The following is a 62,457-nucleotide window of genomic DNA, read 5'->3' as shown; positions in this document are numbered from 1 at the left end:
CATGCAATGAATGGGATGGTTTGGGACAGATAGTGCCCGAAAATAAAACAAAGTAGATAATTTTTGACGCCGCAAACAAAGTGGCAACTGGTGACAAATTACATATAAACTCTCAACTGGAGAGGTGCGGAAAGCACCAGAGCAGATCCTGAGAGCAGAGTGGTGAACAGTATCAAGATGTCTCAAAACAGAAGGACGGGCAGACCCATACACCATACAGCCATAATCCATGCGCGAGAGAATGATCGCTTGGTAGATACGGAGCAGGGAGGTTCGATCGGCACCCCAAGATGTTCTAGAAAGCACTTTTAAAATGTTCAAATTTTTCTCACACCTCTTCCGCAAGTTTAAGACATGTGGAAGGAAAGTGAGCTTGCGATCGAAGATTACTCCCAAAAACCGTACTTCAGTCACAACTGGAATTGGTGTGCCTCTTATCTTTATAACCGGATCTAAGTGCATATTTCTTTTCCTACAAAAGTGAACACATCGACTCTTTTCAGGAGAGATAGTGTGACCATTTTTATTGCACCAGGTTACCACCTTATTAACTGCATTTCGCAATTGCTGTTCTATTATATTCATGTTACTACCCTGACATGAGATCTGTAAATCATCAACATACAGACTGGCGTGTACGAATGAGGGCAAATGATTTAAAATTAGACTGAGATGAACAATAAAGAGGGTGACACTGAGGACACTTCCCTGAGGAACACCCTCAGCTTGTATAAAATGATTTGAATAAAAATTACTAACACGAACTCGAAAAATTCTATATGATAAAAAGTTCTGTAAAAATATGGGCATGTTTCCTCTAAACCCAAATTTAAAAAGTGTAGAAAGTATGCCAAAGCGCCACGCACGGTCATAAGCCCTCTCAATATCAAAGAATATGGACACAAGGTGGTTTCTCCGAACAAATGCATTGCGAATTTGGGTTTCCAGCAAAATCAGATTATCAAAAGTCGATCTTCCTTTGCGGAAACCACTCTGCAACTGGGAGATGCAGCCTTGTTTCTCCAATTCGTAGATTAGACGAGCATTAACCATGCGTTCAAAAGTCTTGCAAAGACAGTTGGTAAGAGCAATTGGTCTGTAGTGTAAAGGGCTTGATGGATCTTTCCCAGGCTTTAGAATTGGAATTACAGTAGCTTCGCTCCATTGTTTAGGGTACTTCTGCTCAGTCCAAATCCTGTTAAACAATAGTAACAAATTAGATAGAGAAGTCGCATTTAAATGGCGAAGCATGCTATAAGTTACGCCATCTGGTCCGGGGCTTGTATCGTGGGCTTGAGATAGAGCCCTTTCCAATTCGAACATCCTAAATTCACAATTGTATGCAAAGGTATGACTATCATTAAAATGCAAAGGCAACCGTTCCGCGGGATTCTTAATTGCCAAAAACTCCGGACTATAAGAATCAGCTGCGGAAACTTGTGCGAATGCTTGGCCTAGAATATTAGCTACGTCTAATGGGGCAGAATACAACATATTTCCCGTTTTTAAAACGGGAATGGAGGATTCGCTATAAATGCCATTTGCAGCTTTTATCTTTTTCCACAAAAGTTTAGTGGAAGTTGAGGATGTGGTCGAGGATACGAACTTGATCCAAGATTCTCTTTGACTATGACGCCGAATTCGTCGAGCTAAGGCTTTGGCTTTTTTAAAAGCGACAAGATTTTCGGTCGTAGGGTATCTTCTAAATATGTTCCAGCGTTTTTTCTGATTTTTATAACTATCGCGGCAAGCTTCATTCCACCACGGTCTGCGGAATTTTCTTACATGTGGGGAACTCTTTGGAATGGTGGCATTTGCGGCGCTTATTATGTTATCAACGACATGTTGCACTGCTTCCGTGATGTTGTAAGTAATAACCATATTCTCTGTGATTTCTGCCAAATGCTTGAAAGAATCCCAGTCTGCCCGCTGGAATAGAAAACGCGGAGGACATAATGTCGCACCGCCGCTATCAGCGTGGGAGACTATAATAGAGAAATGATCACTATTGAAAAGATCCTCACTTACTGCGAAAGTCAGCAGTGGCATGAGCTCAGGAGAACATATAGCCAAATCAATACTGTGGAAGCTGCGAGTGGGTTGATGGAAATAAGTCTTCTCGTCATTATTTAGGAGGCAGAGACAGTTATTTGAAATAAATTGCTCGATCTGTCGCCCACGAGAATTTGTATCTTCCGATCCCCATAAAGTACTATGTCCGTTGAAATCGCCTAGCATAATAAATGGTTTAGGAAGCTGATCCACTAGGTTATCAAGTTGTTGTTGATTAACGACATCATGAGGCGGTAAATATATACTACAGACCGTGACTAATGCTCGTGTGTGAACTTGAACTGCCACAGCCTGTAGAGATGTATGTAAAGTAAGAGGTGTGCTCGGATAAAGATTTGAAGTGAAGATACAGACTCCACCAGAACTGCGAGGTTCTGTGTCTGCATCTTTCCGAACACAATTATAACCGCGTAATTTAAGAGAGGTGTTTGGTTTCAAGAAGGTCTCTTGAACACATAAACAAACTGGATTAAATATATTGAAAATTGTCTTGATGTCTAAGAGTTTGGGACGAATGCCGCGACAATTCCATGAAAGGAAGGTACCCATTAAGAGAGTTTTGCAAGTTGAGAGTGCTTGGAATCAATAGTTTGAGTTGCCGAAACATCGCAACTCATTTCAAAATCCTCATCCCCTTCAGATGGATGGAGGGTGATGAGATCTGGAGTTTTGGGCGGGTTACCGAAAACAGATGTTAGATCTTTGTGGGCTATGCCCTGCTTTGCAAGTTCTAATGCTACAGAATTGTGGGTTTTAGATTTAAATTTTGCTTTCAGTTTCTCCGATACCATTTCTTGCGAAAGACCGCGTTTAGAAAGTTTTAGCTTTAGAGAACGTTGGGGTTTCGGTTTAGGTTTCCGTTTTCTGGTTTCATTAGTTTCTGGAGCACTGTTTGTAGATGGTTCAGTATCCGAATCAGATGATTTTACAGGGGTTTGTTTTACAAGGGAATCAGGTGTTTGTTTCTCAGTTAAAATCTGAACACAACTTTTACATTTACAGTTTTTGCAAAATGGATTTTTAGTAATGGATGCATAACTTATGCCAGGGGAAGGTGTTTGTGCAAGGATTTTCCTTTTTGCCTCCGGATATGGGATTTGTTCCTTAGTTTTCACAGTTACGATTTCTTTTTCCAATTTCCAACGTGGACAGGATCTTGAATATGAAGTGTGTTCGCCATTGCAGTTGACGCACTTTTCGGGTGCCGTACACTGCTGGCTGTCATGTCCCTTCTCTGCACAACGGGCGCATGTGAGTGTCCCGCGGCAGGCCATCTTTGAATGCCCAAAACGTTGGCATTGGTAGCATCTAAGAGGATTTGGAATAAATGGTCGGACAGCAAGACGCATGTAACCAGCTTTAACCTTTTCTGGCAATGTTGGTGTCTGAAAGGTGAGAACAAGATGCTTTGTGGGAAGGAGTTGTCCGTCTCGCCGAATTGAGATGCGGCGTACATGAATTACTCCTTCAGATTTGAATTCTTTTACGATATCTTCATTGGAAGTATTAAATAACTCCCCACAAGTTATCACACCTTTAGACGTATTTAAAGATGTATGAGCGGTAACGGATACAGGAATAGTTGCCAAAGCTTTCAACTTAAGAATCTGTTGTGCTTGTTGTCGGGAGTTTACTTCAATCAACAAGTCTCCAGAACGAAGTTTGCGAATAGAAGAAACTTCACCAAGTGTACCAACGACGGCCTTTTCAACAAGGAAAGGCGAAACTGTGTGGAATGTTTCTTTAATTTCTGATATTCTTTTGATTATAAAAAAATGATCAAAATATTTTCCATTAGTTTTTTTTTCGTTCTTTTGTTGCGAAATTAGTTTAGGCCCCATACGATATTAATAGAGTTTCAGGTCCGACGGCACCGCCCACCACGGAGCCCAACAAGGGAAGGCAGCCACCGGCTCTGGCCATTCCCAGCCTCGGCGCTTACCCTAGCGCTAGCCGGAACCTATACGCTCGGAGTTACCCCCGGGGACAGTGACCACCCTTAACGCCAAGCCCAAGGAGTAACCCCTTCGCTTGATCCCTAGCAGACTAGTAACTCAGGTTGCTAGCTACGGCCGATTGATACACCGGGGACCACAGTGCACCGCCCGTCTAATGGGTCGCCACGCACGGCAAACACGTGGGGGTATTAGCTGTCCATGAGAAGCAGGACGCAAACAGAGTGGCGACAGCTTCTCATGGAGAGTTCCCTCGCCTACCCTCGAGGGAAAGAAGAAAAAAGGAGACAGCAGAAGGCGCAGTGGAGATTAAACATAAAGGGAGTAAAGATACCTGGGAACCTCGGGATTGGGACACCCGTACTCACCTATAGTAGGTGAGCCCCTGAGGGGCTGCAGCCTACGAGAGTTTGTACTATCCGCACCCCACAACGTACTATGGCCGCTGAAATCACCGAGTAAAATAAAAGGGGAAGGAAGTTGATCCACTAGATTAAGGATATCCTGTTGAGAAATGACATCATTGGGCAGTAGATAAATACAGCAGACTGTGACCAAAGCTCGTGTATGAACTTGCACAGACACAGCCTGCTGAGTAATATGCAAATTGAGCGGTGTACTTGGATAAAGATTTAAGGTAAAAATACATACACCTCCAGAATTATTATGTCCATGATCTGCGTTTTTCCGCACACAGTTGAAACCGCGCAATTTGAGTGGAATGTTTGGTGCCAAAAAGGTTTGCTGAACACCAATGCAGACAGGATGAAATTCGTTAATTGTCTTGATGTCAGGTAATTTGGAACGAAGACCGCGACAATTCCATGAAAGAAAGGTATCCATTACGAAAGTTTAATAGTTTTTGAAGGATTTAGGGCATTAGTCAGTGGTTGCGCGGATTCGCAACTCATTTTCAAATCTTCATCCTCCTCAGACGGATGGATGGAGTGAGCCGAGTTCGGGACTTTTGGACACGTCACCAAAAAGTGACTTTAAATCTTTATGGACTATGCCTTGCGTCGCAAGTCTCAGAGCGACAGAATTCTGGAAGGTAATTAATTCATGGATCTTTTTCTCACTCATTCTGAGTTGTTTTATTCAAAGTGGTTCATATTTTATTTCATTTTTTATTATTGTAAGTGAACTATTTTCAAATTGAAGATATTTGTGTCGAGTATATATGTTCAGATTCATTCACATTTATTATAAGTAAAATGACTCAAAAGGCAGAACAAGCAGAGATTAAGGCTAAATTAAAGGCTGAACAATTAAAGGTTGAAAATAAATTAAGAAATTAAAGAACGAATTTAAGACGTCTTTTTACTGTATTCGCAAACACGTTCGATGATATTCATCATAAGATTGATAAAGTAAAGGACATTCACGTTCAATATAACAAAGTTATCGAGAAAGCTGAGCGTTTATTTAAAATTGACGATGAAATTAAAGAATGTATTATTTTTACTGATGAAGAATGTGATACGACGGAATCCTACAGAGACAGATTTACCGAAATAAGAGTTGTTTATGAAAAGCAATATACACAAGATGAAAGTAGCTCTGTAGTTTCCAGTAAATACTCACATGACAATTTAAAATTGCCAAAATTACGTATGAAAGAGTATGATCTAATACCTAGAACCTGGGTTGCGTTTTGGGGACAATTTTGTCGTATTGATGAAGATGAGAATATAAGAGAAGAGAAGTTTCAATATTTATTATCTTCGTTAAAACCAAAAACAAAGGCTCGTGATATTGTGGAAAGTTACACACCGTGTAAGGACAATTATGCGAAAGTTATAGAGCATTTGAAGTCCCGATTTGGAAGGAAGGATTTACTGATTGAAGTTTACATTCGAGATTTATTAGCATTAGTCAACAGTAAATCGAATATCAAGTTAAATGATTTGTACGATAAACTTGGTTCATATTTACGTGCATTAGAGATATTAGGTGTGACAGCGTCTAATTATGCAGCAATGTTGTATCCAGTTGTTGAATCGCATCTCCCAACAGAAATCTTAAAAGCATGGGATAGATATAGGCTGAATAGAGAAGGCAAAGAAGATGATCCTGTTGTCTCGAAGGATAAAGTCCTAGAAAATCTTATGACTTTTTTACGTCATGAAGTAGAAGGCGAAGACCATCGTTTTCCAGCAGAAACTTCATTTGGCAATGGTATGAAACGGAAAGAATCTTATAAACCACCACTAAGAGATGAACCCACTGCTGCTACTCTAATTGCGAATACATCCGTTGGAAGAAATCAGTGTATTTTCTGTGAGCGTGCTCATGCAAGTCAAGACTGCCAAAAAATCTCCAACTTGGCTTATGAGGACAGAAAGGGACAAGTTATGCGCAAGAGATGCTGCCTCGTTTGCCTTAAGCCTGGTCACATGGCAAAAAGGTGCAATAGTTCCGTTAAAAGTTTGATATCTGGACGAAGGCATTATGCTTTACCATGTCCAGATTTACGAAAGGATAAAATTTCCTCGAAGAGTAGAGAAGTTGATGAGGGGCAACATTCCACGGAAACTTTGTTAACAAATCTTCCCTCAGAACGTAAAATTTATCTAAAAACTATCACTGTCAGACTACGACGTCTCGCTTCTCCGAAAGAGAGGAGGATGAGTGATTCCGTCTCAAATAGGCTCTCCTCACCCAAAGTGGAAATGCCTTCTCGTGGCGCGAGACGTTACGGAGGAAGACACTCCGCCAACTTGTCTTGGCGTAGCAGAGTCTTCTTACTCCCGTAGTAGGCGTAGTAGGCGAAATCCCGTAGTAGGCGTTAGCTTGAACTCCGTCTGCGATTGGAAGCTGTTGAACAACCAACCTCTGGTTCCCCTCTTTCCCTCTCTCAGTTCTGTGCTGGGAGGAGACGTCAGTCTAGGCTGTGTGTGCTGGATAGTTGGAGAGCGGATCCCTCGCGGACCAATCTCTGCTGTTTGTGCTTAACCGGTCTAAGCAGTCTTCTCTGTAGTGAGGAGCCTGGGAGGGGGTTTCTTTCGCTTGTGGCCTTTTTGGTCTCTCTTACCTGATACAATAGGTTACACCTTAACTGAAGTGCAGCTAGATACTATGTAGTTCACAATAAATTACTATAAGTTCCTTATGACTTAACTTTGAATGATCAGGCCTCTGCAGGCAACAATAAATAGTTTAATTGCAGTTTAAAGCTCACTATTAACTTACACTACTCTCTATCCTTTACTTGTTATTTTTGCTCACAGGTTAGTTCCTTTACGCGTTAAATATCTTTTTTTTTACTTCAAAATTTGTAAATAATGTAAATTTCCTTAGTTAGTTTTTTAGTTCCTTCTTTTTTGTGCGTATTAGCACCTCTAGACTACAGTCCTGTTTAAGTGCCGCACCAAAAATACAAAAACATTTTAAAATTATAAAACACAAAAATAAGACAAAATTCCGCACCACGGAAACTCTTTTGCACGTTGTGTGGTGGCTGGGCTAGTCGTAAAAACCGAGGAAGACGAAATCTGTCTTACCTGCCCTTCAATGGCAGCCATCTCACGCCACTGTTGGGAATCACTGGGGTGACCCAGGCCCTTCGGCAGAACGGGGATGGCGGAAAGACAGATGGAGACTTTCGGAGTGGCACCTCTAGCTCGGTACCTGTTGTGCTCCCTTGCTCACAGAAGGGGAGATGTATGGTTCCACGTTCCCAATTAATTTAATCTCCAGGGATTTTCTCGTTAGAAACTTTCTTCTGACTGGGGGTCCAGAGGAACGGGGCGGTTCTGGTTTCATCTACCGTAAAAAGAAGAACAAACCCTGTCCCAATTCTGCTATTATGGATACAAATAAAGTGAACTCGAATATGGCGCACTGCGACTCTCGCTCTTGTTCTGCTTTTCTATCTGACGATAGCGATTTATATGATATTGCAAAAGATAATGATATTCTTGCGGCAGATTCTCCTCTGCGCAATTCTCAAACTACTTCGGAAGTTGTTGAGAAAATTAAAAATCGGAAACACTCGCTCAGTTCCCGGTTTCTCACGGCTAAAGCCAATAAAACTGCTACCACCGCAGATACCACCAAACAAAAGAAGCGCAAAAAGCGCCTTGCTAAATCAATGAAGAAAGCGAAGCAAAAACTCACGGAGAAGCATCTTAACATCTTTCCAGAGGGTATTTCGCTTAAACCCCTCCCTAAGGTCAGTAACACTGACATTGACAAAATGGAGAGTGAGGACCTCATCCCGGGTACACCGGAGTCCCAACAGGGAATCATTAACAACAACTTTGAAAAATCCCACTTCTCCACAGTTAACGATCTGCAGACTTTTATAGCTAAGCACAAGCTTAAAAGCAATGCTGCAGAAGAGCTAATGGGAATCTTCTCCCGACTTGTCGAAAGTTTCGACATGAGTGCGATAAACAAAAGACTTGAAACAATTGAACAAAAAGTGAGCATTACAGAGGCACCTCCAGCCCAACCGGTAACAACAAAAACCTATGCCTCAACGGCTCAGCAGTGGTCGCAGGGTCTCCTGCCCACGCCAAATGTGCAAATACAAAATAGGGTTCATAACCCTCCCAAACCTAATCCAGCTAAGCAACCAGCTAAACAACCAGTTAAACAACGAGCTCCTGAGCCCGCCAAAACGCAGAAAACTACGGTGAAGACAGACTTCGTGGCCTTGCCCACAATCCTTGTGGCTGCTAAGATCTCACAACCAATGGAGGAGGAACATGTTTCACAACTTAACATCAAATCTCTGCTTGAGTGTAATATACGCCCCAAAGCTCTGGGGGTCAAAATTATTTCTTGCAGGGAGGTAAGATCAAAAAATATCTTGATCTCGGTCCCCACTCAGGAAATGGCCTCAAACTCTTGGAGGCGATTAACGAGAATTCGTACCTAAAAACTGTCTGTGAGGCACGCTTTCCACAAAAGCGTGACCCACAAATTATCATCTATGACATAGACAACACAGGTCAGGACAAAAACGTTGAGGAGGAAGAATTCATTTCCAGAATTAAAACTGACAATAATTTACCTGAAGCTAAAATCAGGGTTCTCTTTAGGAAACCTGGCAGGGGCGCAAGATCACACTGGGTCCTATCTGTTTCCCCAAACATTTACAAGGTCATTAAAAATGACAAAAGACTTCACTACGGATTCGGGTCCGAAAAATTCAAAGAACATCTTGAACCGATCCGTTGTCAGAACTGCCTCAAATTTGGACACTCTAAAAACAATTGCAACGCACCTATACAGCTTGCAGCAAGTGTTGCGAAAATCATGCAACAAAAACTTGCCAGAAAAACAGCAAAACGTGTAGGTTCTGTCGCGAAAGTAACAAAAAACAACTTTCAAAACAGACCACTCTGCCACCTCTCTAAATTGTCCCTTCTACAAGAAGAACATTGAAAAACTTCGTGCGTATACCAACTATGCCTAATACACCAAAATCCAACAATTTTGTTTGGACACTCTTTCAGGGCAATATTGGCCATTCATATAAAGCAACCAAAGAGTTGCCAAATCTCTTCTCCAACAACATCCCGGACATATACTGTATTCAAGAGCCCTATATCTACGCAGGATCCACTTTTCTCCCCACAAAATGGCGTACTATCTTCCACCCTGAAGGTAGGGTGTTAATTTCCATCCGAAACCCTAACATAGCAGCAGTCATTAAACATATAAACAAACACTTTGTCTGTATTGAGGTAAGCAAAGGTCTCGAAACCTTCTCAATCATCTCATTTTATTTTCCACCATCTTCAAATAAAAACAACTTGTTCCGAGAACTTAACGAGCTAATTGACGCAATCCGACCAAAGCAGTTGTTCCTTGTCGGGGACGGCAACATTCAGTCTGAGCTGTGGGGACCAGACAGGGACGATATCAAGCGCAAACGGGACTTTGGCGGGCCAATGATTGATTTCATCCTGTACCAGAACCTCCTTGTGTGGAATGACTCCACTGCAGGTCCAACCTTTCAAACCAATAACGGTCGTAGCTGGATCGACGTCACACTCTCTACATTTTCCTTCTATGATCGCAAAGATTCATGGCAACTTGAGAGATCTACGCTTAGTGATCATTCGTACATTCTTTTTTCCCTTGCTGGTCAAGTTCATTCTCCTCCCAAACAACTCCACATCAGCAAGCGTAAACTGAAACAACTCGCAATGACAATTGTAAAACATTATAAAACTCACTTGGACACAGTCCAAAAATTTAAATCAAAAGACGAAGTGGATAATTTCATTACTCATCTCACATCCCTTATACACAGTACTTGCTTTTCCTCCCTAACAAACTCAAAACCACACGTAGTCCCCTGGTGGGATTCAACGCTTGAGACACAAAGAAAATTAACCAGAGCACTTCGCTCGAGGTACCAAAGATGCAAAAACCCTGAGGAAAGAGCCAAAAGGCGTCAAACCTTTAAAAAGGAGGAAGCGAAATATAAGTGGTTAATCGGTACCAAAAGCAGACAAGCCCTGGAGAATCTCTGTGTCGAAACTACTAAATTTAACCCTTTTGACCTCCCTTACAAAATCGCTAGAGGAAAAATCAGACCACAAATAGTTTTTCAAACAGTAAAAAATCATTCGGGCCAATTGACCTCCGGTCTGCAAGACACCATTCAGGAAATTATCAGTACATTATTTCCAAGGGATTAACTACTGGACGAAACTCAGTCGCAGAAATTAATCAGGAACACCAATGAACAATACCTCTCTCATTTTTCCGATCCTGAATTCACACGACAAGAGATCCGCCAGGTAATCCATACATTTAAACCGAAAAAGTCTCCTGGTCCGGATCAACTAACACTGGAAACCATCAAAATCCTATTCAGACATAATCCAGGCGTTATTGAACTTTTATTCAATACCTGCTTAAGGCTAGGGCACTTCCCTACCTCTTGGAAAGAAGCTAAGGTTGTTTTAATTCCAAAGCCGGATAAGAACCCACAACTAGCCAATTCTTACAGACCAATTTGTCTTCTCTCCATCCTTGGCAAAATATTGGACAAATTAATCACCCAGAGAATAACGTTACTTCTACACAAAAAACATCTGCTGCACCAAAATCAGCATGGTTTTAAAACAGGCCGCTCCTGTGAGACTGCGCAATCCCAACTATGGCAAGCAGTTCAAAATGCCCTCCGGCACAAAGGCAAAGCCTGCATCCTGTCAGTTGACGTAAGTGGTGCATTTGACAACGTCTGGCGAGAAAGCATTCTGCACCAGCTCACTCTCGCTGGCTGCCCACAAAATTTGTTCAACATCAAAGATTACTTCCGCCAACGTCATGGCACTGTAGAAATACAAGGAAACTCCTGGACTTTCCAAATTGAAAGAGGCGTTCCACAGGGTTCCTGTTGTGGGCCGGTTTTCTGGAACATAATTGCTGACACTGCCCTTAATCTTCCGCTTCCGGCTGGCTGCTTCATCCAAGCCTATGCTGATGATCTGGTAGTAGTAATTAGGGGAACAAGTAAAACTGATCTGGAAACTAAGGGAACTGCCATCTTACACACCCTTACCCAGTGGGGCAAAACACACAAACTGACTTTTGGCCTAGATAAAATGATACTTATGCCAATTACCTTCGGAAACAGACTCAATGCAGCTGATCCTCCGCGCATATCCTTTCAAAATTCTTCCATCAAAGTTTCCACATCTTTTCGTTACCTCGGAGTTATCTGGGATAGCAAACTTACCTTTACCGAACACTTTCGGCAGGTCTGACGAAAAAGTGACCTTCTCATATATAATCTTAATACTGTTGCAAACAAATTTTTCTCAAGACACCACCACCTACTCAAACGTATTTAACATCGAGAGCGTTCGACTCACTCAATTGGCAAGAAATAACAGCTGAATGTGCGATAGAGAAGATCAAATGGCACTTCAGTCCTCCCATTGCACAATGGTATGGAGGTTGGTGGGAGAGAAGGATACGTACCATCAAAAAACTTTTAAGGAAAGTTCTTGGTCGTGCTTCTGTATCTTACGAAGAAATGCCGACTTTGCTATGTGAGTGTGAGAGCATAGTCAATGGACACCCAACTACTTACATATATGATGATCCTAATGAATTGAAGGCTATCAAACCATCAGACTTCACCCAAGACATTAAAGGCACTGAAGTTATGGACTTGGACATTGTAGACGCTAAGCATTTACGTAAGCGTATACGTTATCTTCAAAATCTGCGCTATCAATTACGTCAACAGTTCCAAAAAGAATATTTATCAGAGCTAATTCGGAATCCACAGTTAGCTCCCAAGTAATGTGACTTATCAGTGGTAGATATTGTTCTCGGGGGCTCGGACAATGTTAAACGGTTAAATTGAATTCTTTTAATAGCTAATGTAAAAGAAAAAATATTTGAATGATCCTTTAGGTCTAAATATAAATAAAGACGTGTGCATATTAATTCGTGAATGGAGTACATTAATTGTTAAAGTTATTGAACACAAAAGAGAACCGATTCCACATTATACGATTAAAAAAAGATAACTATAATAGTGGAGTCTTCATTTTTTTTTCCATATCAAAAATGCAATAATTTACCAGTCAATGAAAATTTTCATGCCACTCATTTCAGTCAATTCATCTTTGAAACTCTATTTATATATAATAACGAATAGGGATATGATGTGTTGGCAATCTATAGGCCAGGCCATTTCATCTAGAGCTACTCAACTTGGGCAAGTATTTTCATTATAAATTTGGAGCGAAATGTTATCCTGAAAAATGTAAGCAACCTTGCGAGTGGAAAAATAACGATTCGGAAAACTCGCATCAGCACCACACTTAGCGGCGAGTTCTGCTGCTGAAGTAACTCAGGATTGCCGTAAATACCGTCTATTTGTCCTTGACAATACAACGGTTTTGCGTTTTTTTTGTTGAGAGTGGAGCTGATGTTAGCATTATAACCAATAAGGCAAAACAAATTTCGTCTAGCGACTACAAATTATATCCTGCATATGGAACAAAAGTATCGACCCTTAATTTGGGATTACGGCGCGAATTTCAATGACCTTTTGTCATTGCAAATATAAAGAAACCAATTTTAGGAGCAGATTTTCTAAATCGTTTTCATTTGTTAGTTGATGTTAGGAGAAAAAAAATTGATAAAATAACTAACCTCTCTACTCAAGGTAAAGTTGCACTTGCCTTGGTTGTTTGGAGTTTTATGGCGCAAGAGCCATATCTGGCCATACTGCGCCAAGTAAAATGTAAAATAGGCTTTATTAATCATTAAAAATATATAAAGCACAAAACCATGACAAAAGTTTCATAAAACATGGAGATAAAACATGAATACATAACATTTATAAATGTTAAAAAGAAACAACAAAACATTTTGAAAAATAAGTAAAAAGGAAACGAGAGATGAAAGGAGGTTAAAATTTTGAAAGTGATAAGGCAAAAGTAATTTGTGAAAACATTAAATGTGATTTCAAAAGCCTGTAGTCCAAGTCCTTCAAAATCACTGATGATGTATGGAAATATTGGAGACGATGTGGATTAAAAGAAGGGCATTCAATCAAGATGTGCTTTACACTAAATTCAACATGGCACGTCGGGCAATTTGGTGAACTTTCGCCAAAAATAAAATGCCTGTGCGTGAGCCGTATATGTCTTATATGGAGACGAGTCAACCTGACATTCACCCCACATATAGGGAGGACAGGCCACGGGCCAATGTTATTCTTCATTTCATGCAATTTGTTATGGATCTGCAGATCCCATTTATTTTGCCATGTAGAATAGATGTGATTAATGAGAGACCTCCTAATATCATTATAGGGACGCCATTAGTTCAAACACGACAATGCAGATTTTGAAGCAGAATCAGCCATTTCATTTCCATAAATGTCGACATGACTGGGAACCCAACAAAAAATGATTTGGAAATCCTCATTTTGCAAGAGGCGCAAAAGGGATAAAATTCGTACTGCTGTTGGATGCATGCGATTATGATAGTGAGAAGGTATTTCCAGTGCACTCATGCTATCGGTATAAATTATAAATTTTCTCTGTGGCAAAGATGAGATCTTCTGTGGAACGCAGAATATAGCAAGCAACTCAGTAGTATATACTGAGCAACAATTACGAACCAGATGGCTCACTTATCAGAAGAAAATACTATGCCATAACCGACATGACCATCTGATTTCGAGCCATCCGTGAAAATTGGATCAAAAGAGGAATACCGATTGCGATGACTGAAAAAAAGTTGTTGGAAGACACCAGGTACGGTTGAGGATTTATCAAAGCCTTTGAATAGATTCAGAAAAGAGAATTTCGGGGTATCCCAAGGTGGACAAAAAAAAAAAAAAAAGAGTCAACAGTTTTAACACTAACAGTATTGAGGTCCGAGTCACTTGTGACCATTTTGGCCCTCTCGCAGAATGGTAGAATGTGAGAGTGACGGACATTATACAGTCTACGAAGATTACTCGGGAATGCCATTTGACTTAAGGGGTGTTTCAAAATAGTTATTTCGGATTTTGCAGCACAAGAGCCATATCTGGCTATGCTGCGCCAAACATAAGGTTGAAGATAAAAAAATATACATTTAAGTTCTAAAAAATTAATGTAAAATTTGCAAAAACCTAGAAATGTGGAGATAAAATTATTTCTAATTAAATAAAATGGTAAACGCCTATTTCTTTCAAGAAAATAAATGTATTTGGATGGAGATGTTCTCCCACCAAATCACGAATGTTTGAAGATGTACCGTTAATTGGTTGGATGGATTTTTCTGGCGCAAGAGCCATGTTTGGCTATGCTGCGCCAAGTTTATGGTAGATAAACAGGTTTATGGCTTAAAACATATGGTAATAAAGGATAAAAGGAGTTAAAATTTTAAAAACATTGTAAATATTGAAGGGGGTCTGGAACACAAAAATCGTCTAAGTTTCGAATTTATTTTTAGCTGAAAAAATTCTGCATGCTTTTCTGCTTAAAATAACATTTAAATCATGTTTCTATCTTAATTAGAACGAGGGATATCATAATTTTTGTTGACCACTGCTTTGAAATTCCAACTTTCAAAAAGGCGTTGCCATGGCAACTTCATCTCTTGAAATGTAAACTGAGATTTCCCGACATTGTTTTAGCGTAATTTTTGATATTTTTTGAAATAAATTTTTAAAGAATTTATTTTAAATCCTAGATTTAGTTTGTATACAACTCAACTCCTTCAATAATGAAATGAAACGAAGAGATTCAGTGTTTATTTGAACCTCTGTGTTTACATTTCATGAGACAACGTTCCCTGCTCTAAAGTTTGTTTTCTTCTAATTTCTTACGCAGTTAACTGGTTTCATAAGCTGTTAAAATGGGTAGGAAAAAGAAATCAACTTTTGCGGTCTGAAATCATTAAAAAAAAAAAATCGAAAACAAGACTCGGATTGTGATACTTTGGTAGCTGCTGAAAGCAAAGTTCTTAAACGTTTGGATGAGCGAAACAATTTCTCCAGTGAAGAAAAACTTGGCTGAAGAAATAAATGAAAATTACATCATTTTAAAACAGTCTGTATTACATGATATTTTATTAAGTTGTTGTTGTATCTGTTGTAAACAAAATACATTAGAACTTCACATTGGCAAACAGTTTGGTTTGGTCCAAGATATAAATGTAACTTGCAAGAACTGTTTTTTTTTTTTTTTTAATTTTCAAAGAACTCTTCTACAAATGTGATTGAAAAGAAGAAAAGCTCATACGATATTAATCGCAGAACAGTGGTTGCTATAACTGAACTGGGGAAAGGACATGCAGGACTTGAAAAATTCTCTTGTATAATGAACTTGCCTTGCATGGATTCTAAATCTTTCACTAGACACTTAAAATCTTTTCATTCTTCTAATCTAGAAAACTTTCCAGAACAACAGAAAGACACTTTAAAAAAAGTTAAAGAAGTTCATGCCATTCTATCCAAATCTTCATCTAATATTTTGGATATAGCTGTAAGCTATGATGCTACTTGGCATAAAAGAGGTCACACGTTCAAATTACGCTGTTAGGTGTGTGTGATCGACGTGCTGACCGGATATGTAATTGATCACCAGGTTTCCTCAAAAGTTTGTAATCACTGTATTCAAACGAAGAAAGCTTTAGGTAAAGATTCACCGGAATTTTCTGTGTGGCAAAAAGGTCCTGCTCCATCTTGTGATGCTAAGGATCTTCTGGAGGAATGAAGGTAAACATGGCTTTGAAATTATGGAAGAATTCCGAAAAACTAGGATTTCGATACGTGGAACTGGTTGGAGATTGAGACACTAAAACATTCCTCGAGCTAAAAGCTTCAAATGTTTATAGTAAGGAAGTCTTGATATAAAAAATAGAATGCATAAATCATGTTGGGAAAAGGATGGGGACTGCTTTGAGAAATTTAGTAGATGCTGAAAAGAAAAGAGGCTTTACACTCGGTGGAAAGAAATATGGCAGTCTAAGTAACGCAACAATAAAAAAAATTACCAGGTATTACCGCAATTCAATTATAAGAAATAAAAACAACGTTAAAGCTATGAAAAGGGATATTTATGCCATTCTTCAACACTGCAGCTCTACAGACTCAAAACCAAAACATACGACTTGCCTTGCTGAAAAAGAATCTTGATGTTTTTATCAACGAGCCATTGCTTCGAATCAAAAATCTGCTGCACATAAAAAAAGCTTTAAAAACCCCTTTGCGTGAAAATATAATTGTGAAAATGATGCCTATTTTTCAAAGACTGGCCTCGGATAGTCTTTTAGAGCGTTGTTCACAAGGGGGAACTCAAAACAGAAATGAGTCTCTGCACAACATGATTTGGACCCGTTGTCCCAAAAATATGAACGGTTCAAAAGTTAGAGTTGACATTGCTGCGGCTAGAGGAATAACAGATTTTAATAAGGGAATCAAAACCTCAACTTTAAGTTTGTTCAACTCTGATTTCCTTTCCCCATGCCAATCATCTCTCAGTGTGTTAAGGAAAGTGCAAACGCGACATCTCCGAAAGGCATTATTTAAGTCGACCGAGACTTTTAAGTTATATCAGAAAAAGATTTAACTTGCAAAAATTAAATTAAACCAAACACTTGTGAGGAAGGGAGGTGTCTCTTATGCATCTGGAAGCTTTTAAAGGTATTTAAATAGTTTTAATTCTTATAAATTTTATTTTTAAACTTTAAACGCATTTTTAACCATGTTGCGTTTTTTCATTATTTGTTGTGATCAAATTGATATAAGTCCAGATCATATAAAGATAGAGGTCTGAAATTTGAAACACATACTTTTCAAACTGTTTATTTTAATTTTGATTCAGCATATTAAAAAAAATTTTACTTTTCAAGATATGATTTTTTTTAAAAAAGTACCCAAGATTTTTTCAAATTTTTTAATTTTTTTTAATTAATATTTTTTAAATTGCCGAATCAAAATGAAAGAATATATATTTGCGTTTGATTTAATGAAAAAATTTTGAAAATTGATCAAAAATATCTTGAGTTACATCGATTTAAAACAACGTCACTTTAAAAAAAAAAAAAAACTTAAAATTAAGTTTAAAAAAATTTTGAAAACTTTTGTGTTGTGATTTTGCTTATTAATAAGATGGTTGATCAGTACAAAAAATTTCAAAATTTTAAATTAATTAATAATTTTTTTTTCAAAATGTGTCCCGGACCCCCTTAAGGTGAAGTTTATAAATGGATAAAATACATTTTGTCAGCCTTCAGAATGTAAAATGGTAAATTAAATACATGTCGAAATGATCAAATTTTGGCCATAGGAAAAATATAGCAGAAGTAAAAACAATATAGATATAATGGTAAAACTCTGTGCTAGAAAACGAGTTTGGGTTTAAAAAAAATTAGTAAAAACTCTTTTAAATTAAAGATCAAAAGAAAATAAAAGCAAGTCACAAAGCCACAAATTCTTATATTTCGTAGGGATAATATATTTGCGCTTTTCTTTTTTAGATTGGTAAAGGGACTAAAAACTTGTGGTGGTTCTTCTAAGTCTTCAGACATATCATATTCTAATATATCCCCTTCCGATGTAGCGGAAGAACTCATCTCTGCATCAGCATCAGATTCCCGAGAATTTTGTACCCTAGTTCCTCTTGAAGATTGAGCACTTAGTTTCGTGTTGGCAGAAGAAAACAACTGAGTTTCAGCCGAGATGATTGGTTTAATATTCAATGTCGGTTTCCCATTTGAGACAGTATTTGGTGATACAACTGTAGTATGAATTTGAAGAAGTGAAATACTATAAAAATTTAAGACTTTTTCAATATTGGTAACATGTTTTGTTTTAGTCGGAGAGGTCTTTTAAAACTTTTTAACGTTAGTTGCAAGTTGTTGAAAACCATTCAGGTCCATTCAAACCATTACCGGAAATATCTTCAGAAACAGGTAAAACAGATGGTGACGGCAGATTTGGCAGGGATGGAAGAGATACTGCTGAAAGCAGCAGGTTCAAGGGAGAATAAACGTAAAGGGAGTATAGATCCCTGGGTACCTCGGGATTGGGACACCCGTACCCCCTATAGAAGGCGAGCCCCAGAGGAGATTACAAGTCCCAAAGCAACAGCGTTACGTAAAGCTGATTTTTTTAAAATTTGGGTGCAATATCTTTTCCGGAAAGACAACATTTAGATCACTTTAATTTCAGGGATTTGTTTCATTATTGTTTTAGTATGTGCGGTTTCTGTTTACCATTTTCAGGGGAGCTGGTTAACAAAGTTTCAGCATCAGAATCGGACGCTTTTTCTACGGATTTTGGTACTAGAATATTTTCTTGCATAATTTGGACAAGAGCAGTTAGCGCAGAATTGTCTTTGAACAGATCCGTAACCTTAGCCAGGTGTGGGGGTTAGGAGTAGAATTTTTCGTGTAGCTTCTGGATACGAAATTCCTTCTTTTATTTTGATTGTAGTAATTTTCTTTTCAAGTGCCCAGCATTCGCATGATCTTGACAAGGATGCATGGTTGCCACCGCAATTGACGCATTTTTCCCGTGCGGTACATTCTTGACTTTCATGGCCTTTTCAGCACAACGGGCGCAAGTGAGTGTCCCAAGCGGCAATTGCCCTTGGAGTGTCCAAAACGCTGACACTGAAAACAACGAAGTAGATTTGAAATGTATGCTCTTAATGGTCGTTTCAGATAGCCCACAAAGACGGAATCTGGTAATTTGAGGGAATGGAAAGTCAATATCAGGTGCTTTATATCAACGAGTTGTCCATCTAGCCTGATAGTAATGCGACGTTCTTGTGCGATTCCTTGGCCTCGCAATTCATGAGTAATTTCCTCACTAGGAATATTAAGGAGCTCCCCACAGATTATCACATCCTTCGAATAACTTAAGGATGAATGAGAACTAACGGTAACAGGAATTATAGCCAGGCCTTTTAATTTTATTACCTGCTGGGCTTGCTTTTTAGAGTTCACTTCTACCAGCAAGTCACTAGAGCGCATTTTCCGTATTCCATTGATATTACTCACAGTTGCCGAGATGGCAATTTCTACCAGAAAAGGGGAAATTGAAGGAAAGCTTTCGTTATTGTCAGATACTCTTGTAATGGTAAAAAATGTGTCGAAATTTGGTTCAATATTTGATTTAAAGTCACGATGATGGCCACTGATGGGAGATTTTTTTTGGAGCTAATAGGAAATTGCAATAAGATTCAATCCCGAAGACACCGCCCACCACGTAGCCCAACAAAGGAAGGCAGCCACCGGTTCTAGACATTCCCAACTTTGCTCTTACTGTAGTTCTAGCCGGAACCTATACGCTCAGAGTTACTCCCAGGGACAGAGACCACCCTCAACGCGAAGCCCAAGGAGTAACCAATTCGTTTGATCCCTAGCGGGCTAACGATTCAAGTGTCTAGCTACCGGCAAGGACTACAGTGCACCGCCAATCTAATGGATCACCAGGCACAGCGGCAGCTTCTCATGGAGAGTTCCCACGCTTGCCTACGGGGGATGGAAGAATCAAGAAGACAGCAGAAGCGTAGAGGTGAGTAAGCATAAAGGGATTATAGATCCCTGGGAACGTCGGATTGGGACATCCGTTCTCACTGATAGTAGGTGAGCCCCTGAGGGGTAAAATATCCAAACGTAAATTAAAATTTCCGAATCTGAGTGACTTTTTTTAGCTGGAAAGAGGATATGGATAAAAGTACCAACAGTATTTTTATTATGTCACGGGGTTTGAAGACTTTTAAAAATAGAACCACTCATTATTTTGAATGCCATCGCTCTTCCTGTTACGAAACCAGAGCTGCAGAAAAAAAGACAGCTTAACTTTCTAGGATATTTCATTCTGTGCGCAAAATTTTTCGAAAATCAACAGCAGTTAGATCAGAAAACTGTTGTAAAAGCGCATGGGTTTTTCAACAGAGATGCACCGGAAGTGCGAGGGGGATTTTTTCTAGCCCGCTCTGCTTCTTGGGCGGTCAGAGTTCCCAGGCTTGATACAAACTACCGCTCATTCAAGATAATATGGAATCAATTGAAGATGTTTTCGAAAATTCACAGTTACCTTTAAATTCTGAAGTTCTCGCACTTGCTGATTTCGGTGACCTGCCCACAGAGCAATTAGATTCTCCATTTGACGACGGTGATTCTCCTAAGCAGTTTCCATGCACTTAGTGTGAAAAACGTTTCAATCTGCAATCTAATTTGAAAAAGCATGAAAGGATCATTCACAGAACCAAGTCTATCGAGTGTTTCAAGAGTAAAAAGATTCTTACAAGCATCGGCAATTTAAACCGCCACAGTGAACTGCATGATTATGACGACCAAAGAAGAAAAAGAGGCTAAGTCCATCTTCACAACCGGGTCCCTCCGGTCTTCAAACTGATGGCGCCACAAAAAGCAGGCCTGTGCCAAGATATAGATCAACTTTCAACACATTCGAAACCATTGTAATATATCGCAGTGCTGCCGTTTTGAAGGACTTGGAACTGTTCTTACTCGAGTGTGAGTCAGAAACATAGAAATCATTGAAAGGAGAACATGAGGTACCAAATCCTATTTGGATGGTAAAGTTCATTTCGTGAGAAATGTAATAGAAACAGAGCTCGAGTTATCTGAATCTCATTTCCGCTCCAAATATGTTACTTGCCTACTGAATGAACCTGTAGAGAAGAAAGTGAAGCATGGATTTGAAAAAATCAAAACATCATGAGAAAAATTCGAAGGCCGAGGCAGTGGTTGGTTTACCGATGATATGTTATTTCTCGAAGTGAACACCTGTGTATATCGCCCATTAGCCTCATCGACTTATATCCAACTCCCACCTTATACAGCGAAAAAGAAGGCTGTCAGAAATATTAGAAATTCGGACAAGTACTTCCTCTGGTGGCCGCTCTTCATCCAACTGAAAATCCCCAACGAGTGAAATTTTATCTTCCATTTGTGAAAGACATTAATATCTAATTTATTCTTCCCCACTCCAATATCTCAAATCAAGCTATTTGAAAAACTAAACAATATTTCGATTAATGTGTTCGGGTTTGATACAGAAGTTATCTTTAAAAATTACAACTGAAGCAAAATAAAGGCATTAATTTGCTAATGATTTCCAGTGGAGAAAAACGACAAGACACTCTTATCAAAAATATGAGTCGTTTATTGTCTGATTTAACCAAACATAATAGTGCTAGATTTTATTGTGACTTGCCTCCACCGATTTCTTAGCGAAGAACTCATGAACCATAAACTTGATTGTATGAATCAGGAAATTCAGAAAATTAGAATGAAAAGTGTGGAAGAAAAATGGTTACAGTTTAATAATTACCATTTTCAATTATCATTGCCCTTTACCATGTATGCCGATTTCGAATGCATTTTCGAAACAATTGATACCTGTGACCAGAATCCCAGAATTTCTTTTGCACAACCTATAACCAAGCACGTACCTTGCGGTTATGACTATGTCTTTGTTGCACCAAACTGTAAAATGGTAGGACCTCCCATTGTCTACCACGGAGAAGATGCAATCGTGGATTTCTTGAAAAAAATGATTGAAGAAGAATGAATTTTTCAGAAAATAAGAAGTGAAACCGATGGTTTTTATGTCTGACGATGAGAGAAATTTCCTCGAAGCAGTAAACTATAGAATTTCCGCACAACCTCTGAAAGGAGATAGTGTTCGAGATCATGATCATCTTATGGGCGCTTATAGGGGTGCTGCTCATAATAGCTGCAACTTTTAAATTTCAAAATTGCTAAAGTATGATTGCTCATTCATAATTTGCGAAATTATAACTCGCATTTGCTGATGCACGGAATAGGAAAATTTAAGGAGCGAAAAATCTGTTGCATCCCCCAAAACAGTGAAAAATATACAGTGGCTCCCAAAATTGAGTATACATTATACGCTTTCTTCTTTAATTTTCTTCTTTTTGATCTTAACATTCCTAGTTATGGCTAATATTTATAAGAACGACAAAATATACATTAACAAAGGTATTAGGCTAAAAAACAAAACGGAGAATTCAATAATATTTTTATTACAGTCATTTTTAAGCCAAAGTTTCAAATTTCGAAGTCACAAAATTGAGTATACACCTTATAAAATATGTGACTTGACTACTATTATTTATTTTCAAATGAATAAGTAAAACAGTTTTGTTACTTTAATTGGCAATCATTGATTTCCAAGTGAAAACAAATGTTTTGGTTATCATAATCAGCTCCAGAAATGAAATTTCACGACTTGTATGTTATAAGTGATATTCTTCTACTCGCAGACGTATTTGAAAACTACCGAAAAATTTGCTTGGACTATTACAAGATCGACCCATGTCATCTTTACACTGCACCGGGGATGGCATTTTAGGCATGTTTAAAAATGTCAGGTGTGAAATTGGAATTGCTTACCGACATTGACATGCATTTATTTACTGAAAAGGGAATTCGTGGTGGAGTTGCAATGATTTGCCATCGCTTCACCTTTGTCAATAAATTATATCTGCCGAATTATGAAGCAAGCAGACCTGATTCATTAATCATGTAATGGGACGCCAACAACTTATATGGATGGGCAATGTATCAGACCCTTCCTACTGATGATTTTTTCTGGACTCATGAAGACGTGGACTTCATGAATATCCCCGAAAATTCCGATGTTGGCTATATCTTCGAAGTTGACTTGGAATATCCTCATGAACTTCATCATGCTCACAATGGTAACCCTCAGGCTCCTAAGAGAAAATTGCAGTAAGTCCTTCTGACTATTCACTCTATACCAAAGAAATAAGTCAAAAGTTAAATTTTCTTGTATCTAATCCCTCTGAAAAACTGATCCATAATCTTCGAAATAAAAGTAAATACGTTATTCCCTATCGAAATTTGAAATTTTATGTTGAATTAGGACTAAAAATAACAAAAGTTCACAGAATTTTAAAATTTAAACAGAGTGCATGGTTAAAAAACTATATTGATTTCAACACTGAACACCGTAAAAAGGCAAATAGTAATTTTGAAAGAGATCTTTTTAAACTTTTAAATAGAGTTGTTTTTGGGAAAACGATGGAAAATCTTCGTAACAGAGTGACTACTGATTTAGTGACTGATGAAGAAAGAAGCAAAAAATTAGTTGCTTCCCCTGAATTTTATGCCTTTCAATTATAGACGATGATCTTGTTTCTGTGCAGAGGAAAAAAACTTCGCTGCTTTTAAACAGACCGATATATATTGATTTTTCGATTCTTGATCTATCTAAAATAATGTATGATTTTCACTATAAATTTTATTAAAAAATTGCATGGAGAACGAGCAAAATTACTTTTTACTGACACCGATTCTTTATGTTATAGCATTTACACATTCGATATATATATAAAGATATTTATGAAAATATCAGTCCATTTGATACGTCTAACTATCCCCCGAATCATATTCTGCATAGTTCTATAAATAATAATGTTCTCGGGAAAATGAAAGATGAATTAAGTGGTAATATTGCATGCGAGTTTGTCGGCTTAAAAGCCAAAATGTATAGTTTAAAAAATTTATAATTTGAAAAACAAGTAGCAAAAGGAGTTGCCAAATCCATCTTGAAAAATAAAATTTAACATGAAGACTTAAAAAATGGCATATTTAATATTCAGAGAATTCACCATGCTTTTAAAACTATCTCGAGTTCTCTTCAGTTATTGAATACTATTCAATGCAATAAAATTTCACTGTCTCCTTTTGACGACTAACGCTATGTTCTTCAAGATAGTATTTCTACTTTAGCCATAGGTCACTCTGATATATAATTATGTTTTGTGCATATCATTATTCTTAAATTATTTATTTCATGTCATAATTCAGTGTGTTATTTCATTTTCTTATGTTAATCTAATGACTTAAATTATTATTGAATTATTATAGTTTTCATCACAGAAATTCAGGTATTTCTAATATTAATTAAAGGGTCCAAATGAATTTCCCGCTTCCGACAAAAGTGAATGCATCTACTTTTTTCGGAGGAAATCGTATGCCCGTTTTCCTCACACCAAAAATGATCACTATTCTACAAATCAGTGCTGACTTCAAAGGTCAAAAACGGCAGGAGTTCTGGAGAAAATATGGCCAATCTTATTAACCGCAACTTGCAGTTGGAGCTCGATTAGATGCATATTGCATTCTTGGCAGATCTGAAGATCATCCACATAGAGGGTGCCCTTGACAGATGGTGGTAAAATGTTAAGAATTTGACTAAAATGAATAATAAAGAGCGTTACACTAAGGACGCTTCCTTGTGGAACCCCCTCAGCTTGAATAAAAGGATCTGAATAAGAATTGCATTTTCGAACACGAAATTTTCGCAAAGATAAAGTTTTTTTTAAGAAAATAGGTAAATTTCCCTTAAAACCAAAATTTAAAACAGTTTTAAGAATGCCAAAGCGCCAGGTATGGTCGTAAGCCTTTTTAACATCAAAGTAAATGGAGACCAGATGGTTTCGGCGAACAAATGCGTTGCGTATTTTGGCCTCGAGTAGGACGATATTAACATGTGTTGAACGTCCTTTTCGAAAACCACTCTGCAACTGTGGAATGCATTCTTTTTTCTCCAGTACAAATATAAGTCCCTTTTGATTCTTACAACTGTCGCGACAGGCTCCGTTCCACCACGGTCTACGAAATTTTTTTACATGTGGGGAACACTTTAGAATACTATTTTAGCGGCATTCATTATAAAATCAATGACAAGCTTTGAAGCTTCCGTGATATCAACTACATTCACCATTTTCTCAGTAATATCAGCTAACCTCGAGAATTTATCTCAGCCTGCCCGATGAAATAGGAAGAGCGGAAAACATGGATTCCCAACGCCGCTATCAGCATGGCAGACGATAAGAGGAAAATGGTCACTATTATACAAATCAGTGCTGACTTCAAAGGTCAAAAACGGCAGGAGTTGTGGAGAACATATAGCCAGATCAAGGCTATGGAAGGTACGTGTGGGTTCATGGAAGTAAGTCTTCCCGTTATTATTGAGCAGAGACATTTATTAGTAATAAATTGTTCGATCTGCCGGCCACGAGAGTTTGTACTATCCGAACCCCACAACGTACTATGGCCGCTGAAATCACCGAGTAAAATAAAAGGGGAAGGAAGTTGATCCACTAGATTATCGAGATCCTGTTGAGAAATGACATCATTGGGCGGTAGATAAATACAGCAGACTGTGACCAAAGCTCGTGCCTGAACTTACACAGCCGCTGCGTGCAGAGTAGTATGTAAAGTGAGAGGTGTGCTCGGTTGGTTGGTTGGTTGGTTGGTTGGAGTTTTATGGCGCAAGAGCCATATCTGGCCATACTGCGCGAAGCAAAAGGTAAAATAGGCTTTATTAATCATTAAAATTACTTACAGCACAAAACCAGGATAAAAATTTCATAAAACATAATTGCATAACATTTATATATGTTAAAAGTAAACAACAAAATAACATTTTGAAAAGGAAGTAAAAAGGAAACAAATGATGGAAAGTCGTTAAAATTTTTAAAAAGATAAGGCAAAAGAAATTTGCGGAAACATTAAATGTGATTTAAAAAGCCAATGGCTCTCAGAAAGTTAAAAATATTTGGGTGGTATTTCTCACCCACCAGGTCCTTCAAAATTACTAATGACGTATGAAAATATTGGAGACGATGTGAATTAAAAGTAGGACATTCAATCAAGATGTGTTTTACACTAAAATCAACATGGCACGCCGGACAATTTGGTGCCCTTTCGCCAAAAATAAGGTACCTGTGCGTGAAACGTGTATGGCCCACACGGAGGCGAGTCAACCTGACATCAGCTCTACGAATAGAGAAGACAGGCCACGGGCCAATGTTATTCTTCACTTCATGTAGTTTGTTATGGATCTGCAAATCCCATTTATTTTGCCAAGTTGAATAGATGTGATTATTAAAAGACCTCCTAATATCATTATAGGGAAGTCCTAGGTTCAAATACGACAATGCAGATTTTGCAGCAGAATCAGCCATTTCATTTCCATGAATGCCTACATGACTTGGAATCCAACAAAAAATTATTTGGAAAGAGAGGTGTGCTCGGATAAAGATTTGAGGTAAAAATACATACACCTCCAGAATTATAATTTCCATGATCTGTGTTTTTCCGCACGCAGTTGAAACGGCGCAATTTGAGTGGAATGTTCGGTGCCAAAGAGGTTTCCTGAACACCAATGCAGACAGGATGAAATTTGTTAATAATTGTCTTGATGTCAGGTAATTCGGAACAAAAACCGCGACAATTCCATGAAAGGGAGGTACCCATTACGAAAGTTTAATAGATTTTGAAGGATTAAGGGCATTAGTCAGTGGTTGCGCGGCATCGCAAATCATTTTCAAATATTCATCCTCTTCCTCCTCCTCAGACGGATGGAGTGAGACGAGTTCGGGTCTTTCGGACACGTCACCAAAAATTGACTTTAAGTCTGTATGGCCTATGCCTTGCGTCGCAAGTCCCAGAGGGTAGGTAGGTAGGTAGTTGAGGTTTTTTGGCGCAAAAGCCAGATTTGGCCATACTGCGCCAAGCATATGCTATTATAATATAAAACTTGAAATTGAGATGTAATTTAATTTTAAAGTTTCAGCAATTGAATAAAAACATGGATATAAAAGCTTTAAAACCTAATTAGCACATAAGTAAAAAACAGAATCCCAGCGAATAAATTTGCATAATCAAACAAGAAGAATTGTTTAAAACAAGAGTTAATTTTACCTAGAATTAAAATGCGAAGACTAAAATCCTCAAAGAAGGCAAAGAGATTTATATTTCGAACATTACTAAATAATTTGTTACTTTAAATGGAAAAAACGAAATAGGCACAAACAAGTAAACAATTATACATTTTTGTACTTCGTTGGAATAATATATTTAAGCTTTTGTTTTGTTGCTTTAGGAGGAGGGGGAGAGGGTGTACTAACATCTGAAGATGTCTCCTCTAGCTCCTCACTAATGTTGTATTCCAGAATGTCCTCCGGAGCACTCGAAGTACTCATTTCCTCATCCGTTGCCAAAACTTCCGCTTTCTTAGATGCAGGATAGTTATGAACATGAGAGGTAACTTCATCAGTAACTATGATTTTATTTTTTGGAGAATTAGAGGAAAGGTTGACCTTTTTTGAAATGGTGTTTGAAAATTGTTTGGGTGAGGTTTTCCAAAACTTAGAACTGTGATTATTATCTGAATTTAGTTTGGATGCTGCTGCAATATGAACAGTTTTATAAGATTTCAAGGTTTTGCCCACAGTTTTGGACAAATAATTCCTATTAATGTTAGAACCTTTTTTAAGTTTTTTCCTATTTTGAACAGTCTAAAAATTAGAGAAGTCTGCTGGATCAGCAGTACAATCTGGAACTCCAGATTTAGATAAACTTGTTTCTATAGCAGTATTATTTGAAGGCAAATTTATAAAGGCTTCAGCAGATTTAGAACAAGTTTCAGAAGGTATATATGATGCTTGGAATACGACGGAAACAGAAGGCAAGACCACAGGGACAATTTCAGTGCTTTTTGTTTGAACCGTTTTTTGCACCGCGCTCGCATAACTTATTTCAGGTGCCGGTACACGGGCCTTGACATTTCGCTTTGCTTCTGCGTACATTATTTGTTTCGTAACTTTTTCTGAAATGACTTCCTTTTCAAATTTCCAAGTGGGGCATATACGAGAAAAGGAAGCATGAGAACCTTTGCAATTTTTGCACTTTTCAACCGCAGTACAAGCAGAACTATCATGGCCTGCTTCAGCACAACGGGCACAAGTAAGTGTCACGCGGCAGGAAGCTTTCGAATGACCGAATCGTTGGCATTTAAAACACCGTAAGGGATTCGGAATATAATGCCGGACGGCCAATTTCATGTAACCCTCTTTTATAGAATCTGGTATTCTGGTGGCATGAAATGTGAGCACTAGATGTTTAGTGTCAAGAAGTTGTCCATCTTTTCGTATAGTAATACGTCGGACATTAGTCACTCCTTGACTTCTAAGCTTTTGTGTGATTTCCTCAATTGGTGTGTGAAACAATTCACTACACGAAATAACTCCCCTGGAAAAGTTAAGTGTATTATGTGCACCGACGGTAACGGGAATAGAACCAAGATTATCTATTTTCAATATAGTCTGGGCTTGCTTTCGTGTATTGACCTGAACAAGCAAGTCACCAGAACGAAGTTTCCGTACCGAGGGAACATCCCCAAGAGATTCAGAGATAGCCTTTTCTACTAAAAATGGAGAAACTTGTATGGAAAGTCTCATTAGCTGAAGACTCGTTTAACAATAAAATGCGTGTCAAAATGTTCTTCCAAAATTTTTTCTTCACATTGACGCCCACTGAAGGGAGACTTCTTTGATTTACCCATACACAAGGTAAGAGTAATTCGGGTCCCGACAGCACCACCCACCACGGAGTCCAACAAGGGAAGGTAGTTACCGGCTCTGGAATTTCCCAGCCTCGGCACTTGCCTTAGTGCTAACCGGAACCTATACGCTCAGGGCCATCTCCAGGAACGTTGACCACCCTTAACGCCAAGCCCCAGAGGATGACATTTTCGCTTGATCCCTAGCAGACTAACCAATTGATTAGGATACCGGCCGATTGATACACCGGGGACCACAGAGTACCGCCCGTCTAATTGGTTGCCACGCACGGCCAACACGTGGGGTTTTTGGCTGTCCATGAGAAGCAAGAAGCAAACAGAGCGGCGACAGCTTCTCATGGCGAGCTCCCTCGCTTGCCGTCGAGGGAAGGAAAAACACAGCAGATAGCAGAAGGCGTAGAGGAGAGCGAACTGAAAGGGAGTAAAGACCCCTGGGTACCTCGGGATTGGGACACCCGTACTCACCTATAGTAGGTGAGCCCCTGAGGGGAAAGTCCAAGAGGGACAGAATTCTGAAAGTTAGCCAATTTTAACCGGGAAGTTAGCTTCGTCGGTGAAGGACCACGTTTTGCGATTTTTAGTTTTAGCGGTTTTCTGCTTTTGATTTCAGTTTAGTTCGTACAGATTTAACATTTTCAAGACTATTTTTTATTGTAGGCTCGATGTCCAGATTCTGAGGATTTTTCTGATGCTTTACTTTGATTATTAATTTTAACACAGTTGGAGCAAGAGCAATTTGCACAAAAAGAAATTTTAACAGCGGATGCGTAACTTAATCCTGGTGTGGGTGTTTGGGAAAGAATTTTTTGTCTGCCCTCTGGGTAAGATATGTTTTATTTTTATTGCAGTTATCTGTTTCACGAGTTTCCAGCGCTCGCATAGCCAGGAAAAGGATGCATGACCACCATCACAGTTCACACACTTTTCTTCTGCTTTAGACTGCATACTGTCGTGGCCTTTCTCAGCACAGCGGACGCAAATGGGTGTCCCGCGGCAATTTGCTTTCGTCTGACCAAAACGCTGGCATTGGAAGCACTTTAGTGGGTTTGGAATATACTGTCTTACAGGCAATTTGATATAGCCGGCAAATATAATGGATTGGATTGTTAGTTTTAATGGCACAAGAGCCAAAATAGGCTATACTGCGCCATACATACGGTCAATAAGAAAATTAAAATTCTATAAAAAGCTCAAAGAGCGAATAATAACGTAAAAGGTGCAGTAGGTTCAATGATAGAACTGTAGAACAATGCGGTGATGTGTTTGATAAAAATTAAAATAGAGTTTTAGATGCAGTGGTAAAAACCAGTTTCTTTTAAAAACTTAAAAATGTTTTTGTGAGGATTTTCCCCCAGCAACGTTCGCATGTCCAGTGATGAGTAGTTAAAAAAATTTAAACGATGAAGATTAAAATCAGGACATTCTATTAAAATATGAAAAACTGTTAAAATAACTTGGCATCTGGAGCAAAGAGGAGCTCGATCACCAAATAAAAGATGTTTGTGCGTTAAGCGAGTGTGACCAATGCGGAGTCGAGTCAATTTGACATCGAGCTCACGCACTGGAAGCGCAGTCCATAATGTAATTGTGGGCTTGATAGAATGTAATTTGTTATTTCTCTCTTGATCCCACGATTCCTGCCATATAGAAAAAATACGACGCGCAAATAAGTTCTTCGCATCGTAAAATGGTACCTCACGCTGCATAAACAAAGACGCCGTTTTCGCAGCGTTGTCAGCCTGTTCATTTCCTGTTATCCCAACGTGACTTGGAACCCAGCAAAATAAAATTTCATAGTCCCTGTTTTTCAGAGTTCTTAAGAGACCCAGAATTTCCAGGGCGGTGGGATGAATTTGACCATGAAAATGAGAGAGTGTTTTCAAAGAACTCATGCTGTCGGTATAAATACAAAATTTGCGCTCAGTAGAGACAGCAATTGCCGGCAAATATAAATTCAGGCAAATTCGGGCTATGAAATGTGAGAATATAATGTTTCGTGGGAGGGAGTTGTCCATCCCGCCGAATAGAAATCTGGCGTACATGTGTCACTCGCTGCCCTTTCAACTCATGAGATATTTCTTCAACTGATAGATTGAATATTTCCCCGCAGGTAATAACGCCTTTGGAGAAATGTAAAGTTTTATGAGGACTGACATTTACAGGTATTGTCGCTAAAGCTTTTAATTTGACTAATTGTTGGGCTTGCTTTTTAGAATTAACCTCAACAAGCAAGTCTCCAGAACGCATTTTACGGATGCAAGAGACTTCACCAACAGTTGCTGTAACGGCTTTTTGAACTAAAAATGGCGAAACAGTTAAAAGATTCATTTTTTTCAGACACACGCTTTATTACTAAGAATTTGTCATAGGTTTGGACATTACAAAAATGAATTTCTCTATGATGCCCACTGAATGTACCCTTCTTAGAGCGACCCATGCAAAATGAAAAAACAATGCGAATTCCGACGGCACCGCCCACCACCGAGCCCAACAAGGGAAGGCAGTAACTGGCTCTGGATTGTCCCAGCGTCAGCACATGCCTTAATGCTGGCCAGAATCTATACGCTCAGAGTTACCTCCAGGAACGTTGACCACCCTTAACGCCAAGTCCCAGAGAATGACTCTTTCGCTTGATCCCTAGAAAACTAATTAAATGGTTAGGTTACCAGCCGAATTGATGCACCGGGGACCAACAGTACACCACCCGTCTAATGGGTCACCACGCAGGGCCAACACGTAGAGTTTTTGGATGTCCATGAGAAGCAAGAAGCAAACAGAGCGGCGACAGCTTCTCATGGAAAATTCCCCTGCTTGCCGTCGAGGGATGGAAGGATCAAGCAGACAGCAGAAGGCATAGAGGAGAGTAAGCATGAAGGGAGTAAAGATCCCTGGGAATCTTGGTGTTGGGAAGCCCGTACTCGCCTAAAGAAGGTGAGTTCCTGAGGGGGTTCTGATAAAGAACGCATATCAACTAAATCTGCCTGAAATTGTTGATTAATTTGATTAACTGAAACTTTATTTTTCTTCAAATTCTTTTTAATAGCCTTATGCAAAGTATATGATTCCTTTTTAGAAAGTCAATATATCTCTTGCCTACGGTAAGCATTATTAGTTGCTTTAAATAAAGCCTTTACTCCTCCAAAACTGCCAGGATTTTCATAAGCTGTTTCAAGACTCATTTTAACATTAGGTTAGAGACTATAAAATTATGAAATGCTAACTCGATAAAGTCAATCAATGAAATAAAAGAAAAATATAAATTGATAGTATATATTTATCAAAAATGCAATACTTCGAAGGATTGAATCATCTTAAAAACACGTAAATCATTTTAAACAAAACTAACAGCAAATAAATCAATGAAAACAATAATATTTATAAAAAAAAGTAACTTTTTATAAGCGATAAGATATGGGGTCAGATGAGATATACATTTTACTAGCATTTACTACAAGCAAATTCATATTCAAATTATTTTAAAAAGATTCATTGACATAATTTAACATTTGGAGATCTTTTTCAGTGAAATCTTTTGGAATAAGTTTAATGTCCATAGATGAAAGAACAAGTCATCGTAATTACCGTATTTCCTATCACGATTCATTTTTAAGCAATCATGTCCTAATTGATTGGGCTGATTTTCCAGGCAACCATCACAAACCATTACTTCTTCCAGACAGAATTTCAGTTAGCGATGTGGATAGCAAGCACCATGCAAGCCATTGTCTCCATTTTTAAATTTGAGCGTGGGGATCGCGAAGACACTTCTTTTTAGAAAGTTAAAAAACAGTAATGATTTGCAACTTTCACTAATTATTTTTCGGCTGCATTGAATTGGTCCCATTCGGCTTCATTAAGTAGACAAACAGACGGAAGGAATTGTCGTTAAAAGTCTTGTTTCGTTATATAACGCTGAAACCAGACATGGAGGACATTATCAATCCACTAGCTGGCAAGGAACAGCGAGTCACAGATGACGTTGACTTGCAACTTCTTAGATGGCAGCGGGAATCGATCGATATCTTTAGACAGCGACTCCCATACAAAAGGAGAGAAGCCGACTCCGTTTTTGATTGGGAAGATTCGACCTTGGTCGTCAGCTCTAAATTTTCGGATGTGGGCGTTCAGTGCATTTCCAAAATCACTCACCACAGCATACTTGTCTCCATCAAGGTGACAGTGGTGTGGAGGGATTGAGTCAAGAGTGAAACTGCTATTAGTTGAAGGTGTAGATACTTCCTTATCAAGAGGAGTCGAAGCAGATGCATTAGAAGCACGTTTCATTTTGAAGAGAAGTTGTTGCAGAGCTTTTCAAGGAAATACCTCAGAATGGTATCAAAGCAAGAATGAATTTACGAAAGAAAGTAGGAAATTTATACAGAACTCTAAAAGATTGATAAAAACGTTTTAAAATATCATTGGCCTAACTTAATCATTTTCGACTTTCATTGACTGAATGAAATCGTGAATTATTTCATTATCATAAAATGACGATCATGATGGAAAGCGAAGTCAAATATTCTAGGAGTTCTTGTGACGAAATTAATGATAAATTTTTATTTTGATAAATTCAACGGATTAGAATTATCTATATTAAGCAATGAGACAGACAAATGTACGATAAAACATTTCTGATAAGTTCGATGGAATTTTTGATTAAAATTATCTTTATTAAGCAATGGGTTTAGTCAACCAGATACTGAATTAACCAATGACAGGCAGAAAATGTATGACAAAAATTTTCTGATAAATTCTATGGAATTTATTATTAAAATTATCGGACAGTGAGTAGAGCCGACTAATCTCTAATTAAACATGGCGAAATAAACACTGTTGAAAGCATAAATGAAGATTTTTAAATGCGGTATAATAAAATTTTTATCAATTTATTTTAAACAAATGTTAACCTTGTAGGTCCTCATGGCTGAGTGGTTATAATCACAGATTTCTAACATTCAGTCATGAAGACTTTTAGTTTCAAATCCAATAGAATCTATCTCGTTAACAAAGTGTATATCAATAAAATTTTTAAAAATGACAATTTATAAATAAATTATAAACTATGAGACTATAATTTCTTGCGAATCTAAGTTTTTAAAAAATATATAAATCTTTGTGAGTTAGAGAAAGAAAAAAAAAATAATAATAATAAACCCTGGAGTGAGAAAAAGTATGCAATAACAAGTCAGTTCCAATCAATGCAAATTAATTGACGAAATAAAATGATATTGAATGATATTTAAATTTAATTTGTCTTTGATATAAATTCTCGAAGTCTCAACAAACATCGAATAAATTTTCAAAGTCCTAAAAGAAAGATAGGCGTTATCTGTCTTCGAAGGGATTGGGGAGGGAGGGGTGGGTTGCAGAGAAGGGGTTTCACTATCATCCATTTCAGCTGGGGTCAACTGAGGTCATTTTGTGATAGAACTCTCATTTTCTCCCTACTCCTGATGATGAACGTAGTTAAGAAAAGATAAATAAGAGCTTCGAGTTGAACCATATACAAAACAGCCGTAATACAATTTGGAACGAATAACACTTCAATATACTTTCAACCAACTAGTGACCGCCCCATGTAGTATTTGACAGAACTCGAAGGATATTCAACGATCGCAGACGTCTGTTCCGTAAATTCATAATATGGGAGAAGAAAGTCAAGCGTTTGTTGAATACAATACCAAGGAATGTGTAGTAATCGTTCTGTTGAAAAATGCCAATTTGGACAATCTACAATCTAGGATTCAAATTATCAAGGGAAGGAATTGAACCTTTATCTGATCGTGTAAAATGTATCCTAGAATTTCCCCAAACCACAACCTTGACTCAATTGCGTCGTGATTTAAGAATTTTCAATTTTTATCGACGTTGCATTCCTAAAGCTGCTGATATTCCAGAACCCACTGTAAAATTTCTTGAAGAGCACAAAAACAAAAAACATTCTTGTTCCAAAGCTCCTAATTCTACTGATCAATTACAATGGAACGATGCCGCAACAATTTCCTTCAATGCTTCTAAAGAAGCAATTGCTAAAGCAACGCTACTGAGGTATCCCATAACTGCTACTCAATTAAGCTTGTGGGTACATGCTTCGAACGGAGCTGTTGGCGGCTCCTTAATGCAACTATCGAATAATCAGTGGGAATTAATAGCATTTTAATCTTCAAAATTAAGTAAATCTCAAAAGAACTGGTCTACTTATGACCGGGAACTATTTGCTATTTACTCCTCTGTCAAAAAATATCGACGTATGTTCGAAGGTAGAACTTTTGTCATTTACACTGACCCAAAACTCCTTCCATCAAAATACTGATAAATGTAGTCCTCGCCAATTACGCCATTTGAATTTTCTACTGATATTAGATACACTAAAGGTTCTGAAAACACTGTTGCAGATGCACTATCTCGAATTGAGATTGATAAAATACCCCTACTATAATTGATTTTAAGAAATTCGCTTCTGCTCAATCAACTGACGAGGAACTACAGCAACTTTTAAAGTCGAACGATTCCTCCTTGAAAATTGAGGAACAGTATTTCCCTCTTGAGGACATTCATCTGTATTGATATATCTCAAAAACAACCCCTACCTTTCGTTCATAAAAACATGCGGCAACTAATTTTTAAAACAATCCCTTTTTTCTCTTACCCAGGAATTACAGCCTCCATAGAATTAATCGCTAAGCGATTCCTATGGCCTGACATGCGCAAAGATATAAAATCTATGGTTCGCAGCTGTTTTAAATGCCAACGAGTAAAAGTGACGCGACATACAAAACCTCCCATTGGCACATTTGCCCTACCAGATGCCCACTTTTCCCACGTACATATAGATTTGACAAGTCCTCTCCTTTCTTCCGAAGGCAAACACTTCTGCATGATGATCATCGACAGATTCACAAGAAGGCCGGAAGTCATCTCAACGCCTGATATGATTGCGGAAACAACTGCTCGTGCCTTGGTTCATGGTTGGATTTGCAGATTTGGACGTCCAATCACAATTATAACTGACCAAGGTACAAATTAGAGGTGTGTCGTTCGCGAACGAACGGGTCCTCTAAGTAAATGAACTGAATCGGGTCGCTATCTTCTGAATAAGTCGTTCGTTCTCGAACGACTGTGTGGACCCGGCTATTCCCGTTCATTAGCTGTGTGGACCTGGCTATTTCCGTCCGTGAACGACCGTGTTGACCCGGCTATTCCAGTTCATTAACTGTGTGGACCTGGGTATTTCCGTTCGCGTACGACAATGTGGAACTTGCTAATTTCATGCGTGAACCTCCTACTGATAAGACAAATGCCCAGGGACGAAAATGCCACCTGTTTATTTTCTTCCCCTTTTCTCAGCAGGGTCGTAAAACAATGCGGGGCGATTTTGTCTTTTTAACAGTGGTTGCTTCCGTTCACGCTGTCACTGTTGATTGGTGTCTCCAGAAAGTGCTTGCGAGTAGATGCTTAATTTACAGTACGCTTTCTGCAGCTACTAAAATCCCTTGCTAAAATGCCGGGTTATCGGAAAGTTTTAACTCAAAAAGAAATTAATAAAATACTTTGTGAAGATTCAGACGAATCTCATTTAATATAAGTGATGAGGAAGATGCCGAATTTGACATTTCAAATTCTTTTCAAAAAGAAAGTTTCTACTTTGTTAGCAAATGATTCTGATAGCGAGGACGATATTGAAATTTCTAAAAATAGATAACTCGGGACAGATTATTGAATGGAAATCAAATTTGATAGAAAATAATTTCCATTCCAAAATTCGGCCAACTTTTAGGTCCAACCCATAATTTACAAATATCGGAAAGTATGTAAAAATAATAAATTTTAAAAAAAATTAATAAATTAAAATGCTTATTGTTTCAGAAAACTGTGTTTAAAATAGTATTAATTATTTTTCAAAACTCAATCTCTCCCGTACCAGTTCTTGAAACAGTTTTAATTATAAAATAAATTAAATATTCCTTCCTTAAAGAATTTTGCAGAATCCACAGAATTTCATTTGAAAATTGGATGATATATCTTTTATGCATTGCTTAAATCAAAGAACATAATTTAAAAAAAATGCTAGCAAACGTTCTTCTCTTCTAACTATTATTGTGGGTATGCAGAATCATTTGGAAAGGAATAAGAGGTTTTGATTTGAATAATTTTGATAGGATACCTGCAAATTTTAAATGGTATATATCGACCAGAAAAATAATATTTTTTTCCACAAATTATTATTTGCCCTGTGTTACTATTCTGTCATTTTAAATAATTAAATTTACATCGTTAATGAAGTTTTTTCTTAGATATGAATCTACATATATCTTAATAAGTTTTCAACATTAGAACATTATTCTCTTCATATTCTAATAAATAAATGCAAGCAATTGCTTCGCGAATTAAGTAATACAAAATTAAAATTTATAAGAAATTTTAAGTACTTACAGCAAGTTATTTATATCAATAACTTTTAAAATGAAGAGAAAAAAAAAGACCAAAAGAAAAAGAAAGGAAAAAAAAGTTATCGAATGATTAAATTTTCTGATGCAGCAATGATTTTAATAAATATGCAAATATACTATTTCTATGTTATATTTCAACATCAAACGCGTCTTTTCGTAATTCATAAATTATAATCAAACACATCGGTAAAAGAAAACGGAACGTCTGGAAATCTTAAGGTGAAATTATAGTGTTATTAAAGTTTGTATACAACTCCTTATTCTTCAGCAGTAATTTGACTACAGGAATAGGGCGATACGAGAACTCTCCCCACGCTGCAAATGAACTCTTGACCGCAAGAAGGGGGAGGGAAATGCTTGTCTTTTATCGTTTTTACTTTCGGCTGCTTTGGATTTTAAAAGAACAGCATTTCAAAGAGCAAAGGGATTCAGAGGGTTAAGAAGTGCTGAAAAGTACTTAATTTTTGCAGCAGTTTTTCACTACGCACCCTGTATTACGCAGTCTAGCTTTTAATTTAGTCAATGAATGTGCTTCTATTGAATTGTTCATCTTCTTGTTTTTTCGCTTATTGCATTTATAATTTGCTTTCAGTCTTTAGATAATTTCTGTGCTGATTCACGCAACAAGTAGTGACCGAAGTTGAATTGCTAATGGCGATGCATCATTTGTTGTATTGCCGATATTACAAAGCACCTACAGGTAAGTTTACAGAATTAATTTACAAGCGATTTTTTATCGTTTATTTTCTTTTGTAAATAAAAATAACGCATGTTAAACAATTTCTATATTTCGATAAAGAGAAAGAACTTTGGAGCAATTTTTGAAAAATGCCTTTTATATTTCCCTTGCTGATCAATGTAAATAACAGTATTAAAATAAAACCAATCGAAATAAAGAGAAAAATTATTCTTTTTTTTTAGTAGATAATGAACAAAACGATATGCATAATGGAATAGCACATTAGCCTGAGGGAAAAAATGAATTCTTCTGCTTAACATTAAATTCGAAATAACATTAATTTTTCAAAAAATGATAAAAATTTCTAATAAACGGAAATGTTTTTGTGTGTATGCTGTTTCTAAGCCAATCTATTGTATGGAAAATATACAAGGTTTTTTTTTTCTATTTTTAAATTTATATACGAGATAATTTTCGTGTTCTTTCATCTTTTCTTCTAGTTACGTACCATTTATAATTCACGTAATGTTGATGTTTAAAATATTGTATGCCAAATTAAATGAATTAAATGTTATGGATTTAGATTAAACATTCTTATCAATTGAAAAAATATTTTTTTCTGTTTGTTCATTACATTTTGTAAATTAATTCTTTTTAATTAAAATTAATTCAAAAAATTATTACAAAAAATCATATCTATTTCTTGAAATGTGGATTTTCAAATTAATTTATATCAAAATAATCTGCAATCATTTTCTTTTTGGTTTTAATCACTGTTGGCACAAAAGAATTATATCCCATTTGAAAATATATTTCAACATCCATTACTTAGGGTTAGAAATCGCATCTAAGCTGGATGAATGTCATTTTTAAACTGCTTTATCTGTAAGATGTATAAAAATATTTTTTTGTATTTAAACAGAATGAAATCTTCAAAAAAATCCAGTCCCATGTGGAATCATTTTGAAGATAGAGCTCAAGATACAAGAGCAAAGTGTAAATATTATTGCAGTTTAGTTAGCTACACTGGCGGTTCCACTGGTAATTTGCTTCGTCACATGAAGACGCAGCATATAACCATACCTCTAGATGGGCAAGATTTCAATATATCTATTAACAGCATTTCTGTGAGAGAGGAAAATACAAAGTAAATGAGGAACATCCGATTCCTTCAACATCTCAAGATAGTCTTTCAACATCCTCAGATAACGCAAAAGGAATTTGTAGGTTCAATGCGGACATAATTTTTTTTACAAAACCATTGTCGATGGCGAAAAATAAGCAACTGGATGAACAATTGCTTAAAATGACAGTTGATAAAAATGAGTACCAACCATTCAGTTTGGTAGAAGAGAATTTAAAAAATGTGTCCATATGTTGTGCCCAAATTATAAGCTGCCCACAAGGAAAACATTATCAAATACTGTTTTACAGACCTGCTATGCAGAATCTGTTCAAAAGGTTAAAGAAAACGTTAAACTGGCTCCAGCTCTCTGTTTAAATATGGATAACTGGACTTCCATCAACAATGAATGTTTTTTGGCCGTAACACCTCATTTTATTGATTCTGCCACTCAGTTAAAAACATTTTTGCTGGCCTGTTCCAAATTGGATGCAAGCCATACATCCTCAGAATGGTGTAAACAAATTAAAAGAATTGCAAGTGAATGGGAAATAACTAACAGAATTGTTGCCATTGTAATCGACAATGCCTTTAACATCGTCGGAGGAGTGCATGAAAGTGGGTTTAGAAGTTTGACTTGTTTCGCCCATTCTCTCAACCATGTTGTAAAAAAAGGACTGGAAGAAATAAAATTCGTGTTGGAAAAGGTCAAAAGAATATTGGAGCACTTTAGAAGGAGTTCCAGCGCGCTTTCAACTCTTCATAAAATGCAAAATCAGATGAAATTGCCAAATTTGAAATTGAAACAAGACGTTGCAACTCGCTGGAACTCCACATTCGATATGCTATACACATTTAAAAAAATAAAGATCCACTTCTTTCGACAGTTGGATTATTACAGCTGCCGGAAGAATTTAAATTTAATCTTACAGAATGGGAAATCATTGATCACTCAATAAATGCTTTGGTAGTATTTAATGCCATCACAGTAGAAATCAGCGCTGAAAAATAACCTCAAAATAACTGTGTTAGCGAAATTTCTTTCAATGCATGTGAATTCTTTGTTGGAGAAGTTAAAAATATGTGCCAAATTTTCAAACAAGAGATTCACAAAAGATTATTTGCTCTGGAGAGCAATGAACTAATTTCCCAGAGTGTCTTTTTAGATCCTAGATTTAAGAGAAAGGGATTCACGCCTGAAAAATTCAAGACAGTAAAAACTGCTGTTGAAAAAAAAATTTTAATTTGCCACAACAAAATAACAAAGAAATAGTTGATAAAAAAGATAATGATAAGCCAGTTCAACAAGGCGAATACTTCGTAGATCTTGGAAGGATTTCAGAGAAAGTGTTGAGCCTGAAAATTTTTATGGGGCTGCGATATCCGAAATTAATTCCTATTTAAAAGACACGTACTTAGCTCCCCAAGAGGATCCGTTGAAATACTGGGCTATTAATAAGTAAAGATTTCCGAGGCTGTAGAAACTAATGGAACGCAGATTATGTATCCCAGCCACTTCAATTCCCTGCGAAAGGATTTTTTCGAAAACAGGGCGGGAGTAACTATGACTCTCTTAAGAGTGGCATGTTACTGGCTGTTGGCGTATTGCGGGCTCCTCGTGCCCCCGCTGGAACGCTCCTAGGTTCGCCTGGGAGTAACCAACGCAATTAAGCCTCAGCCACCTCTAATCCTGGCTAGTCCCCTGGTGTGAGAGGTAAACGTGACGACTACAAAAAATCACACAAATTCAGAGTGGACTATTGCCGATAGTTCGCTGTCAAGTTTAACGAATCCTGTGCCCTCATCTACGTCTGCGAACTTAACCACTGATTTGCCATTCAAGTGCCCGTGGTGTTCCAGATCGTTCACTTCAAAGATTGAACTTGGGGTGCATAAGAGGAGTGCCCATCCCGATGAATTTCACGATGACGCAGCTAGTTGTCAGAAGAAAGCTAGGTAGACCGATCCTGACATCCATCGTCTTGCTGATGCTGAAGCCAGAATGAAGAATTGTGCAGAAGTCTTACTCCTCCAAGGTTACCAACATCAACCTGACTCTGCATAACCTCTTTCCATCGAGGACTCTGGAATCAATCAAGTCGAGACGAAAGAACGATGCCTACAAGAAACTGGTTGAGGAGAAGTTACTGCTTTTAACATCTGTCCCAGCCTGTCCACCACCTCCACCTGCTCCGGCTGATTCTCCAGTCCATGTCGCTCCAGCTACTGCCCTGCCTGCGATTCCAGAAAAGCTGCCTGTGCCTCGACCTCCTGATAATGACGTTGCCCCATTGTGGATGTTGACGAAGCTGAAGGACCGCCTGCTCCTAAGATCGAGCCAGCAGACCAGCCTTCCACCGCTGATGATCCCTGGAACCTCCATGAAGAAACCTTGTTAATTGGTTCACCACTCTACTATCTCGACGACTTGAATACAGACTTGTCTCTCCGCCCACAACCATCTGAGGAGGAGATTAACATCTTGGACAAGGCCTTCCAACAAATTTTCATTGATCCGGCTAATGCCAAGTCTCTGCTGGTCTCCTACCTAACAACTGTGCTTTCACCATCCCATCTGGGTGACAAGGTTGTGAAGAAGCGAGCCAGTAGGAAGTCTAAACCAATCATTACCTCCAAACGAAAAGCCAAGAAGAGAGAGTTCGCCCGTCTTCAAGCCCTGTATAAGAAGAATAGATCCAACTCTTTCAACTCCCTGTTTGATAAATCCTCCATCTCTGTGAACTTGGAATCTTCAGATGTCTTCGCCTTTTGGTCCCATCTGTTCACCAAGTCCTCTCCTCAAAGTTTTGCCTCCCCAATCTCCTGTTTTGGTCCTCCCAGCGACACGGAAATTGACTGCGATCTACTTATCTATCCTGCTGAAGTTTTGGCTGCCAGGCTTCCAGTTAAATCGTCCAGTGGCCCAGACGGAGTCAGCGTTCGAACCTTGAACCGGATCCCTATCAGAGTCTTGTGCAAGGTCTACTCCGCCTTCCTCTTGCTACGATGGGTGCCTGGCTTCCTACTCGATTCCCGCACCATCTTCATTCCAAAGAAACACGACTCGGCTGCTCCTTCCCATCTCAGACCTCTCTCCATTGCTTCTGTGGTTGTTCGACAATTCCATAAGATCTTGGCTACTCGTCTTCTGTCCCAAGTGGATCCATCCCTCGACTATCTTCAGTTTGGCTTTCGCCCCAAGGATGGGATTGCGTCGGCGGTCCACCTGCTTGACGACCTTCTTCAAGACGCCTGTCGACGCCTCAGCTCTATCTTTCTTTCTGTCCTCGACATGGAGAAAGCATTCGACTCTGTCAGCCACGACGCCATCTTCGACGCTCTCGCTGCCAGACAAGTCTCGCCTACTCTTGTCGAGTACTTAAAATTTGTTTATGCGAACTCCAGGACTTTCCTCTACTTTCAAAGCCAAATTTCGCCGGATCCTGTCAAGCCCACCAGAGGAGTCCACCAGGGTGACCCTCTGTCCCCACTTCTTTTCCTTCTGGTTTTCGAGGAGGTTCTAAGATCTATTCCTAATTACGAAGGATATGTGCTGCACGGAAGGAAGATAAAACACATCGCCTATGCAAATGACCTTGTTTTTGTTGCTGATTCCATTACTGGACTTAACAACATCGCCAACAAGATCCTTTCTGCCCTTCATGCCTCTGGTCTCAACATCTCCATTGAGAAATCTTCCACAATATCTTGGAAGGCTGATGGCAAGAACAGGCGAGTCATATTTGACTCCAAATCCACCCTGCTTGTTCGCAATAGACCTGTGCGTTCCTTCCGTGCTGATGAAAACTTCAAATATTTGGGTATAAATTTTACTCCAAGAGGAAGAGTCAAGTTCAGGACTGATCTTGAAGAGCGCCTTAACATCTTGGCCAAGTCCCTTTTAAAGCCCCAGCAAAAGTTCTTCCTGATCAAGTATCTTCTCCCGAGCCTCTATCATCAGCTCTCATTTGTCAAACTCCACTCTGGCATGCTAAAGAAGCTTGACATCTCCGTCAGGAAGTTCGTGCGTACGGTGTTACATCTGCCTAAGGACGTCCCGGTTGTAGCATTCCACGCCAATATCTGTGATGGAGGACTGGGTGTTCCAAGTCTTCGTTGGATTGTCCCTCTTCAAGCTGCCAACCGTGGGAACAAACACCATCTTGCTCTACTCAAATATGATGGACGTCAAATCCGTACAACAAAAGATATCGACAGAATGTATCAAGAAAAACTACACCTACAATGTGACGGTTGGGGCCTTGCCCAATCATCTAAGGTCCCAGGTGCTCATTCATGGATCCAGGATGGGACATCTTTCCTGTCTGGTCGGGACTTCATCTCCTGCATACACGTCCGCCTTGGTGTCCTCTACAGCGGAGCTAGAGTGGCCCGGGGCCGTGACAAAGACCACCTGTGTTCAAGAGGTTGCAGCCAACCAGAAACTCTAAGTCACATACAGACATGTTACTCGACCCATGGCGCAAGGATCCAGCGTCATGATGCTATCTGCAAATATCTCGCCCGTATCTTTGGCGATCGTGGATGCGCAGTGCACGAGGAACCCCATTTCCAAACATCGTTAGGGGTTCAAAAACCAGATCTTGTTGTCTAACACTCCGGAACGTGTCCTGGTACTGGATGTGCAAGTCATCAACGACCAGTACCCACTCGAACTGGCCCACGACACCAAAGTCCAGAAATACCATTCGAGCCTTCGCCCACACCTAGAAGGACTCCGCCCCAACTATAAGGTGCTCAGTCTCACCGCCAACTGGCGTGGCGCCCTCTACGAGCCATCCATTCGTCATCTTACTGGATGGGGTTATTTGAGGGCAAAAGACTACAAGATCCTGTCCACCCGGGTCTTGTTGGGTGGCAAAATCTGCTGGAATATGTTTCAGCACATGACCTCTGTATGCCTCAGAGTGAAGAAGGGCGTTGGGTGAAGACCCATAGGATTTGTACCCCCTTTTTGGTGTTCGACCGTTATTCGAGTTGTAGTGTCGAAAAAAAAAGTCGTCTGGGACACAAAAATTTAGCCGAGGTAATTTTCTAAATACAAATTGGTAGAGAAAAGAAATTTTCAGAAACTTCTACAGTTGTGAGAAAAAGAGGCATTTGAAACTGGTATTTGTTATTTTTTTCTTTAGAAATTTGTACAATAATTTAATAGTTAATAAAGCTGTGTTTTTGTTTCATGCTGGAGTTATTCCGACTATTTTTTAGGTATACGAGTTGTTTATTTATTTTTAATTTTAAAAACTGAAAAGTACTTACTGAATTGCAAAAAGAAATCCATTCATAAATAAAGTTTAAAGAAGGTAAAAAGACTTATTTATCATAATATTAACTGGAAAAAAAATCCTAATTTTATTTTGTTAAAGAATTATTCAAGTATTAGTATCACATATTTTATCTGAGTTCAAAAAATCTGCTACATTATTAAAGTCAATAAAAATTGAACACACTATGCACGATCTTAATTAAAGGAGTTTTTAATTGCGCAGAAAGGAATCGGGAAAGAAAATAAGAAATCATTTCTTTGATACGATACTGCCAAAAAGAATTCTTAAGTAAGTAATATTATTATGAATTATATCATAATTATGGTAATTAAATTGCATATTAGTAATTATGACAAATTTTACAGCTTTTCTTTTTATAACTCTTATAGAAATCCCTCCCTTCAAATGAAATTTATCTTCTTATATAAAATCTTGTCCTGAGCGATGCCCCGCATAAAGCCATTGAAATTAGGAGCATGAAATTTGGGAAGTTATTTTTTGCACGCTAGAGGCATACTAAAAACGGACTGCTCAAACTTTTAATTCAAAATATATTTTTAAAAAATAGAATTTTAATGTGTTTTTATCTAAACATCAAAGCATATTATCGCATAAAATTTATTTTAACACAGTTTTAAAGGTTAAAAAAGAGTAGCATTTGAATAACAAAAATTGTTTGATTGAATGTAATTTTTTTAAAATAATTTCTGAGAAATAAGTGGACACGGTTTCTAACAAATCCTCTTATTATAATGAAATTCAAAATGATATTTCTTCTTCGAATTATTGAATTGCATTATTTTGTAGCTGTTAAAATAATTATAAAAGAGAAAAAAATGCTTTTATTCTTATTGCTACTTGGTTAAAATTGCTTTTATGTTATACGCAAAAGCACTTTGAGCTAGATGGATGAAACTTGGTAGACGGTCTTCACAACAAACTTGTAGATTTCGATCAAATTTTCTGCAACATCTGCGTAGAGGAAATCTGTCTATCTGACTGTTTCAAATATAAATTCGCATGGTAACTACAAAACGAAGAGAGCTAGATAGTTTGGTACACAGATTTAGTATCTATGATATAAACATCTGTCAAATTTTGTGCCAAAACCAACAAGGGGTTCACCGCATGTCGGTCTGTACTTTCAGATATATGTAAACGCGATAACTCAAAAATAACTAATTTAAACCAAAATATATCAAACTTGGTATGTAATTTTGTGACTATAAGTGTAGTTTTGAGTAAAAATTTTGTTTTAATCATTTCTATTAAAAAGCATTTTAAAAACTTATTTAGAACTTGGCATTGTTCTATCATCAATTTCATGGCAGTTTTGCCAGTCGTATGATGATAACCATAGGTAAGCTTTAGTTTTTAGCTTTATAATGTAATGATTCAGCTTCTTCCCTGCTTGACCATGGTGACGTTTCTTTTTCCCACGCTCCATAATTAGCATCCAGACAGCAGCATCAGCAATGGCGACGCCCTACGGCAGTGTAAGTGCTTCCAGAAGTGCCAGGTGGTCAACCCCTTTAAAGTAAGGACATCTGGGCAATTAGTGAGTCCAGAAAGGGGCCCCACCTGCATTGTATTTGAAACAGATGTAAACCTGCATTCTTTACACTGTGGAGGGTGGCTCCCCAACGGATTCCCACGGTCGACGGTAGACCAGTGAAGTTGTTGGATTACCGGGAAAATAGTCCGATGTGAATGAGGGTGGGAACAGGATAAAAGTGCGAGGAGATTGGAAGAGAGAGAAGAATCGTGGAAAAGGAGGTAGTGAGCGGAGTGTCCGACGAGAATTCCACCCGAGAAAATTCGGTGGATCCCTGGAGCTACGCATGTTGCGAGAACGCTAAGAGTCGGCTAGCTGTTTTCTTGGAAGGTTTCTCCGAAAGTATTCGAGGAACTATTCTTGTTGTGTCGAATAAGAATCATTTATCCTAGAACTCATTTAACCTAGATGATTAACTGTAATTTTATGTAAATAAAGCTGTAAATAAAGAATTTTATCATAACGCTACCTTTTATTGGATCGAGACTTTACAATAAGATTGCAAATAAAATTACTTAATAGAACGAGCATTACTTACTTAATAGAATGAGTAAGAATGATTATTTAATACTCTTTTTATCCCAGCCATGTTTGATCGTAATAGTTGTTGCTTCTATAAAAATCACACACAAAATTTGTGGTCATATTAAAAATCCATTTGTGGTCATTTGTGCTTCTACATCACTATTGGCATTTTCAGAAATGTTTATGTATATTTTATTTTAATTTTAAGAAATGTTGGAAAAGCTCATAAATCTTTATTGTTAATCTTATAAAAGTTGACTTAATTTTTTGATATTAATAGTTTTTTTTCTTTCATTTTTATAATTATTTCTATGCTTTTGTCAAATCCAAAAAAGCATAATTTTACAATAGAAGATATTGTGAAAATAGAAAAATAAATATTCAAATTTAATAAATAAGCATTTAAAATTAATTTTTAAGATTTTTTTTTCAGTAAAAGCTATACATTGTTATAAAATTTAAAAAAAAATTCTGTGATTAGAAAATAATCAGTTTACATATGCATACTTATACAAAGGTACTTAAAAGTATTTATTTTTGCAACAGATTGTCACTACGCACCCTGTCAGGCAAGAGCAATCTTTTACTCATCATATTATAAATTAAATAATTTAAGATACATTTTTCTACTAAAGAGTGAACATAAAAGATGCAAGTAATCCTATATCAGAATAAATGTAATAGTATAGCTCTTAAACAATAAAAATCTAATGAAATTTGCTCAAGTATAAAACAATAGGAATATCAAAATTCCAAAAGCTCGAGTTCTAAGTGAATCCTGCCCTTAATCAAGTAGACACGACTATTGACATATATTCCAGGAAGTAAAAATAAATAAAATTTAAAAATAAAAATAAAAGCTGAATAAATATATAACTAAATGATGATTTATAATGCTACTTTAAAATTTATTGAGCAATATTAAAATGATGTAATATCTCATAAGACGAAATACTTTTATACTTAGTAAACAGTCGTGAGCTTAATTTTTTATAGAATTATCTAAACGTAATAGGAAACTCCATACTGCCAAAATAACCAATCATAAAATATATTTCATAATAAAATAAAAAAGTAAAAACGGACCTAAAAAAACGTCTTTAAAAAGAATTAAAAAAACCATTAAATAACACTGTAATCTCAGGCAGCAGAATAACTCAGAAATGATCAAAATTACAAAGCCTGTTCCTTCATTCCGACCTGCGAGAGGGGAAGAAAATCATTAAAGTCTATGAATTCCCCCATTCTCTGCTTTATGTGTACCTTCTTCTCAGAACGAACTGCATATGGCAAAATAACAGCGCATGCGTCGAGAAGTAAACACTTACAGAAGAAGTCACCTTTCTTTACGACACTCAATAAAACCGAATATTTCCGGTTTGGCCAGTGACGTAATAAGTCAGGTTTGAGTTTGAGTTTGAATTTTAATGGCACAAGAGCCAAATCTGGCTAAGCTGCGCCAAACATTGATTAAAAACGTAAAACCATGTATGTAAAATGTTTAAACATACGCGCTACGATACAAGATAAACATGAAACAAATGTTAAACAGCAAAGAATAAGTAAAAAAATAGCATAATATTAAAATTTCAAATGAAATCTAAAGTTCATATAAACATCTCAAATACAAAAAAGGCTAAAATATGAAGAAAATTTTTCTAAATTTTTGATAAAAATCCAATACGTTAAAGGAAAGCAAACAACTGTAGGTGGGGTCTTTCCCCCAACAGATCTTTCAGGTCTACATCAGTAGTGCCAAAAAAATATAAACGAAAGGGATTGGCTTTGGTGTCTGTCCGGCAACTAATCTGCGAGCTTCTGCATAAGATATATTTTGTTTTACTTTTGTCGCCTGTATTTGTTTTCAATCAACCATTTTGGGCAAGTTCGAGAAAAGGCAGGATGTGCAGCCAAGCAGTTACAACATTTTAGGATTTCTGAAGTGCATGCTTTTGAATCATGTCCGATTTCAGCACATTTGGCACATCTAACAGTACCTCGACAACTTGGTTGAGAATGGCCGAACCTCTGGCATTTGAAACAGCGCAGAGGGTTTGGATTGTATGGACGCACACTACAATGTAAATAACCAGCCCGTATTGCTTTTGGGAGGTCAGGAGTAGAAAAAGTGAGCACTACATGCTGCGTAGGCATCATGACACCGTCTCGTTTGGTGTTGATGCGACGCGCTGCGATAACTTTATAGCAACTAAGTTCCTGCACAAGCTCGTGTTCTGTATTTGCTAAAAGGTCTTTTTCAGAAATTATACCACGAGAGTAGTTTAATGATTTGTATGGAGATGTTTCTACGGGAAAATTGCCCAGCTTTTTAAGTTTCTTCATGATTGAAATTTGAGTTCGTTAGCAGCTTCAATGAGAAGATCACCAGAACGAAGTTTATTAACATATTTGACTTCACCAATAACCGAAACAATTAATCTTTGAATAAGAAAAGGAGAAATAGAATGAAAGGTCTTAGGCGTGTGAACAATAATGAAACGAGTATCACAAGTAATTGGAAAAAACGAAGAAGGTTTGGAGGAAGAGCCCATACAAAGTAGAATAGAAATTCGGGTCCCAACGGCACCGCCCACCACGGAGCGCTACAAGGGAAGGCGATTGCTGGCTCTGGGAATTCCCAGCCTCAGTATCCACCCTGATGCTAGCTGGAACCTATACGCTAAGGGCCACTTCCAGGAACGTCTACCACCCTTAACGCAGAGCCCCAGAAGGTGACCCCTTCGCTTGACCCTAGCAGACTAATCACTCTTGTGGTTAGCTACCAACCGAATTGATACACTGGGAACCAACAGTGCACCACCCGTCTAATGGGTTGCCACGCACGGTCAACACGTGGGGTTTTGGCTGTCCATGAGAAGCAAGAAGCAAACAGAGCGGCGACAGCTTCTCATGGAGAGCTCCCTCGCTTGCCGTCGAGGGAAGGAAAGACACAGCAGAAAGCGTAGAGGAGAGCGAACTGAAAGGGAGTAACGATCCTTGGGTACCTCGGGATTGGGACACCCGTACTCACCTATAGTAGGTGAGCCCCTGAGGAGTCGTAATAAGTCAAAAGCAACAATGTCATTCGTTCTCGAACGAAAGAGCCTAGTTTATTCGTTCCCGAACGAAACAGTCTAGTTCATTCGTTCGAAGAGCCGAAATCGTTCGCGAACGACCTAAACGAACGGGTCAAATTAGTGAACGAACGATTTTGAACCGAATCTTTCAAATGAACGAGATTTCCCATCACTAGTACAAATTTCCAGTTGAATCTTTTCAGAGAACTTACTCGTATGTTAGGCTGCAACAGAATTCACAGTGCTTCCTATCATCCTTAGGCGAATGAGGTAATTGAAAGACTTCATAGGCATATTAAAAGTGCTCTTAAGGCACATAACAACAGGAAATGGACCGAAATGCTTCCAATAGTACTATTGGGTTTGCGCTCAGCTCTTAAGGGAGATATTAAAGCTACATGTGCACAACTTGTTTATCGTACCACCTTACGATTACCCTTCGATCTTGTGACAAGTGGTTCTATCAATCAAGCCATTAACCCCACTTAGGTGACTAATTTATTAAACAAAATGAGGTCTTTGAATCCAGTTTCCACTGCCCCTCAAAAGTTTATGTCGATCCCTCATTGAAAAATTGTTCACATATTTTTTTAAGATCAGATAAGGTTAATCCTCCGCAAACACCGCCTTATACTGGATCCCACCTGGTTATTAGTAGAAACCATAAAAATTTCATTATTGAGTTAAATGGAAAGCATAGTACAGTATCAATTGATCGAGTAAAACCTGCTTATGTATTTGCAAAAGATACTGATCAACCAGACCTTTCTCAATCTACACCTATCCTTGAGAAGTCTTCTACTGTTACACCAAACCCTACTAAAACGTCTACTATCACTAGATGCGGTCGTCCAATCAGATTTCCCAAGCATCTAGTTACAGACTGCATTGTATAAATGCAACCTGTATTCTACTAAAGTGCCTCTCAAAAGTATATGGACATGCGATTTTTTGAAGTAACCGTTGAAAGAATAAAGCAATGATCACGAAAAAAATAATTAGCATATGGAATCATAAAATACGTATATTACAATACAGAAATATTATACTTGAATCACAGATTGTGTGTAAAAAAATAAAATTCAAAATATGATGTCCTAAAAATATATGGACAATGAAAAAAAATCGCTTTTATTTCTTCTGTACCAAAAAAATTTGCATATTCTGCGGTCTATACATCTGACGTAACAACTTCGGAGTATAAAATCGCAGCTCGTTCTTCAATTCTCGAGTATTTGAAAAATGCCTCGCAACGTTCAATTTTCTGCTGCTGATATAGCTAAAATTTGGCGTTTGAAAGCTCAAAATGTTAAAGTTTCTGATATAGTTAAACACATAAAGCGCAGCAGATCTGGAATTTATGAAATTTTGTCGAAAGATGCAAATTCTATTGTAAAAAAGCGTTCAGGAAGACCAAAAAAAAAACATCCCAGCGACAAGACAGAGATTTTGCGCGGTTTCAACCCAGAAGAAGTCTATTCGTGAAATTACGAGGTCTTTAACGTTTTCAATTTCAAGATTTACTGTTCATCGTCGCATACAGTCAGCAAATTTCATAGATATCGCAGAATGCGTCGGACACCTATGCTGAAATTGCACTACAGAAAAGCACGCGTCCTTTGTGCTAAAAAGTACATGCATTGGACGGATGAATGGTTAAATGTTTTATTCAGTGACGAAAAAAACTTCAATTTAGATGGTCATGATGGCTGGACATGCTACTGGCATGATTTACGACGAGAACCTCATGAGTTCTTTAGTCGACAAGGAGAGGGTTCTCTCATGGTGTGGGGCGCGTTCTGTTTCAACGGAACAACCGATATTGCTTTTCTTGATGGTCGACAGACCTCTGAAGATTATCAAAATGTCCTCAAAAGCAATCTACTTCCAATTAGAAATACCCTAGGAGGGAAAAATTGGAAATTCCAACAGGATAATGCGTCGATTCACACCTCGCACTCAACAACTTGGTTTACTCAAAATCAAGTGAATGTTATATAGACTGGCCAGCTATTAGCCCAGACCTGAATCCCATGGAAAACCTTTGGGGAGTACTTGCACGGGATGTGTATGCTCATGGTCGTCAGTTCTAGACTATTCAGGAATTAAAGCAACAAGTAGAGCAGAGTTGGTTCTCTGTAGAGCCGCACTTTCTTCAAAATGTAGTTCGAAGCATGCCTGATAGGATTTTCAATATAATTAAAAGCAATGGATCCAAAATTTGAATTTAAATACAAAATATTTGAAAAGTCCATACATTTTTGGGATAGCCAATTTTTATTATTATTTTTTACACATATTCTATAAAAAATATACTGTATTTCTTTGATGTAAAACTTATGATTACAGATGGGGTTTTTTTTCACGATAATTGCTTCATTTTTTGAACTGCTACTTCGAAAAATCACCTGTCCATATACTTTTGAGACGCGTTTTATTATTTAATAATCAAATTGAATTTTGCATACATTATTATTCTCAATATTTTTGAATATATTATTCAATACATTTGCATATCCTACCATTATCTATTAAGTTGTACCTATGTTAATTTCGCACTGTATGTAACTGTTTTTCATACACCACCTTGGCATTGTATCTTAATCGTATATACATGGTGTCCCAACAAGACCAGATAAACTCTGCACAGCCATATTCGTTGTTTCGAATAAATAAAAAATGCCCAAAGAACTATAGCTCTACGACCCATAGTTTTCGAGAAATATACGAGAGAAAATGTATGACGTCATATCCTGTTTACGAAAAAAATCTTTATTTGAAACATGAACACCGTTACTAAAATAATAGTAACTAGACACTAAGTAATTTTATCAACGTTTTTCCTAGCCATTTGATAACTTTAGAAGACTTATGCAAATACTAAAATATATTTGCGTAAGTCAACTAAAATTAACATCGATAGTAAACAAAACCCTTCCACCCCATTTTTTTTATTCATAAACTCATTATTCATTAAACCCATTTCATCTAAGTTTTCCATGATCCATCTCGCCCCTATTATTGGCTAAAATACGCAAAAAGTCTCACCCCATCCCCACTCTATAGAAGGCATGAAGTTTTTTTCTAACAAGATATCCCAGGATGAACCTCTGCTGAAAGCCCAACCCTCCAGCTACCGGATTGGTCCAAAGCTCCACCCCGGGTTTTAGTCGTAGAGTTCCATCGTAAGAGAGATTCTACAAAGACTGGTGACGTTAACTAATTAATCAAATTTATAAAATTAGAGATTCAATCTAGCGAATCTGCAAATATTGTAATTGGACATTCTCAAAAGGTTCCTGAAATTCCCCGATATCCTCCACGAAATTCTTATCATGGACAGTCTAAATTTGAAAATAAATTGCCTTCATCTGCCGCTTTAAATACTGTTGTTAAAAATGTGTGTATTTTTTGTAACTCTGATACGCACACTGCATTAAAATGCAAAAATTTATCGGATGAGCAAAAACGTTATAAATTAAAGATAGATGGTAGATGCTATCGGTGTATGGCTTACAGACATCTAATTTCTCAATGCAAGGTTAAAATTTCACCCTGTGAGGCGTGCCAGAGTTTGCAGCACAATACTTTGTTTTGCCCGAAAAATAAAATTGTAAGCAGCTCTTCTGAAACAGAAACCCATCGGACAGAAAGTCGTAATTTCTTCCTTTTTAAAAGCAGAAGATAACCCTGGCAGTTACGCGACTTTACTTCAAATGGCTAACATCCAGGCAGAAAATGGTACCAACTAGATCACGGCTAGACTTTTATTCGATTCAGGATCACAAAAGTCCTTCTTGCGCAGTGATCTGAAACAAGCTTTGAATTTAAAACCAATACGCCAAGAGAAGCTTCTAATTTATACTTTCTCGAAACGAGAACCCATCGAGAAAATATTCGAAGTTGTACGTTTAAGAATAAGGAGCGAATTTCCCCCTTATCAATTCCTAAACATTGAGGCTTTGGCTTCAGACGAAATAACTGGCGCGGACATATATTCGAATGTTGACCCCAAACATGTCAAAAAAATAAAACCCACGGACAGGAAGTCGTAACTTCTTCCGTTTTAAAAGCAGAAGATAACCCTGGCAGTTACGTGACTTTGCTTCAAACAGCTAACACCCAGGAAGAATCCCGGCGTTTCGCACCCATGTAAAATTATTATCGTTGATTACACAATAATTTATTGTGTAATCAACGATAATATTGATTGGATTGGTCTGGATGAAATGACTTGAAGACACATGTTGTCTTTTATGTGGTTTATTGGTAACATCAACAACAAACGGCACATGATGCCATAGTGTAGTAGGTCTAGACAACTATACACAAAACTTCTCGGGTGAGAGAGAGCACCAGAGTATTTGATAAATATAAACAGGGAAATAGTCAGAGAACCATGGTATATAAGAAACAAATACTCAAAGAACTCAAAATACAAACAATAACGGAATACAAAAAATTAGCAACAAACTTTCTCCATGCAATAGATAACCACAATAACCAAGCAATAATAAATATCTCCAAATAGACCCAAGGAATCCTAGGAAAAAAAGAAGACTCCAGACACTTCTCCTTGGTGAGTAACAACTAAAGGAAAATGATCAATGACCATACATGCCCATTAAGGAAAGTCATGGTCATTAATCCTGCAGCGCCTTTACTAAACCAGACAGAATCGACAAAGACATGCAAACAACAGGTAAAACAGACAACTAAGTAATCACCCTATTCTTCTACATTACATTATTCTAATTATATTTTGCCTTTATTTTAATTATTACTATTATTTTTTTTAATTAACAATAATTCCCTTACAGTTCCAAAAGCTAATCAAACAGTAAAACACTTAGGTTTAGATCATCCTTTAAACAAGGTTAAATTAAATCAGCTATAAGGTTTCGGAGATTAAGGTCCACAGAGTTCAGGCGCTCCACCAAAATAATCACTACTGTTGGTTCGACAAAAGTTAGTAATTTTTTTTCAAGTTTTTGGACTTGCATACAACATGATAAAAGAAAACGAAATGACCGTCGTGTCCTTGCCAAAGCTTGGTGACTTCAACTACAACAGCTGGAAAAGTGACATGAAAGTTCTACTTATGGAAAAAGGTTGCTGGGAATTTATTATTGGAACAGCAAAGCCATGTCCAGATGATGTGTCTGATAAAGATAAACAGGTATACGAGCTAAGGAAACAAAGGGCGTATACTACTATCTACATGGGTGTCGAAAGAAAGTATCAAACCCTAATCTCCGACACTGAAGATGGAAAAATAGCATGGGAGACATTAAAAGAAAATTTTGAACCCATCTCCAGAGCCCGCCTAGCAAGTCTAATAGATGAATTTTTCAGCAGCAGATTCGATCCTACGCAAGAAACAATAGGCATCTACTGTAAGAAGACAATGGAAAGAAATCTGAAGATACAAGAAGCAAGTTTCAGGATGCCCGATATTTTGGTATGTTTCCAATTAATTCGGTTTCTACCTCCTGAATACGACAACTTTGTGCAGATACTCTACAGGTTGAAAGATGCAGAATTCACTATTGCCGAAGTTACGAAACAACTAATTACAGATAGTGGATCGAACTGAAGATGAAAGATGAAAACGACTACCAATCTGCTGCTAATGCATACGCTTCAAGGGTTAAGAAGTCTGAAAATAATCAACAGAAGTACAAGAATACGGAGACAATGCAGAGATCCTACAGCAGTGGAAACATGATGGACCCTGGTATACGAAGAAAGGTCGGAAGCTCAAGTTATCAGCGTTCCTTGTTTTGTAAGAATTGTAATAGAAAAGGTCACTCCGAAGACAGATGTTTTAAGAAAAAGGATGCACCGCATTTCATTCTACTGTAACTCCAATGGTCTAGCCAAAGATGGATTCGAATCTTCAACGACTACCAGAGAGAAACCGGCCGAGTTCCCCGTGGATACTGCAGCTACAAGTCACATATGTAATAAAATGGACTGGTTTATAAATTTCAAGCATATTAGTCCAACCGAAGTCCTCGTTGGGGAAAATGACTGTACTGCAAAAGCTGTTGGGATTGGAGACATCCACTTCACTATATTGGACGTTAAGGGTAAAGTAGAAATTAAATTGAAAAATGTATTGCATGTACCTAATATGAAAAGAAATTTAATATGTGGAGCCCAAATTGAAATGGCTGGTCATTTTATAGAATAGGGCCTTGGTAAAATGATTGTATACGATTCACGTAATGAATATTTTTTTACGGTAAATAGAATAGACAAATTGTATATTGTATATGGTTATCCAACTAAATGTAAAGCATTTAATAAGAATATTGCTTCAGCTACAAACCTAAAGTTAAAGGATATCCATCGAAGATTTTGTCATGTTAATATTCCTTTAATTCAGCGTATGCATAGGAATAATTCTGTCAAAGGTATTGAAATTTTAAATAATTCTAAAGTTGATAATTGTAGTAGCTGTAAAATAGCTAAATCAACTAGATCTTCTTTTAAGAAAATTTATAAATATTTTCGAACTACTAAAAAGTGTTTAGATAGAGGCAGTTAGCCTTTTTCCCAAAAAAAGGCTAACTGCCGAAATTAATACAAAAACAAACGAAAACGATAATGAATCAATAGAACCTCTACCAAAATTTGGAAAATTTAGAACTAGAAGAAGCAAATGATAAGATAGTAATTAAAACCCAAAGACCGCCCCCAATCATGCTAAAAAGGACAGAAAAATTTCTAGAAGAACTAAAGTTCATAAATGAAAAACTGCCTCCCAGTTGAAAGTAAACTAAGTGGTCCCTATATTAAATTCCACGTAAATAATGATGAAGAGCACAGGAAACTAAATCAATTTCTAAATTACTATAAAATGGATTACTTTATAATCACTCCCAGAGCCAGCCGCCCCATTAAAGTAAATTATTAGAGGATTCCCAATAGCATGCCAATCCAAACCATTAAAGGACGCTTTAGAAAAAGACAGCAACTTCAAAATAGATAAAGTAGCACAGATAACCAGATTCAGAACATTCCCCATCTTTCAAATTACTCTCCCAAATATTGATATTAACAGATAGGAATATATTAACAGATTAATTAACATATTAACAGATGTTCTTACATGATCTTGTTATAAGTGAAAGTCTAATATACTGCCTGAATTTATGTAAATTTCTAGAAAAATCTGAGAGAGTTCTAGAAATTTGCATAATCTGAGATGGGGAAACAAACAGCGCTAGAAATGAAAAAAAGTTATAATAAACTTGAAGGAAAATGGTAAATTCTTACATGAAATAGAGAAATTTGTTGATTGAAGAAAATTCTTGAAAATATTCCAAATACCGACAAATTAAAGATTTTTAGAGAACAAGACCAAGACGACTTCCTGATATAGTAGGGAGAACAGCAATACGAGAAATCAATGCTAACCCAACTGTAAAAGCTGTTAAAATATCTCAAAGCATCTCGCAAAAATCAACGAAGACAATAAGTGCAAGCACAATAAGGAGAACTTGGCAGGAAGGAGTTACATGGCAGGATTCCACGTAAGAAACCATTCATCTCGAAATCGAACCAGAAAAAGCGTCTGCTGATTGCCAAAAAATACTTTAATAAGGATTTAATTTTTTGGAATAATATTTTATTTAGTGATGACAAAGGAATTGTTTGAAGCACTGAAGTTCAGAAAAATATGGAGACCAAAAATTAAGGAATCCAATAATAAGTATTCAGTTAACCCAATTAAACATGTGGGTGCCTCTGTTATGATCTGGGGGTGTATGGCGGCAGCAAAAGTCGGTAATTTAGTATATGCCATATCTGCAATGAAAAAAATGCACAAATTATTTTAAAAGAGAATGCTGATCCTAGTGTAGCGAATTTCGGGTTGTCACTAAGTTGGATCTTCCAACATGATAACGATCCGAAACACACATCAAACATTGTGAAAGAATGGTTATTCTATCGCGTTGCGAAGAATTTGGACCATCCACTACAGTCACTAAATGTAAACCCCATTGAAAATTTATGGGTATATCTTAAGAAAAATGCCCGTCAAAAAAACCATTATTAATAATGAAGAGTTGAAACAAATTGCCACAGTACAATGGCAAAAATTATTCGCAAAAATTATTCCCAAACTAACAAAAAACTGGTCACATCTATACCTAGACGATTAAAAGGAATGATAAAATCTAAAGGACTGCAGACAAAATATTAATCTTACAGCTTTCATTGTTTGTTTTTCTGTATCAATGTTCTCTGTTTGCTTTTTTTTTTGACGCATAAAATTTGATGACTTTTTATTTCAGTTGAATTATTTCATTTTGTATTTTGATTTAATTAAACGCTTATAAGTTGTTGTATCCTAGATCAATATGTTAACAATTGTATATATCAATCATGGGTGTTTACTTTCTTTTGACGCTCACTGTATGTAAACAAACTCCTGTTGCAAAAAAATGTCACTCGCAAGTTAACATTTACAATTGCTAAAATGCTAAACTTGGGTGTAAGGGAAGAAATTTCTTAAGCATTTATTTAATAAGTGGATCCCTTCTAATGACTTAAAATCCACCTTTCTTATTGTTATTGATTGTTATCAACATTTATAATTGATTTATTTTATTTAAAAGGGCTCTTAATTTGATAAATTGAATGCTACATATAAGAAATACACTATTTACCAATAAGTATTTGGACATCAATGCAAATGAAGACATCTGCAGTCCTGATCTGCGTCAAGCCTTTTGTACTTAAATATCGTGTAGGAAATAGCATTGGCATTAGTCACATGCAAAATGCCCCGAAATTCAGAGATGTCTGACTTTGAGAAAAGCGTAATTGTCGGATATCATAGAAATGGCCAATCCTTAAGAGATATTTAGCGAGTTAAACATTCCAAAATCGACAGCGGCTTTTGCGATCCAGAAGTGTCAGGTGAGTGGCGATTGTCTTCAACCAAGCAAACCCACGAAACTAAGAGATGGAGAACGACGAGTGCTGACACAGAAATTCGGGAAAAACCGCTCCAAACCGATGCCCACATACTCCCGGAGTTCAAACAAGCATCCGAGACTGTTATTTCAATAAATACTATCCATTAGGAAGCCTGTTTCCATGGTCATGCTGCCGTCTATACGCCTTTGATTACAAAATTCAACCGCGTTGTTCGATTAAGGTGGTACAAGAGTCATGCTGCCGTCTATACGCCTTTGATTACAAAATTCAACCGCGTTGTTCGATTAAGGCCGTACAAGGCACGTCGAAATTGGATCTTAGATGAGTGGAAACACGTCCTCTGGAGTGATGAATCAAGGTTCAAACTCTACCAGTCGGATGGCAGAGTTTGGGTATGGCGTATGAATGGAGAACGCCTTTTGGCAGAATGCATTGTGCCTATAGTAAAGTTTGGTGTAGATGGAATTATGGTCTTTGGATGTTTCCAGTGTTATGGACTGGAATCCTTCTTACCAATTCACGGTAAGTTCAGCGCCAACTCCTACTCCACTTTTCTAGACAATTTGCTTCCTACACTGTGGCAACTTTAAGGGTTGGATCTTTGTTATCTCCAAGATGGCAACGCCTCTTGTCATACTACGAGGTCCATCATGAATTGGTTTGATGACCATGAGGGGAACCGACTGGATTGACCTGCCCAGAGTCCAGATTTCAATCCTATAGAAAATTACTAGGACGATTTGGATCGCCGAATTAAAGTTTGCAGCAACCATCCAAAGTCGGTAAAAAAAAAAAACTTGCTTGTCTTCTCCAAGAAGAGTGGAAGAAAATACCCACTGTCCATCATCCAAATACTTGTGGAACACATTACCCGGAGTGTTAAGGTTGTAACTGACTCGGTTGGAAACTCTACCAACTACTGAATATGAATAAATTGTGTTTATCTTTATTATCACAGATTTCAATTACTTATTGGTAGACTGTATATGTTTTTAAAATACATACATGCCATGCTTTAGACATTGGAAGTAATATTACGAGAAAGATAATAAAGAAAACTATAATCAAGCACCAGTTGATTCCGCATATAGGAAAGCTAGTATTAATTGCAGCTTATTTAAGTAATTGCAAAATAAAGAGAAAGTACTAGTGCAATTTAAGTAAGGAGAAAATAATAGTGAAATAAAATAGGCATTGTATGCGCACTTTGTGCGAAATTCTTGCTTTAATTGCATAGCAAATAATAGACATTGGAGAACCTAATGAGTTTCTTCATTCAGACGTAATTATAAAAAAAAGGATGTCATTTATTATGGACCAAATAGTGGACATTTTTTAAGTATGTTGGCTTTAGTTCCAAAGCATGACGATATCATTGCTCAGAAAATCAGGAATGAACAATCCAATTCTAAATACACTCATCATTCTGAAAAAGAAAAAAAAAGCACTGTTGGACATTATAGCAGAGAATGTACAAAATGAAATTTCAAAAATTCCATTCTTGTAGACTAATCTAAAGATTTGGGGAAAAGAGAGCAGTTATCCCTTACTCTGAATTAATTATACAACGATAGCATCTAGGAAGAATTTCAGTGGAGGAATTCAACTTCTTAAATGCTGTTTCGTTAGCGGATAAAATGAACATCATCAATTTGGAAAAATCCGTTGATCTAGAATATGGCACGCTTCAGTGGTTGCTGGCAAACATGCTGAAGTGAATGCATTGATAAAAAGAAATTTTACTCCTTTAGCAAATTACAGTCATTGCCTTAGTCGTAAATTAAATTTGGTAATAGTAGATGTAGCAAAATCGATCTAATGTGTTTCAGAGTGCATATCGATTTTATAAAAATTCTATTCATCTATGAGTAACTATTAATTTTGAGTAATTCATCCACAGTGAACAGAGATTAAAAATATTAGTAAAATTGAAAATAATGGAATTAAAATCCATTTCTGAAACGAAATATGCATGTCAAGCCTCTATGCTCAATATAGTTTGCAAAAGAATAAAGTGCATTTATGCATTTCTTTTACAAAATAAGCAATAATTGCTCTAACAACTTCGACTGAATAGTGGATGCACGAGGATTAATTTCTCAATTTAAACCAGTCTTCGTTAGGTTGATCTTAGCCTTAAGAATAGTATTTCAGTTATCGAAACCGAACTCTGATTTGCTTGAAAATCCAAAGCAGGATAATTTTGAAGCTTTCATTCTTTTAGATACTTTAAAAGACGATTTAATAAATATGAGGGGAAAAAATCATCATTAAAAATATGTGGGACCAAGCAACATTGATTAGCCAAGGAATAAGGCTTGAAGAAAATGAAAAAAGATCTAAAAAACACAAAATATGGATCTGGTATCAAATATATCTCTGCATCCATAGAAAATATTCAATGGATGCAGAGACTTTTAACTAAAAAATATTTTTTAATTTAAAAAAAAAATGATGAAAAATTGGTAGGACAACGGCTGGTGTTATCAGCATCAGAAAAGAAAATATTTTGCTGTATTTGCAAATTATTTGGAAATACATCAATTAGCCTTTCACCATTTGGCTTCGATGATTGAAAGCATGTTGCCATTCGGCTAACAGAGCATGAAATTTCTTTTATCCATATACCCACTACAAGTGAACCCTTGATATTACGGACTAGTGGAGGAAGTCCCGTAACATTATTCTCTTCATAATCCTCACATCAGTTGCGAGAACCCGCAGTTTTAAAAAAAAGTGCTCTGTGATTTAAATAAATCACGGAGAACCATTCATGCCTAAACTGCGCCAAACTTTTGTTGGATTAAAATAAAAATGTAGAAACATTTTAAATTTAAAATGATAGATTTTTAAAACATACGATGCAAATGTACCAAGTAAGAATGATAAAATGTGTTAAATACTCAAAAAAAAGCAATAGCAATTGATTTTAAAAAGTTAAAAACATTTGTATGGTGTTTCTCACCAATCAAGTTATAAGTTAAGAGAAGTTGAACCAAAATAGCAATGTCGATGATGATTACAAGAAGATCCATAAAAAAGAGTGTGCTTTACACTAAGATTCACATGACATATGGTACAAATTAGTGCTATTATTCGGTGTGTGAAACGAGCACGACTTATACGGAGGCAAGTCAATTTAACATCAGCCTCTCATATAGGCAGAACATCCACAAAACAATTGCGAGTTTTATTGAATGTAGTTTGTTCTGGATCTGCAGATCCCATGATTCTTGGTAAGTGGTAAAACATCAGCCTCTCATATAGGCAGAACATCCACAAAACAATTGTGAGTTTTATTGAATGTAGTTTGTTCTGGATCTGCAGATCCCATGATTCTTGGTAAGTGGTAAAGAGTCTACAAACAAATGACTTTTTTCAAAGGTTGTAAGCTTATTGTCTTAAGATGCAAGATATCGAGGTAATAGAAATTTTTCTCCCGTAAAGGAAACCTTTATATCTCAAAGGGAGCTTTCATATCTCACTAAACTATTAAGGCCCCTACATAATTCAGTGTTGTCAGCTAACGATGCCATGTCTGTTTCTCTCACCCAGGATTCAAGAAAACAACGTGCAATCCTATTTTAACTTTTAAACTGCAGAAGTCAAAAATTGTATGGGAGCCTTTCGCATTTAGATAATTTGCCAAATAATAAAAATTCTTTTACATTAGGTTTACAAACACACAAAAGGCATGTTCATTAAAGCTCTCAGGTAAAATTCTTTAACATTGTCTTGTATTCTTGTAATTGATGCAGCTCATTTCATGTTTCGCAGTAAGAAAGAATATGGTCAAGGATATCCAGTTACATATAACTTATTATTTAGACTGCCATATCCTGACTGACTTATTTTCAAGTTTACATTGTCAAATTCCTGGCTTGAAAGTAAATA

The 62,457-nt window shown here is 37.3% G+C and overlaps 3 protein-coding genes across 3 annotated transcripts; 2 read left to right on the top strand and 1 right to left on the bottom strand.

Moving 5' to 3' along the window:
* The first annotated feature begins 5,641 nt into the window (after positions 1-5,641).
* Positions 5,642-6,784, top strand: LOC129956609 (uncharacterized). The gene has a single exon (XM_056068541.1). The coding sequence runs from the start codon at positions 5,642-5,644 to the stop codon at positions 6,782-6,784; it is 1,143 nt and encodes a 380-aa protein (XP_055924516.1).
* A 2,661-nt stretch (positions 6,785-9,445) lies between these two features.
* Positions 9,446-10,687, top strand: LOC129956608 (uncharacterized). Its single transcript, XM_056068540.1, has one exon. It carries the CDS (start codon positions 9,446-9,448, stop codon positions 10,685-10,687), a length of 1,242 nt encoding a protein of 413 aa, XP_055924515.1.
* Positions 10,688-27,847: 17,160 nt separating this feature from the next.
* On the bottom strand, positions 27,848-28,789 carry LOC129956607 (uncharacterized). Its single transcript, XM_056068539.1, has one exon. It carries the CDS (start codon positions 28,787-28,789, stop codon positions 27,848-27,850), a length of 942 nt encoding a protein of 313 aa, XP_055924514.1.
* Positions 28,790-62,457: the final 33,668 nt, after the last annotated feature.

The sequence above is a fragment of the Argiope bruennichi genome, chromosome 11, assembly GCF_947563725.1.
Source record: "Argiope bruennichi chromosome 11, qqArgBrue1.1, whole genome shotgun sequence".
Lineage (NCBI taxonomy): Eukaryota > Metazoa > Arthropoda > Arachnida > Araneae > Araneidae > Argiope > Argiope bruennichi.
Note: the sequence above shows the minus strand (reverse complement) of the source record. Positions and strands in the feature narration are given on the sequence as shown.

Bases quoted from the DNA above. Each gene is read 5' to 3' on its own strand.
- LOC129956609 (XM_056068541.1), top strand. From the start codon at position 5,642: ATGAAAGAGTATGATCTAATACCTAGAACCTGGGTTGCGTTTTGGGGA.
- LOC129956608 (XM_056068540.1), top strand. From the start codon at position 9,446: ATGCCTAATACACCAAAATCCAACAATTTTGTTTGGACACTCTTTCAG.
- LOC129956607 (XM_056068539.1), bottom strand. From the start codon at position 28,789: ATGAGACTTTCCATACAAGTTTCTCCATTTTTAGTAGAAAAGGCTATC.